Source organism: Theobroma cacao, chromosome 7 (assembly GCF_053813885.1).
Source record: "Theobroma cacao isolate CCN51 chromosome 7, ASM5381388v1, whole genome shotgun sequence".
NCBI classification, from domain to species: domain Eukaryota; kingdom Viridiplantae; phylum Streptophyta; class Magnoliopsida; order Malvales; family Malvaceae; genus Theobroma; species Theobroma cacao.
In genome coordinates this window covers 32,929,358-32,992,431 of record NC_142645.1, presented here as the reverse complement: position 1 = coordinate 32,992,431, position 63,074 = coordinate 32,929,358, and the positions used below count along the sequence as shown (strand labels likewise).

Below are 63,074 nucleotides of genomic sequence, written 5' to 3'. Positions count from 1 at the left end.
ATCATTAGGAAATACATCAGGAAACTCACTTACTATTGGGACATCCTCTAACTTAGGTTCCCCCTTTGAAGTATCGATCACGGATGCCAAATAAGCCAGATGCCCTTTTTGCACTAATTTCGAAGCTTTGATGGCCGAGATTACACAAGATGGTAATACTCGACGTTCCCCTACAAACACAATCTCTGCTCCCTCCGAATTTCGAAGAACAACTTCTTTTCGAAAACAATGCCCGATGTGCAGTTAACCAGTCCATACTCAATATTAGATCAAAATCCAGGATCTCTAGAGGAATTAAGTCACCCCTAAATTCTTCCTCGCCTACCCTTACCCCACAGTCTCTATAACAACTGTTTCTAACTAGCTTTTCTCCTAAAGGGGTGTGAATTACAATTTCTTCCTCTAATGGTGACAGGTTTCTATCAACAATTGATGTAAATGTGGTGCTCACATAAGACCTATCTGAGCCAGAATCTATCAAAACATAAGCATCTTTATCAAATAAAGACATAGTACCTGTCACTGCTCCAGGTCGGACCCGTGTCTCATCTTCCGTCACAACGAAAACTCTTGTCGAGGTACGAGTTTGTGGTTTCGAAGGTGGATGTGCCGGGGTATTACTCTTCACACCGGATCGTATGGCCACTCCCTGTCTCGGTGGCAACCCAGAAGAATCTCTCCTCTGTATATCAGTGCGAGCTGGTGAAGATGATGCAACTACCGTGGCTCGTCCTAACCGTGGGCAATTACTCCTAATATGACCCGTCTGTCCACATTGGAAACATCTTGTTGGCTCTCTACATAGCCCATTATGATAATTCTCACAATTTCTACATCTGTCAGAACCTCCGAAACTCTTCCCAGAACCAGTCATAGCAGATCTGCTAAACCTCGAAGGTCTCTGCTGTGATGGTGGAAATGGAGGTCGAGGAGATGTCACAAAAACAGAAGTAGTGCTCCCTGAAGTCGCTGAGTCTTTACCTTTTTTTACTGGCTGACTAGAAGACATACCAAGATTCCTCTTTTTTGCAAACTCAATCCGAATCCTTCTATTCTCAGTCGCGAGCTTCTCAGCTCATAAAGCCATCTGTACCACCTCCTTATACGGCTCCCTACCAGTCACTGTCATCCGCTCTCTAATCTCATTACGGAGCCCTTCCTCGAAATAACTGGCCTGATCCTGCTCAGATTTCACCAGATCCGGCACATATAACATTAACTCGTTAAAACGAGTCTCGTACTCCTCTACAGTTAGATTCCCCTGTTTCAAACTCAAAAATTCTCTCTTCTTTTCTTTTTGATGAAAATAAGTGAAATACTAACCATCGAATTCCCTGAGAAAATCAGACCACGTCTGAGGAGTAGTGGAACGGGACTTCACTGAATTCCACCAAGTACGAGCCCTCTTCTCTAATAATCTTGTAGCCACCATCAACTTCATGTCGTCGTCTAATCTCATATCAGAGAGAGTCTCTGAAACCTGATTAATCCAGTCCTTTGCCACAATGGCATCCAACTCACCCGTGAAAGACACACAACCGAGCTGTCTAGCCTCCTTTAGCTTATTGGAAATGGATACATCTTGTACCGGTGGTGGAACTAAAGGAGTAACTGGTGGTACTATAGGTGGAACTTGACCAGTCTGAACTCCACTAGCCATTGCGGTAAAGAATGCTACCAATGCCTGTGCTGCCTCAGTAGGCATGGCGGGAATACCAGTAGGTGGCGGAGGAGGTGGAGGATGTGGAGGACTATCGACCTGCTCAGCAGCAGGTGCTGCCCGAATGGTAGACGCAGCCGATTCTTCCCCTACTGCATCTAGCTGACGACGTTGGGAACGACCTTTTCCCGTCCCAACCGATCTAGTGAGAGGTGGGCGTCCGCTTCAAGGAGGCGTAATAATCTATAAAAGAAAATGAACAAGCTTAGGGAACTTTAGGCTCTATATGAAAATGCATGCATTCTATTCAACCTAACCTAACTTAATCCGGGGCCGCACTGATACTGTAAATTTTTAAAACCACTTTAAAACCAAAAACTCTTATCTTTAAAACCAAAAGCTCTGATACCAATAGAATTGTCACGACCCGGAACCTCCCTCAGGCCCATGACAATCGCTGCGACGTCCCGATTGACACTCATTATCCGGAATGCCAACCGGAACCCCGCAAGGCTTACATATCAGTTTCTTTCCTTTCCTGTGAGCAATCATTGTTAAATATCTAGTTTTTAGAGAATATATACTACTTTAGATAAAAAAGAATCAAAATAAAATTTTCGCCACACATGGGTATTTTGGTCATTTTTTTCTCAAAAATTTCAAAACTGGCTAAAACGTAATATACAAGTACAAAATACATAATTCATATTCAAAATGAGTTTAAAAGTCTAAAATCTTCATTTAAAACGAAATTACGGTTATTTGAATATAATAAGAAAATAAAAGAACTATTAAGGAAAATATTCTATTTTCTTATAAAACAATATTTATGGAGTTATACGTGAATAATTTTTTTATAGCGTAAAAGCTAAATAAATTTATACATACTGAAATACAGTAAGCCAAAATATTTAAGTTAATTTACAATAACAAGAGGGCCCCCGAATAAACAAAAGTAAAGAGGACTGTGAACCTACGGTTTGAAAAATGCAGATCCAATGGTAGTCCTTGATGAGATCAGCTATCTACAGTCTATACTGAACCTGAAATGGGTGGAAAGGAGGGTGGTGAGATTATAAAATCCCAATGAGTAAACAGACATTATCATAAATATCTAAAGGCGAGTAAAATGGAGGCAAGTTTAAACAACAAATTTCAACCCATTTCATAATGTTTTCAATTTATTTCTTAAACCATAAAATATTTGTAATTTACCAAAATAGTTGTTAAGGCTTATGTCTTTTATTAAAACAAGGCTCAAGCCAAAACTAATCCTCAGGGATACCTTGGCCGAGGCATCTAACTGAGTCCACCAAGGGTGTTAAAATATTCACACGTGAAACACATTTTTATTTTTAAAACAAGCCGTCCCTTGGCGTTGGCCGAGTTACACATTCACGTGGGGGTTCGACGTGAAGTGAGCTCTAATACTACCCCGGGAGTTACCCTCCTCGCCTCTACAACCGGAGTAACTATATAACTGGGTTTACCGTGCCCCTTTAATAGGCAGTCCACGGTAACCCGTCACTGTAGTGACTAACCCACCAATTTTAATAAAATTTCGACAGTATAACGTGACTTTTATTTATTTATCCAGCCTACATAGTAAAATCAACTTACATAAATTTTCCAAATGCACTCACAAAATATAGCCACATATACTCATTTCTCATAAGCCATTCCTAGGAAAATATATATTTTTCTAGTCAATTTGCAGCCTCCAATTACTCAATTTCATAATCAATACAATATATTTTTATTTGTCACATTTATTCCTAAAACATCAAAAATCCCGTTTTAATCTCGTTCTCATTTCATAAAAATACATAAAGGGCATTTAAAAAAAAACTCTAGATAATTTACAATAATAATAAGTTTACTCACCGTTTGTACAAACTAAAAGCTTTCTAAGCGCCCCGATCACTACTCGTCGGGTACGACTTCTTTGCCTTTTCCGGAAGGCTCTCCTCCTAGACACATTACAAAAATTTACACAATTCATTACATTGATGCTAAATCAATATATAATTAACTTAAATCCTATACTAATGCATGGTATAAAATGCAATAGCCTAAAACGGCTTAAACATGGTATTAACCTATTTTTGGCACTTTGCCCGATAAATTGCTAACGCGCTCCATTTTAGCTCTAAATCATCCCATTCTCTCTCCAACATTTCTAACCATTAAATATCAGCCAATAACCTTCTAAAAACAACAAAATCAGCTCACTCCCTTCCTTGGAAAATTCGGCCAAAAATGGGACATTAACTCGGTTAATTTTCTACTTTATTTTTCTATCACGTTTAATCGTTTTTCATCATTTTCTCTTCATTTCCCTTAGAATAAAATCAATTCATCATCATTGTACAGCACTGAGCATCCAGCTAAGAGTGGGTATTGTGAAAATTTAATGATTTCTTGCCCAATTTAATTTCTAAACACATTTAACTAACTAAAACTATCAATTTAACTAAAAATCAAAACCTAAAAATTTCAATTTCTCTCCCCTAGAATTTCGTCCAGGCCTTGATATCACTTTTTGATCTCTCTCCTCAAGCATGCTAAATGGAAATAAAGGCATAGGAAAGGTAGAAATCAAGCTAAAATCGAAAAATCTTACCGTTAGACGCGTAAACGGTCGAAAATCGTGAATTTCCCTTTGAATTTTCTTGTTTCTCTTTGGTTTTTCTTTTTTTCTTCCTTTCCTCTCTATTTCTTCTCTTGTTCTTCCTTATGGCCGGCCAGCACTTAAAATGGGGTTTAAATGGGCTGACTTTTCATTAAAATAATATTATTTCATTAAAAAAATGCCACGTGTCACTTTCCCATTGGCCCATTTTTAAAATTACATCCATTTGTTTCCAAATTTTCACCATACACTTGTCTCACATATCCATAGCTTAGATAAAATTCTCAAACTTATCCAAAGTCTCGGTGGAGTAATTTTTGAAATTTACACTTTTGCCCCCGTAAAAGTGAAAAATTACATTTTTGCCCAAAAAACTGAAAAATTGCCCATAGACATATTTTTCATCCCTTATACTCATACCATTCTCCAATTTGTCAAATTTGATCTAAATTCTCTCAAAATCTCAAATTTTTTCCGTGGGTGGCAAAATTACGATTTTGCCCTACACTCCAAAAATCACAAGAATTAAACTTTTTCACTTCCTATCATTAAATTATACTCCAAATAGTTAATCTTGGTCAAAAATTTCACTCCATGATCAAATTATTATCTTAGGTGGCAAAATGACGATTTTACCCTTGAATATCAAAATTTTTAATTTTACCCCAAATGAACCCTCGAACTCTGAACAATCATTTTTAGTCATTCCTAGACTATAAAATATTAAATTTTATCCTACAATTCCTATTTGAACTAGTTCGAGGTTAAATCAATTTAAGTGTACTGTTGGGTACAATATCGGGTTTCGTCTATTCTTAGGTGCTTTTCTAGCGTAATAACATGCTACTCAGTGCATGTATGTCATGACATGTGTTTATAGGGTCAGGTTTTACAATAAAGGGAGGAAATGAGCTTATTTTTTAGAGGGGAATGAAAGGTCTTGTGCTATCAATTTTTGAGAGGAAAGAGAATCCTTGTGCTGTTGGATTTTTGGGAAGGAAAAGAGAGGAAGCTGAGCTGTTATGGTGACCGGCGGTGATAGTCAAAGTAAAGTGCTTGTTGCCGGCGTTGGGAGTGAAAGAGGAAGGAGGAAGGAGGAAGGATGAAGGCTGCAGCAAAAAGGGTGAGTAAGAGATCGAGTAAAGGAAAGGTAATGGGGGCATAAAAGGAAAAAAATATAATAATAAAATAAATAAAAATATATATATTAAGTGGGTTTCAATAATTTAGAGAAATAAGTAAAGGTGGTACATTGTGGTGGCAGGCCAGAGGAAATAATGAGCGACAGGCAAAATGGAATAAGTAGATGCGTCTTTGAACTAATAGCGATGTAGTGTCCCGCTATTCTGAGGTGAGTAGGGGGTGCCAATTTTAAAATTTTCATAATAGTATAAATGTACGTATATTTTATTTTAGATGCAAAATTATGGATAGCATGTGCTACTATAAATTTTAGGGAATTGTGAATGCAAATTATTTTCAAAAATTGTTTTGAATATATATGTATAAATTATATGTAAAGTGTTTTGAAAATCGAAAAACAAGCCCTTCGCACTGTTTTGCCTCAAAATCTGTACCTTATATTTGTGCAATGTGCATTCATGGTTATATTGCTTATTCACCAAGCAAATTATTGTTTTGAAATTCATGCATAAATATATTTTGAGAAAATAATATATTTTATCGAACCCTGTGTTGAATGCTTTGGAAAATTATTTTGAGATGAGCTTTTAAGGACATAACACAATTTCAAAATAGTTTTACAAACCGAGGGATTCGAGAGTAGGTCGGTTGTCACTTTGGTTAAGTGTGACCCTCGTGCCCGAGTGAGATCTAGCTAGAGGACCTTTAGGTCACCGTCGGGCGATTAGGCGTGGTGGGGACCACGACCTATGATGTATGTATGCGTGGCTAAGCCCCCAGATGATTATCCGATTGGGACCGCTTGATTCTCTTATGTCGGCCAACATTGTTGAGACTGCCATGGCATGTGGGATTCGGTAGAGCGAGGCTCTTGGAGGTTATTACGTGGTATCGAGACCACGAATTTTGTTTGATTTCCTACTCGAGACAAAAATCTCTTTGGGTTTTTAGACTCTTATTTCTTGCATGGTGAAAACAAAATTATACGATTTCCTACAACTCCCCCTGGTTTTACTGTTATAAGAATTTTACCCTCGCGTGCAAGGCGATTTGCGAACTATGTATAAACCTGGTTACTATTTGGTTTCGTGGGAGCTTGCCCATCTTTATTGATTTAATTTGAGTATTACATGAGACAATTTTGACTGTAGAGATCTTTTACGAACATGAGGCTTAAAATGATGTTTTACTGATTTAGTTTGAAAATGGTTGTTAACTTTTTGCTGCACAAAAGTTTACTTATTTGATTTGACATACATTATGGTTGATTATGACTTACAAGAGATTCTCGATATTTTCTTTTATACATATAAGGCACAAATCTTTGTTTGAATTAAATATTTTTATATACCCTGGCAACCTTTATTATTCAAAATATCTACTTTATTGCTCGTTTCCCATCTACGCCCTACTCATAGAGCCGATGATCACTGAGTCTATGAGACTCACACCCTTCTTTTTCCCTTTTCACAAATAGGGATCAGCATAGCGTGTAATCATCGGCGTGTACGGTCCATCGTAAATAGGTAAAGGCATCTCATAGCATTTTATCCCGAGTCTCTCCGCTGTTAGAGGTTGAGTTGTAGCACTCTGGTTTTACTATGTAAACAAATATTAGTTTTGATATAAACGAAAATTTGAGATTTTTGAACTCAATGTATTTAATTGTGATGTCATGACTTAAAGTCAAAATTTAATGGCTATGCTTATTGTTGAATTCATGTTATAAATATATATGGTTCAAACATTAATACGGCTTAGTAAAAGTGTACAATGAATTATTGAGAAATTTCTTTAAGGCTTTTTCAAGATTTGGCGGGATCTCTCAGAGGTCTCGGACGATGGTAGCGACCAAGGAAGGGTCATTACAAAGTTGGTATCAGAGCCCTAGGTTTAGTTGAGTCCTAATAATTCTTGTGTCAATCAGTGGAGTTATTAGAGTTAATATAGAGTTTTGTTTATGGTTTGTGACTGCAGCATAAGTCATAGACAGGAGGCTATATAAAGTCATATTCTTAGTAACCTACCTTTTACTAACATCCTATAAAGGTTATAAGTGGTGCTGTTGTCCAGGCTTGAGATGCCACCCGTGACACGAGCTATTGTTGGAAAGATTTTAAAGCAAATGCTCCTAATGACCGGGTACTGTAATTACGTATTCCTTTGACTAAGGATGAAGGAAAGTGGAGTTGGACTAATAGATCCAAAATAACTTATGCATTTGGTAGAGATATAAATTAAGCCCAAGATTGTTAATAGGGAGAAATTAGATAATATTGAATCGTTATTAAGGTCATTGTAAAGGAACCCGTATGATACTGGTAATAAGGAGTGCATCTTTATTGGAATAAATAGTGATTTTTGAGATTCACTTGAGACTTATACATCTAAGTATTAAGAGAGGTGTAAAGTGATAGTCATGTGCACGGAGGTAAATGCATTGTGTTAATTGAGTTTACTCTGCCTATATATAAATGGTGTTGGGCTTCCGAAATCTTTAGTATGCGAATTTGTGTGGAATATGTGTATAACAACTTAGATGGAGCTGGTTTGGATTTTAATCAACTGATTGCGAGATTCCAAGGTTTAATTTGAAAATATTGGCTTTGCCTATTCTATGTGATAAGCACAAGATAATATAAATGGTTATGGAAATTTTGACGCCAGCTTGGAGGAAAACCAAACAATTAAGGATGATCAATGTAGTAACCTTAAATGCGGACGAATAGCATTGGTCAAGTAAACTCAAACTACCACCGTGCCGTAGAACTAGGAACACCTCATGTCTAGGATGCATGAATGAGATATGAAAAGCATGAAGTTAAACTTACGAGCTGAATTATGGTCATTGGACTTGATGTTAAGCTTTGTTAATTGGATTTTTAAGATCCTGGAAAGTCTTTATACAAATGAATAGAGAAGTTTCTAAATTGCTATGCGAAATATTAAGATAAAATTACACAGATTAAGTCAAGTCCTAAAAATTAAGGGAGACGAGAGATTAAGCCTTGTTAAAAAGCTAAGGATAGAGTGAATGAAAAGTGAGATGAATGATGGGAGAAATATGGATGTTGTTACGTCGCGCATAAGAAGCTTAAGGATAATCAATGTAATCATACTAAGTTAGTTTTATACGGTCCGGATTAAGAACACGAATACCTTGGGAGATCTTAAAATAATGTCCATTAGGAACTAATGAGCTGGAATGTTAATAAGCATACATTGAAATGTTAAAGTTATGAAAGGCTTTGGAGATAAGCCTTTGATTGTTTAAATCCTCAACGAAATTGTATTAAAGGAAGTGCTTAAGTGTTTTGGAAATGTATGGAAAAGTGTGAGAATGCACTAGTTTGACTATTTATAAAAGGTCAAATTTGGATGGTCATGAGTGGTTTGTAAGCAACCAAGCAATGTGTAAGTAAATGAGCAAAAGGAGTTACGATTGGTAGGTAAGAGTAGAACTTTAACGATGAGATTGTGTTCACTGCTTTTGTAAAACCCGACCCTATAAATACATGTCATGACATACATGCACTGAGTAGCATGTTATTATGCTAGGAAAACACCTAAGAAAAGACGAAACCCGATATTGTACCTAACGGTACACTTGAGCTTATTTAACCTCGAACTAGTTCAAATAGGAATTGTAGGATGAAATTTAATATTTTATAGTCCAAGAATGACTAAAAATTATTGTTCGGAGTTCGAGGGTTCATTTGGGGTAAAATTGGAAATTTTGATATTCAAGGGCAAAATCGTCATTTTGCCACCTACGATAATAATTTGATCATGGAGTGAAATTTTTTACCAAGATTAACTATTTGGAGTATAATTTAATGATAGGAAGTGAAAAAGTTTAATTCTGGTGATTTTTGGAGTGTAGGGGCAAAATCGTAATTTTGTCACCCACGGACAAAATTTGAGATTTTGAAAGAATTTAGATCAAATTTGACAAATTGGAGAATGGTATGAGTATAAGGGATGAAAAATATGTCTATGGGCAATTTTTCAATTTTTTGGGCAAAAATGTAATTTTTCACTTTTACGGGGGCAAAAGTGTAAATTTCAAAAATTACTCCACCGAGACTTTGGATAAGTCTGAGAATTTTATCTAAGCTATGGATATGTGGGACAAGTGTATGGTGAAAATTTGGAAACAAATGGATGAAATTTTAAAAATGGGCCAATGGGAAAGTGACACGTGGCATTTTTTTAATGAAATAATATTATTTTAATGAAAAGTCAGCCCATTTAAACCCAAATTTTGAGTGCTGGCCGGCCATAAGGAAGAACAAGAGAGGAAATAGAGAGGAAAGGAAGAAAAAAAGAAAAACCAAAGAGAAACAAGAAAATTCAAAGGGAAATTCGCGGTTTTCGATCGTTTACGCGTCAACGGTAAGATTTTTCGATTTTAGCTTGATTTCTACCTTTCCTATTCCTTTATTTCCATTTAGCATGCTTGAGGAGAGAGATCAAAAAGTGATATCAAGGGCTGGACGAAATTCTAGGGGAGAGAAATTGAAATTTTTAGGTTTTGATTTTTAGTTAAATTGATAGTTTTAGTTAGTTAAATGTGTTTAGAAATTAAATTGGGCAAGAAATCATTAAATTTTCACAATACCCACTCTTGGCTGGATGCTCAATGCTGTACAATGATGATGAATTGATTTTATTCTAAGGAAAATGAAGAGAAAATGATGAAAAACGATTAAACGTGATAGAAAAACAAAATACAAAATTAACCGAGTTAATGTCCCATTTTTGGCCGAATTTTCCAAGGAAGGGAGTGAGCTGATTTTGTTGTTTTTAGAAGGTTATTGGCTGATATTTAATGGTTAGAAATGTTGGAGAGAGAATGGGATGATTTAGAGCGAAAATGGAGCGCGTTAGCAATTTATCGGGCAAAGTGTCAAAAATAGGTTAATACCGCGTTTAAGCCGGTTTAGGCTATTGCATTTCATACCATGCATTAGTATAGGATTTAAGTTAATTATATAGTGATTTAGCATCAATGTGATGAATTGTGTAAATTTTTGTAACGTGTCTAGGAGGAGAGCCTTCCGGAAAAGGCAAAGAAGTCATACTCGACGAGTAGTGATCGGGGCGCTTAGAAAGCTTTTAGTTTGTACAAACGGTGAGTAAACTTATTATCATTGTAAATTATCTAGAGTTGATTTTTAAATGCCCTTTATGTATTTTATGAAATGAAAACGGGATTTTTGATGTTTTAGGAATAAATGTGATAAATAAAAATATATTGTATTAATTATGAAATTGAGTAATTGGAGACTGCAAACTAACTTGAAAAATATATATTTTCCTAGGAATGGCTTATGAGAAATGAGTATATGTGGCTATATTTTGTGAGTGCATTTGGGAAATTTATGTCAGTTGATTTTACTATGTAGGCTGGATAAATAAATAAAAGCTACGTTATACTGTCGAAATTTTATTAAAATTGGTGGGTTAGTCACTGCAGTGACGGATTTTCGTGGACTGCCTATTAGAGGGGCACGGTAAACCCGGTTATATAGTTACTCCGGTTGTAGAGGCAATGAGGGTAACTCCCGGGGTAGTATTAGAGCTCACTTCACGTTGAACCCCCACGTGAATGTGTAACTCGGCCAACGCCAAGGAACGACTGGTTTTAAAAAAAAAAAGTGTTTCACGTGTGAATATTTTAACACCCTTGGCAGACTCGGTTAGATACCTCGGCCAAGGTATCCCCGAGGATTAGTTTTGGCTTGAGCCTTGTTTTAATAAAAGACATAAGCCTTAACAACTGTTTTGGTAAATTACAAATATTTTATGGTTTAAGAAATAAATTGGAAACATTATGAAATGGGTTGAAATTTGTTGTTTAAACTTGCCTCCATTTTACTCGCCTTTAGATATTTATGATAATGTCTGTTTACTCATTGGGATTGCAAAATCTCACCCAACTCCTTTCCACCCATTTCAGGTTCAGTATAGATTGTAGATAGCTGATCTCATCGAGGACTACCATTGGATCTGCATTTTCCAAACCGTAGGTTCACGGTCCTCTTTACTTTTGTTTATTCGAGGGCCCTCTTGTTATTGTAAATTAAATTAAATATTTTGGCTTACTGTATTTCAGTATGTATAAATTTATTTAGCTTTTACGCTATAAAAATTATTCCCGTATAACTCTATAAATATTGTTTTATAAGAAAATAGAATATTTTCCTTAATATTTCTTTTATTTTCTTATTATATTCAAATAACCGTAATTTCGTTTTAAATGAAGATTTTAGACTTTTAAACTCATTTTGAATATGAATTATGTGTTTTGTACTTGTATATTACGTTTTAGCCAGTTTCGAAATTTTTGAGAAAAAAATGACCAAAATACCCCTATGTGGCGAAAATTTTATTTTGATTGTTTTTGATCTAAAATAGTATATATTCTCTAAAAACTCGATATTTAACAATGATTGCTCACAGGAAAGGAAAAAAACTGATATGTAAGCCTTGTGGGGTTTCGGTTGGCATTCCGGATAATGAGTGTCAATCGGGACGTCGCGGCGATTGTCATGGGCCTGAGGGAGGTTCCGGGTCGTGACAGCTTTAGGCATTGAACTATAAGTTATAGACTTGTATCCAGTCCATGAGCATCCTGATGACAGTTCGAGAGATTTTCACAATGAGGAAATATTAAAGCTCAAGGAGCAAATGATTATATAGTCAAGTTGGAGCTTGTGACTGGTATGTCACATAAGTATAAAGATATGTTGCAAATATAAGGATGTTTGGAAATGTGGGTTTAAGGCAATGATTATCTTACCATTATGTAGACTTGATGAGGTTACGGTCTCAATATACTTGTAGAAGTAAGGCATAAATTGTGAAACGAGCTACTCCACCCACAAGTTTCAATTTATTTTTGAGTAATTATCAAGGCAAAGTACCTGATAAAGGTAGGCAAAGGCTGAATTGTGTTACAAATATTTAGAGAGCGAAGGTGATATGGTTTGATTAAATGATACTACCCTTGGTCAAGGAATAGAAATACGCTACGGGAATTGTAGAGATTCACTTAAAAAGAGCTGACGATTTAAGATTTTAAGTATTTATATACGATAAAAGACTTTGGTAATGAGCTATGACCTAAAGGCATGACACTAGAATATGAATTTGGCTAAAAAAATTGACTTTTAAGACACATGGTGTTTTGCGGGTGGTGCCAATTAGTGATTAGCTCTAGTATGAGTATAGAACACATAAATCGATTTTAAGTATTCCCCACGGAATGGTGAGCATGATCTGATTAAACGTGAGAGGAGATGATTTTAAACTAAAATTGACGGTTATTTTAATATTACAAAAGATTCATTGAACTTGTTATGCCTAAGATTACTTGAAGTCGAAATTTTTGGAAATGTATTTAGGAATATATATGTTGCAAATTGGTACAAAAATTCATACGGAGTTAGTAATAATTTGACTCAATGATGATGTTTTGTCAGTGGTTATAGCACTAGATAATGACTAAGATAATCTATCGATGATCTTGGCAATGAACAAGTTGATTATAATGCTGTTAGCTTAAAGGTAAGTGTTCATACTTTTGGTATGAACTCAAAATTCTATCATACTGCGATCCGCTTGGTGTTTTTGACATAGTCTGAGAGCCTTGGCATATGAACTAGCTTAATTGTAAGCTAGACTTTGTTAGGCTATTATGAAGTATACAAATAAGTATGCCATGAATTTAATATCCTAAGGGGCAATGGAAAACAATGTATTAGTTTTGGTATAACTCCAAGATATAGTTTTCATATATGAAGATTTGGGGAAAAATTTATAACTTATGCATGAGAGTTGTGCATTTCAATTCATGTAAGAAAAGTTTAAAATCTGCTTGGTTGGCAAAAAGCCCATGATGGAGAATGAATAACTATGGATTTAATTTTTAAGGTAATAGGACTAAAAGAAGTTAATTTCGAAAAGGTCTTAGTAAATGATTCCTTGATTTTAAGGTGCATTTAAGGAAAGATGAATGTCTAATTCTATGTTTAGATTGATCAACTAATGAGGCCATGAGATTTGGCATTTGGAGTAATTTGACGGATTTCAAGTTAGATATGTTGTATGTGGCTGATGACGAACAAATTAGCTATAACATTGGAGATATAGAGATGATTAGTAATCAAGACGAGACTTGGAAAAGAACTTTAAAGGAAAATTTTGAGCAATTTAATTTTTAAGTGGTTGAGCTATTGATTAAAGAGATTGATTAAGACTATAAAGATATATATACAAGAATGTTGTTAATTATTGAAATGCCTTGTGGTATAAGTTGAAATTATCTAGTGAGCACTCGATCATGAAAGTACTGGAGTTTTGTTTTTTGGAATATGGTTACTAATGGTTATTAGATTTGAATCATCCTTGATGTTAAATATATCTGAAATAAATAAAGCATGTCTTGATCCTTACGTATTATGAAATGCTCGAATGGAAATTGTATGGAAGTATGTAAACCAAAATAGAGATTGGTTGACAAGTTCGACCCATAGTCAATGGTTGAATAAATGCTCGAATGTCGGAAGGTTTGATAAAAGATCAAGGTAGAGGAATTGTGGATGGTTATGCAAACATGCATAATCGATGATTTAAGAATGATTTGATTGAGGTGTGACTGGGATTAATGATATATTTAATTTCTCTTTATAATATGAACAATAATATTGATTTACCTCAAGCAGCGTGGTACTTATAATTAAATGTATTATGACATTGTCGAGTTTTCTATAAAGATTGATAATTGATAAAATTCATAAGACCGAGATCCTATATCAAGAATATCCGACGAAAGTGATGTAGAAGAATTTTAGAATTCTGATTATTCACCATACATTGAATTGAATTCGAGGACAAATTCGTTTTAAGTGGGGGAGATTGTAACACCCCGTACTCTCGTTTAACCGTCAATAAGACCCTATCGATCAAACGAAGAGTCACTTGATGTAAATTAAGGGTCGAAAAGCGGTTACAGGTGAAAAGAATATTTTGAAATAAAATATTTTTTTATGAATTAAATAATATTAAAATATTAATATTTTATCTATTATTGGAATTAGTCATGAAAAAGGATTATATGACTAATCTAAGTGGGGGAGAAGAAATAAGAAAGAATTTCGAAGAAAAACAACAATAATTGTGCTTGCGTGATTTTATTAAATTGAGTTAACGCGGCTAAGTAAATATTTAAAATATTATGGTGACACCGCGTTGAAGTGCAATTTCGATATTCTGGTTGTACGCGTGTAAAGGAAGAGAGATAGATGAAAATTAGAATTTTTAAATGCATCGAAAGATCAAATTTTAAAATACGAAAGTTGAAGGGTTGTGTATTAAATAAAATGAAATTGAGGATTTACATATAAACTTTAATAATTAAAAGGAATAAAATAAATACTAACAATAATAAAAAAAAATTATTATAAAAGATCACATGGGCAGCCACCCATGTGTGGGATAAGGAGGCCAAATATAATTTTTTTTAAGTTAAATGACGGTAGGGGCCGGCTTAAGGACACAAGGGAGAAAGAACAAAAGAAAAAGAGGGGCCAGTCAAGTGATATGCAAGAGATGAAAAAGAGAAAGGCAAAGAAAAGTCAAAGCCATTTAAAGGAGGAGTAGCCGGACTTTAGAGAGAAAAAAAAGAAGAAGAAAGGAAAGAGGAGTGGGGGAACATTAACAAGAAACTTGTCATTGCCGGCCCCACCATGAAGCCATATCAAGTATAACCTTTCTTTGTCTCTTTCAGTTTCTCCTTAGACATTTAGGAAAAAACAAAGAAAGGGAGACAGAGCTGAAATGTGAGAAAGAAAGGGGGAGGTGTCGCTGGTTGAAGGGAGAAGTTTTTGGGTGGTTGCAGCCGGTTTAAGGAGAGAATTCCTTGGATGGTTGCATCCGGATTTGAGGGGAGAAATAAAGAAGAGAGGAAGCCATTTATGGAGCAAAATAAAAGGAGGAATGGTGCTAATTTTTTAGAGAGGAACTAGAGGTCTTGTGTTGTCATTTTTTGAGAGGAAAGCGAGACCTTGTGCTGCTGGATTTTTTTGAAAGAAAAGAGAGGAAGTTGGGCTGTTATGGTGATCGGCGGTGAAAGTAAAAGTAGAAAGCTTGCTGTCAGCGTTAGGAGTGAAAGAGGAAGGATGAAGGCTACAGGAAAAAGGGTGAGTAAGAGATCAGGTGAAGGAAAGGTAATGGGGGCATAAAAGGAAAAAATATATATATAATAATAAAATAAAATAATATATATATATTAAATGGGTTTCAATATTTAAGAGAAATAAGTAAAGGTGGTACATTGTGGTGGCAGGCCGGAGGAAATAACGAGCGACTGACAAGAAGGAATAAGTAGATACGTCTTCAAACTAATAGCTATGTAGTGTTCCGCTATTTTGAGGTGAGTAGGGGGTACCAATTTTAAAATTTTCATAATAGTATAAATGTACTTATATTTTATTTTAGATGAAAAATTATGGATATCATGTGTTGGTAGAAATTTTAGGGAATTGTGAATGCAAATTATTTTCAATAATTGTTTTGAATATATGTCACGACTCGAAACTCTCATCGAGCCCGTGACAACCGTCGCGACGTCTCGATCGACATTCATTACCCGAAATGTCAACCGGAACCCTGCAAGGCTTTAATATCAGCTTCTCATTTCCCCTGTGGGTAATTGTTTCCAAATACCACATTCTAAAAGATTTTAAACTGTTTCCAACTTAAACAAATAAAATAATAATTTTCGTCTCACAGGGGTATTTTGGTCATTTATCCCAAAAATCTCAAAATCATATAAAAATATAGTATGTAAGTGGAAAACACATACTTCATAATCAAAAATAATTTTAGATGTCTAAAACATTCGTTTAAAATGGAATTATGACTGTTATAATAAAATAAAAATATTCAATTTTCACATAAAACGATATTTTAAAAACACTGCATAAATAATTTTTATAGTGTAAAACAAAAATAAATTCTTACATACCGTAATACAGATAACCAAAGTATAGAATTTAATTTACAGTGACACATGGGCCCACGAATGACCAAAAGTATCAAAAGAAATGAACCTACAATCTTTGGATGTGGCAAGTTCAACTGTAATCCTTGCCGATATCAGTTATCTACAATCTATTCTAAGCTTGAAATCGGTGGAAATGAGGGTGGTGAGATTATAAAATCCCAGTGAGTAAACAAACATCACTCAAAATATCTAAAGTCGAGTAAAATGAGACTATTAAAACATTTCATCAAACTGTAATTTATCATCTTTCAACTTATTTCAACCAAATGAAATCAATTTATTTAAAGCAAGTAATCAGTATGGCTTATGAATTTCTTAAAAAGCTTGGCTCATGCCAAAAATTATTATCATACTCAGTTATCTGGGATACCTTGGCCGAGGGCTATCCCAACTGAGTCCGCCAAGGCTATTAGAAAGTCGTATTTTTATTTTGAAAATATAGCCATTCCTTGGCGTTGGCCGAGTTCCCCTTCACGTGGTGGTTTGGCGTGAAGTGAACTTTAAAGTTATACCTCGGGAGTTACCCTACTCGCCTCTCCAACCGAGGTAAAAATATAATAGGATTCTGTGCCCCTCTAATAGGCTAGTCCACAGAACCCAGCCCACTGCAATAGGTCAAACCCACCATACAATAAAATTTTGACAACATGACAGGGCTAATATATTACTACCCAGCCTGCAAGGGTAAAATAAAGTAATCCATAAAATTCATAAAAAACACAGCCCAGCCAGTCATGCCAATACAATAACATAAGCCATTAATTCAATTTTAAATTTACAACATATCAGTGGTCTCCAATTACTCTATTTTCAAAATCGTTATTTCGTTTCAAGACAATTTATAAAATATTTTCATTTAAACTCATTTTGTTTACAAAACATAAAAATTTACCATTTGAACTCATTTTCATAAAATTTACCAAAACCGAATAAAAACATACTTTAGATAATTAAAATGATGGTAAGGTTACTCATCGTGTCTAGAGTGGAGATTTTCGAAATACTCAGACTGCTGGTCCTCGAGTGCAATTCCCTTGCCTTTATCGGAGGACTCACCACCTTGACACAGTATAAAATCGAGAAATTCACCACATTGGTACTAAATTGAAATTAAACTAATTTAGAATACTAATGCTTGATATGGAATGCAAAAATGTCTAAATTTTTGCCTAAATGCGGTGTTAGCCTATTTCGGTCTTTTACTCGATAAATCGATATACGCGTCCGTTTAAACTCCAAATTAATTTTTTTCAGTTTCTATACCTCAATTGCACCCAAATTGACTTAATGTCCCTCAGTGTAGTGCAAATTATAAGTCCCGATAGCAAATTACGAAAATACCCCTAGTGGGTAAAAATTTATATTTTTGCTTCGAAAATTCTCATTATTTTTCTAGGCTCATAACTCATCATTATTCATCATAATTCCTCAAATAAACATCAAGATCAGCAGCCAATATTCCCCTAGAAAATTCGGCATAATGGGTTTCAATGGGAGAAAATTATATCTCTAGCTTATTTTTGCTATATTTCAATATAACTTAACTAAAATCACTTAATTCAATTAAAATCAACCAAAAATCAAGCTCAAAACTTATCCATGGAGGTTTGGCCAGCATGGGTGTCCATACCCACTTTCTAATTTTTCATGGAAATGAGAAAAAAATGCATGGGTAGTGAAAATAAAAAGGAAAATTAATGAAATTTACCTTTTCAATGCTTGATTTCTTGATTTCTCTTGATTTTCTCCAAATTTTCAGGTAGGGTTCTTATTTGTTTTTTTCCCCCTTTTCTCCCCTGGTTTGGACGGCTGAAGAAGATGAGAATTCTGGAATTTTTACCTTTTTAAAGGCTAAAATAATATAATATTATTTTATTCATTTTTTAATTTTTTATTAATTCCTTAAATTCTAGCCATCATTTGTTTCCACATTTTCACCATACACTTATCCCACATATCCATAGCTTAGATAAAATTCTCAGACTTATCCAAAGTCTTGGTGGAGTAATGTCACGACCCGGTACTCCCCTCGAGCCCGTGACAACCGCCGCGGTGTCCCGGTAGACACTTATTGCCAGGAATGTCAACCCGAAACCCCGCAAGGCTTTACTATCAGTTTCTCTGTTCCCTTGTGAGCAACCATTGTCAAATATCGTGTTCTAAAATATTTTAAGCTGTTTTCAACTTTAAACAAATAAAATATTAATTTTTCGTCTCACAAGGGTATTTTGGTCATTTTTCTCAAAAATTTTAAAACTGGCTAAAACGTAATATACAAGTACAAAACACACAATTCATATTCAAAATGAGTTTAAAAGTCTAAAATCTTCATTTAAAACGAAATTATGGTTATTTGAATATAATAAGAAAATAAAAGAAATATTAAGTAAAATATTCTATTTTCTTATAAAACAATATTTATAGAGTTATACGTGAATAATTTTTATAACGTAAAAGCTAAATAAATTTATACATACTTAAATACAGTAAGCCAAAATATTTAATTTAATTTACAATAACAAGAGTGCCCCCGAATAAACAAAAGTAAAGAGGACTTTGAACCTACGGTTTGGAAAATGCAGATCCCACTATAGTCCTCGATGAGATCAGCTATCTACAGTCTATACTGAACCTGAAATGGGTGGAAAGGAGGGTGGTGAGATTATAAAATCTCAATGAGTAAACAAACATCATCATAAACATCTAGAGTTGAGTACATGGAGACAATAAAGTAAATCATCATAAACTGGGTTATAGCATTAGAACACATTTTGTTCAAAACACGTAAAGAGGCTTATGAATCTCATAAAAATCTAGGCTTGTGCCATAAATCCATTCTCGGGGACACCTTGGCCGAGGCATCTTACCGAGACCGCCAAGGCTATTAAAATTCACATTTCACATAAATCATGTTTTTGTTTTGAAAACATAGCCGTTCCTTGGCGTTGGCTGAGTTCCCCCTCATGTGGTGGTTTAGCGTGAAGTGAACCCTAAACTTTACCCCAGGAGATACCCTACGCGCCTCTCCGTTCGAGGTAAGAATATAATGGGGTTTACCGTGCCCCTCTAAAAGGCTGGTCCACAGAAACCCCCTACTGCAGTGATTAATTAATATATAATCCACCATATAATAAAACTCAATAACATGATATGGCAATTTTGTAATTCGTAGTTTTTCAAGGTAACCAAACAATTCGCATTTCAATACAATTGCCAACTAGCCAATCATGCTCGATTTATCATAAGCCAGTTAATTTAAACAATCAAATTGCCACAATTAACAGTCTCCGTGTACTCTATTTTTTAAAATCACTATTAATTTCAAAACAATTTATAATTTAATTTCATTGAAACTCATTTATTCATAAAACATGAAAATTTATCTTTTTAAATTCCTTTTTCCATAGAATTCATGAAAGCATCTAAAAACCACCCTAGATAATTAAAATGACAGTAAGTTTACTCACTATGTCTAGAATGCAGACTTTCGAAGCACTCTGTCTACTAGTCCTCGGATGCAATTTCCTTGCCTTTATCGGAGGACTCACCACCTTGACACAATACAAAATCGAGAGTTTCACCAAGTTGGTACTAAATCAAAATTAAATTAATTTAGATTACCAATGCATGATATGGAATGCAAAATACACTGGTAACTATCTAAACCCGGTATTGGCCTAATTCGTCTTATCACCCGATTAAATTCCTAACGGGTCCGTTTAAACTCCAATTTAATTCTTTTCAGTTTCTATACCTCAATTGCACCCAAATTAACTTAATGTCCCTCAGTGTGGTGCAAATTATCAGTCCCAACAGCAAATTACGAAAATACCCCTAGTGGGTAAAAATTCGTATTTTTGCTCCGAAAATTCCCATTATTTTTCTAGGCTCTTAATTCATCATTCCTTAACCAATTCTCCTAGAATAAAATCAAACTCATCCTCACTCACTACATGGTAAATTCAGCCATTAATGGTTGGGGGAGAAAATAAATTCTTTTCTTGTTGTTTTGTTTTTAAATATGCTAAACTAACTAAAAACACTAACATAAATTAAAATCAAATAAATCCAACAACTTTCTCTCTCCTAACCCATTTTTCCAGAATTTAATTCATCATGAAAACATGTAATTTAATCATGGAAAATAAAGAGAAATGCTTGGGAATAAGAAAACTCAAGCTTAATAGAAAAAACTCACCTTTTTCACTTAATTTCCTTGAAAATTCACACTTTTTCTTTGATTTTCTCTCTCTAGGGTTTTGTTTTTGTTTTCTCTCTCTTCTTACTGGTTTGGCCGGCCATGGGGTGGAAGATGTGCTGATTTTGTGCCTTTTAAAAAGGAAAATAATAAATTAATAAAGGCATGACACATGGCATCATGTCATTGGCCCGTTTTTAAAATTTTAAAAATTTAAACATTTTATCTCCACCACATGTTTAGTCAAGGGTCAAAGATGAAGACAAGGAAGACCATGTGCTGGAAAAAATATCTTGGTGGTGGAAAATTACAATTTTGCCCCTGAGGTGGCAAAATTACCATTTTACCCCTATACTCCAAATTATACCGAAATTAAAATTTTTTCACTTCTAAACCTCAAATCATACTTCAATAAGTCAAATATACTCTAATAAGTCAAATGGGGTCAAAAAATCTTTTCTAAAATTCCCATTTTGTCCTCAGGTGGCAAATGACCATTTTGCCCTTAGTTAGTGAAAATTCCGATTTGACTCCAAATTGATCCTCAAACTCCAAATTACCATTTTAAGTCATCCATGAACTGTGAAACTCTTAATCTCACCTTAAAATTCCTATTTGATCTAGTTCGAGGATTAAATAAACTTTGTTGTACCTCTAGGTACAATACCGACTTTTGTAAATTTTTCGGGACTCTCCTAGCATGCAATCATGCTATCATCACATGTATGTCATGAATAGTATTTTATAAGGTCAGGCTTTACAGCACTACCCCCCTTAAAATAAAATTTTGACCTCAAAATTTCACTTACCTAATTTAAATAAAAGATGTGGATATTGGTTTTTCATCTGGCTCTCGACTTCCCACGTCATCTCCTCCATTCGAGCATTTTTCCACAATACTTTCACCATTGGAATGCTCTTGTTCCTTAGCACTCGATCCTTTCGATCTAGAATACGTACAGGCTGCACCTCGAACTTCAAATCCTCATGCAACTCAATGGGAGGTGTCTCTAAAATGTGAGAGGGATCGGGAACATACTTTTTCAACATCGAGACATGGAAGACATTATGAATTCGATCTAACTCTGGGGGTAATTCAAGTCTGTAAGCCACTGGCCCAATCTTTTCAATGATACGAAAAGGTCCAATGTATCTTGGATTGAGCTTTCCCCTCTTCGCGAATCGAATCACACCTTTCATCATCCAATAAATACCACAAATTATCACAATAGTATAATCAAATAAGATTTAATTCTTGGAAATTTCAAATTATTACCTTTCCAAGGAGAAACCTTAAGAAAAACTTTATCGTCGACTTCAAACTCCAAATCTTTCCTTCGTTTATCCGAATAATTCTTCTGCCTATCTTGAGCTGTCTTTAATCGCTCTCGGATAACTTTGACCTTATCGTTTGTCAAATCAATCAATTCCACATTCACCAATTTCCTCTCACCTACTTCATCCCAACAGAGCGGAGTTCGGCATTTCCTTCCATACAAAGCCTCGTATGGTGCCATCCCAATACTAGACTGAAAACTGTTATTATAAGCAAACTCCACCAATGGCAAGTGTCTGTCCCAACTCCCGATAAAGTCAATGACACAAGCCCGTAACATATCCTCCAAGGTCTGAATAGTTCTCTCAGATTGACCATCTGTCTGTGGATGAAAGGCAGTACTAAATCTCAATTTAGTTCCAAGAGCTTCCTGAAATTTTGGCCAAAATCGAGAAGTAAATCGAGGGTCTCGATCTGACACAATAGAAACTGGGACTCCGTGTAATCTCACAATCTCATCTATATAAAGTCTTGCCAGCCTCTCAATAGAATACGTGCTATGGATAGCCAAGAAATGGGCGGACTTAGTCAATCTATCCACAATCACCCAAATAGCATCCTTCCCACTTTGTGTCCGCTGCAAACCCAATACAAAGTCCATAGTCACATGTTCCCACTTCCATTCAGGAATCGATAAAGGTTGAAGAGTACCTGACGGTTTTTGATGCTCCGCCTTGATCTGCTGGCATGTGAGACATTTCGCTACAAACTCTGCTATGTCTCGTTTCATACCCGGCCACCAATAACTTTCTTTAATAGTCCGATACATCTTGGTGCTTCCGGGATGTAAAGCGTAGGCGGAAGAATGAGCTTCCTCCAAAATAGCTCGTCTCAATTGATCATCCTTAGGAACACAAATTCGGTCTCTAAGCATGAAAGTACCATCATCGCTGAGTCTAAACTCACTAGCTTCTCCATCTTGCAGCTTTTGAACTTCCTGTTTCAACCAATCATCAGATTTCTGCAATTCTCTTATCTGATTCAACAATGAAGGTCTCACGACGAAACTAGCAAGTAGGGTTCCATCCTCACCATTATTCAACTGGATCCCTAGAGATTTCATCTCAAGTAACATCGGAAAATAAGAACTTTGAAGTGTTGCTAACGACGATGAGGATTTACGACTTAAGGCATCCGCTACAACATTTGCTCTTCCCGGATGATAATCAATCACTAAGTCATAATCCTTAATCAACTCCAACCATCGTCTCTGTCTCAAGTTAAGCTCTTTCTGGGTGAGCAAATACTTCAAACTTTTATGATCAGAAAAAATCCGACAACGCTCACCATATAAATAATGTCTCCAAATCTTCAATGCGAATACTACTGCTGCTAACTCCAAGTCATGAGTAGGGTAATTCGTCTCGTGCTTCTTCAACTGTCGGGAAGCATAAGCTATTACTTTCTCGTCCTGCATCAACACACACCCTAATCCCAACTTAGATGCATCGCTATATACCACAAATTCTTTTCCACTAACAGGAAGTGTTAAAACGGGAGCGGAGGTTAACCGGTTCTTTAGCTCCTGAAATCGATTCTCACAAACATCATCCCACTCATACTTAACTCCTTTACGAGTCAAACGAGTCAGAGGAGCTGCTATCAAAGAAAATCCCTGAACAAATCTCCGGTAATAACCGGCTAAGCCAAGGAAACTACGAATCTCAGTTACCGTTCTCGGTTGCTCCCATTGCAAGATTGCCTCAATCTTCTTGGGATCGACATAAATTCCAGCTCCGGACACCACATGTCCCAAGAAAACCACTTCCTTCAACCAGAATTCACATTTAGAGAACTTGGCATAGAGTTGTCTCTCGCGCAAAGTTTGCAACACAATGCGCAAATGGGCAGCATGTTCATCATCATTCTTCGAATAAACCAGGATGTCATCGATGAATACTATCACAAACTTATCCAAGTATGGATGGAACACCCTGTTCATAAGATCCATAAAAACTGCCGGGGCATTAGTCAAACCAAACGGCATCACCAGAAACTCATAATGCCCATAACGCGTCCTGAAGGCAGTCTTAGGTACATCCTGCTCCTTAATCCTCAACTGATAGTACCCAGATCTCAAATCAATCTTAGAGAATACCATAGCACCTCGTAATTGATCAAAAAGATCATCTATCCGAGGTAAAGGGTATTTATTCTTGATGTTCACTCGGTTCAGCTGACGGTAATCAATACACAATCGAAGAGTGCCATCTTTCTTCTTTACAAATAGGATTGGTGCTCTCCAAGGAGAAATGCTAGGGCAAATGAAACCTTTATCCACCAAATCTTGCAACTGGGCTTTCAGTTCCTTCAACTCTGCTGGAGCCATTCTATATGGAGGAATAGAAATAGGTGCGGTACCCGGAAGTAAATCAATAGGGAACTCAAGCTCTCGATTAGGAGGTATTCCTGGTAAATCATCAGGAAACTCACTTACTATTGGGACATCCTCTAACTTAGGTTCCCCCTTTGAAGTATCGATCACGTATGCCAAATAAGTCGGATACCCTTTTTGCACTAATTTTGAAGCTTTGATGGCCGAGATTACACAAGATGGTAATACTCGACGTTCCCCTACAAACACAATCTCTGCTCCCTTCGAATTCCGAAGAACAACTTCTTTTCGGAAACAATCCACGTTCGCCCGATGTGCAGTTAACCAGTCCATACCTAATATTAAATCAAAATCCAAGATCTCTAGAGGAATTAAGTCACCCCTAAATTCTTCCTCACCTACCCTTACCCCACAGTCTCTATAACAAGTATTTCTAATCAACTGTTCTCCTAGAGGGGTATGCACTACAATTTCTTCCTCTAATGGTGACAGGTTTCTATCAGTAATTGATGCAAATGTCGTACTCACATAAGATCTATCTGAGCCAGAATCTATCAAAACATAAGCATCTTTATCAAATAAAGACATAGTACCTGTCACTACTCCAGGTCGGACTCGTGCCTCATCTTCTGTCACAGCAAAAACTCTTGTCGCGGTACGAGTCTATGGTCTCGAAGGCGGATGTGACGGGGTATTACTCTCCACACCAGACCGTATGGCTACTCCCTGTCTCGGTGGTAACCCAGAAGAATCTCTCCTCTGTATATCTGTGCGAGCTGGTGGAGATGATGCAGCTACAGTGGCTCGTCCTAACTGTGGGCAATTACTCCTAATGTGACCCGTCTGTCCACATTGGAAACATCTTGTTGGCCCTCTACATAGCCCACTATGATAATTCCCACAATTTCTGCATCTGTCAAAACCTCCGAGACTCTTCCCAGAACCAGTCATAGCAGATCTGCTAAACCTCGAAGGTCTCTGCTGTGATGGTGGAAATGGAGGTCGAGGAGATGTCACGGAAACAGAAGTAGTGCTCCCTGAAGTCGCTAAGTCCTTGCCTCTTTTTACTGGCTGACTAGAAGACATACCAGGATTCCTCCTTTTTGCAAACTCAGTCCGAATCCTTCTATTCTCAGTCGCGAGCTTCTCAGCCCGTAAAGCCATCTGTACCACCTCCTTATGTGGCTCCCTACCAATCACTGTCATTCGCTCTCTGATCTTATTACGGAGCCCTTCCTCGAAATAGCTGGCCTGATCCTGCTCAGATTTCACCAGATCCGGCACATATAACATCAACTCGTTAAAACGAGTCTCGTACTCCTCTACAGTTAGATTTCCCTGTTTCAAACTCAGAAATTTTCTCTTCTTTTCTTTTTGATGGAAATAAGTGAAATATTGACCATCGAATTCCATGAGAAAATCGAACCATGTTTGAGGAGTAGTGGAACGGGACTTCACCGAATTCCACCAAGTACGAGCCCTCTTCTCTAATAATCTCGTAGCCACCATCAGCTTCATGTCATCATCTAATCCCATATCAGAAAGAGTCTCGGACACCTGATTAATCCAGTCCTTTGCCACAGTGGCATCCAACTCACCAGTGAAAGATACACAACCCAATTGCCTAGCCTCCTTCAGCTTCTTGGAAATGGATACATCCTGTATTGGTGGTGGAACTAAAGGAGTAGTTGGAGGCACTACAGGTGGAACTTGACCAGTCTGAGCTTGACCAGCTATTGCTGCAAAGAAAGCTGCTAATGCCTGTGCTGCCTCAGTAGGCATGGCGGGAATACCCGTAGGTGGCTGAGGAGATGGAGGATGTGGAGGACTATCGGCCTGCTCAGCAGCAGGTGCTGCCCGAATGGTAGATGCAGCTGATTCCTCCTCTACTGTATCTGGCTGATGACGTTGGGAACGACCTCTTCCCCTCCCAACCGATCTAGTGAGAGGTGGGCGTCCGCGTCGAAAAGGCATTATAATCTATATAAAAAAATATACGAGCAAGTTTAGGTAACCTTAGGCTCTATATGCAAATGCATGCATTCTATTCAACCTAACCTAACTTAACTTAATCCGGGGCCACACTGATATTGTAAATATTTAAAACAACTTTAAAACTAAAAACTTTGATCTTGAAAACCAAAAGCCCTGATACCAATCGAATTGTCACGACCCGGTACTCCCCTCGAGCCCGTGACAACCGCCGCGGTGTCCCGGTAGACACTTATTGCCAGGAATGTCAACCCGAAACCCCGCAAGGCTTTACTATCAGTTTCTCTGTTCCCTTATGAGCAACCATTGTCAAATATCGTGTTCTAAAATATTTTAAGCTGTTTTCAACTTTAAACAAATAAAATATTAATTTTTCGTCTCACAAGGGTATTTTGGTCATTTTTCTCAAAAATTTTAAAACTGGCTAAAACGTAATATACAAGTACAAAACACACAATTCATATTCAAAATGAGTTTAAAAGTCTAAAATCTTCATTTAAAACGAAATTATGGTTATTTGAATATAATAAGAAAATAAAAGAAATATTAAGTAAAATATTCTATTTTCTTATAAAACAATATTTATAGAGTTATACGTGAATAATTTTTATAACGTAAAAGCTAAATAAATTTATACATACTTAAATACAGTAAGCCAAAATATTTAATTTAATTTACAATAACAAGAGTGCCCCCGAATAAACAAAAGTAAAGAGGACTTTGAACCTACGGTTTGGAAAATGCAGATCCCACTATAGTCCTCGATGAGATCAGCTATCTACAGTCTATACTGAACCTGAAATGGGTGGAAAGGAGGGTGGTGAGATTATAAAATCTCAATGAGTAAACAAACATCATCATAAACATCTAGAGTTGAGTACATGGAGACAATAAAGTAAATCATCATAAACTGGGTTATAGCATTAGAACACATTTTGTTCAAAACACGTAAAGAGGCTTATGAATCTCATAAAAATCTAGGCTTGTGCCATAAATCCATTCTCGGGGACACCTTGGCCGAGGCATCCAACCGAGACCGCCAAGGCTATTAAAATTCACATTTCACATAAATCATGTTTTTGTTTTGAAAACATAGCCGTTCCTTGGCGTTGGCTGAGTTCCCCCTCATGTGGTGGTTTAGCGTGAAGTGAACCCTAAACTTTACCCCAGGAGATACCCTACGCGCCTCTCCGTTCGAGGTAAGAATATAATGGGGTTTACCGTGCCCCTCTAAAAGGCTGATCCACAGAAACCCCCTACTGCAGTGATTAATTAATATATAATCCACCATATAATAAAACTCAATAACATGATATGGCAATTTTGTAATTCGTAGTTTTTCAAGGTAACCAAACAATTCGCATTTCAATACAATTGCCAACTAGCCAATCATGCTCGATTTATCATAAGCCAGTTAATTTAAACAATCAAATTGCCACAATTAACAGTCTCCGTGTACTCTATTTTTTAAAATCACTATTAATTTCAAAACAATTTATAATTTAATTTCATTGAAACTCATTTATTCATAAAACATGAAAATTTATCTTTTTAAATTCCTTTTTCCATAGAATTCATGAAAGCATCTAAAAATCACCCTAGATAATTAAAATGACAGTAAGTTTACTCACTATGTCTAGAATGCAGACTTTCGAAGCACTCTGTCTACTGGTCCTCGGATGCAATTTCCTTGCTTTTATCGGAGGACTCACCACCTTGACACAATACAAAATCGAGAGTTTCACCAAGTTGGTACTAAATCAAAATTAAATTAATTTAGATTACCAATGCATGATATGGAATGCAAAATGCACTGGTAACTATCTAAACCCGGTATTGGCCTAATTCGTCTTATCACCCGATTAAATTCCTAACGGGTCCGTTTAAACTCCAATTTAATTCTTTTCAGTTTCTATACCTCAATTGCACCCAAATTAACTTAATGTCCCTCAGTGTGGTGCAAATTATCAGTCCCAACAGTAAATTACGAAAATACCCCTAGTGGGTAAAAATTCGTATTTTTGCTCCGAAAATTCCCATTATTTTTCTAGGCTCTTAATTCATCATTCCTTAACCAATTCTCCTAGAATAAAATCAAACTCATCCTCACTCACTACATGGTAAATTCAGCCATTAACGGTTGGGGGAGAAAATAAATTCTTTTCTTGTTGTTTTGTTTTTAAATATGCTAAACTAACTAAAAACACTAACATAAATTAAAATCAAATAAATCCAAGAACTTTCTCTCTCCTAACCCATTTTTCCAGAATTTAATTCATCATGAAAACATGTAATTTAATCATGGAAAATAAAGAGAAATGCTTGGGAATAAGAAAACTCAAGCTTAATAGAAAAAACTCACCTTTTTCACTTAATTTCCTTGAAAATTCACACTTTTTCTTTGATTTTCTCTCTCTAGGGTTTTGTTTTTATTTTCTCTCTCTTCTTGCTGGTTTGGCCGGCCATGGGGTGGAAGATGGGCTGATTTTGTGCCTTTTAAAAAGGAAAATAATAAATTAATAAAGGCATGACACATGGCATCATGTCATTGGCCCGTTTTTAAAATTTTAAAAATTTAAACATTTTATCTCCACCACATGTTTAGTCAAGGGTCAAAGATGAAGACAAGGAAGACCATGTGCTGGAAAAAATATCCTGGTGGTGGAAAATTACAATTTTGCCCCTGAGGTGGCAAAATTACCATTTTACCCCTATACTCCAAATTATACCGAAATTAAAATTTTTTCACTTCTAAACCTCAAATCATACTTCAATAAGTCAAATTATACTCTAATAAGTTAAATGGGGTCAAAAAATCTTTTTTAAAATTCCCATTTTGTCCTCAGGTGGCAAATGACCATTTTGCCCCTAGTTAGTGAAAATTCCGATTTGACTCCAAATTGATCCTCAAACTCCAAATTACCATTTTAAGTCATCCATGAACTGTGAAACTCTTAATCTCACATTAAAATTCCTATTTGATCTAGTTCGAGGATTAAATAAACTTTGTTGTACCTCTAGGTACAATACCGACTTTTGTAAATTTTTCGGGACTCTCCTAGCATGCAATCATGCTATCATCACATGTATGTCATGAATAGTATTTTATAAGGTCAGGCTTTACAGTAATTTTTGAAATTTACACTTTTGCCCCGTAAAAGTCAAAAATTACATTTTTGCCCCCAAAACTGAAAAATTGCCCATAGACATATTTTTCATCCCTTATACTCATACCATTCTCCAATTTGTCAAATTTGATCTAAATTCTCTCAAAATCTTAAATTTTGTTTGCGAGTGGTAAAATTATGATTTTACCCCTACACTCTAGAAATCATCGAAATTAAACTTTTTCACTGCCAAACCCCTTAAATTATACTCCAATAAGTCAAATAGGGCCAAAAAATATTCTTTTCTAAAAATTCCCATTGTGTCCCTAGGTGGTAAATGACCATTTTGCCCATGGATAGTAAAAATTTCGGTTTAACTCCAAATTGATCCTCGAACTCCAAATCACCATATTAAACCATTCTGGGACTTTAATATTCTTAATTTCATTTTAAATTCTCTATTTGATCTAGTTCGAGGCTTAAATTAACTTAATTGTACCATTTGGTACATTGTCGTCTTTTAACGATTTTTCTTTCGGGGCTTTCCAAGTATGCAAGCATATTGTCAATCATATGAATGACATGAAAAGTATTTTATAAGGTCGGGCTTGACAATATATATGTATAAATTATATGTAAAGTGTTTTGAAAATCGAGAAACAAGTCCTTCGCACTTTTTGCCTCAAAATCTGTGCCTTATATTTGTGCAGTGTGCATTCATGGTTATATTGTTTATTCACCATGCAAATTATTGTTTTGAAATTCATGCATAAATATATTTTGAGAAAATGATAGATTTTATCTTACCTTGTGTTGAATGCTTTGAAAAATAATTTTGAGACGAGCTTTTAAGGACATAACATAATTGCAAAATAGTTTTACAAATCGAGAGATTCGAGAGTAGGCTGGTTGTCACTTCAGTTAAGTGTGACTCTCGTGCACGAGTGAGCTCTAGCTAGAGGACCTTTGGGTCGTCGACGGGTGGTTAGGCATGGCGGGGACCATGGCCTGTGATATATGTATGTGTGGCTAGGCCACCGATGATTATGCAGTTGCGATCGCTTGATTCTCCAATGTCAGTCAACATCGTTGAGACTGCCATGGCATGTGGGATCTTGTGGAGTGAGGCTCTCAGAGGTTATTACTGTGAGACCCTGTCAAGCTCGATTAAAAGACGGTATTGTATCGAGTGGTACAACTAAGTTAAATCGAGCCTTGAACTAGTTCAAATAGAAATTCTAAGAGGAATTTGAAAATTTTAAAACCAACAGAATGGCTTAGAATAGTGATTTGGAGTTCAAGGTCCAGTTTGGAGTCCATCAGAAAATTGACCAATTAGGGACAAAACGGTCATTTTACCATTGATGATAAAATTGAGATTTTTAGCCAAGATTTGATCACATTTGACCAAGAATAATTATATGAAATATAATTATGATTATTGGAGTATAAAATGATGTTTAGCAGTGAAAAATTGTGATTCTCGGTATTTATGGAGCACAAGGGCAAAATGGTAATTTTGCCACTAAAGGACTAAACGAAAATTTTTTTAAACAATTTTTGCCCCATTTGGTTAATATTGATCAATATTAGTGTTATTTTAGGTTGAAAAGTAGAAATAATGAGATTCCGGTACATTTCGGAGTAAAAGGGCAAAATATTAATTTTTTCGCCCCAGGGGCAAATCGGTAATTTTTTTACCCCAGCACTTGTCAAGACCAAGGGATTTTAATTGTGGTAGGATTGGATAAATACCAGAATATTTGTGGTGGAAAATTAAGAAGAAAAAGTCAAAAAGTTAAAAAATTGGGCCAATAAGCATGTGACACATGGCATGCTTGATTATTTTATTATTTTCTATAGAAATCAGCCCATTAAATCCCCAATTCCCTCACCATATTCGGCCTAGGCATCCAGCAACAAGAAAAAAGGAAGAACAAAAGGAAAAACAAGAAAACCTAGGTGGAAATTCAAAGAAAAAGTGAAGAAATCAAGGAAACAAGCTAGGTAAGTTAAAATTTCTTTAATTCTCCTTGATACCTAGCTTACCCATGCTTTTGTTCTTGTTTTCCATGGTTGAATATTGAGTTATCATGATGAATTCAATTCTGAAAAATGGGTATGGAAGAGGAATTGTTGTTGGAATAATTTGATTTTAGACTATGTTAGTGTTTAGGGATAGTTAAGCATGGTTATGAACAAAAACACAAAAGAAATATTCAATTTCTCTAGGGTTCCTTGTTGGCCGAACCATGAGGGCTGAATATCAATGGGGGATTGTTTTTATTTCAAGGAAAATGGCATGGAAAATGATGAAGTAAGGTGAAACGGTTATGTAGAAAAAAATTCGATGCTAGTACACCAAATGACCAAATTTTTTTTTATAAGGAATTGTAAGGGTTCTAATGCTGAATTTGGCTTTATTTAAATGTATGTGGTAAATTAAGGTATTAGAGGAGAAATGAATTAATTTGGAGGTGATTTGGACACAATCGTCGATTAATCGGGTGATCGGTCGAATTTAATCGATACCGTGATTAAGCGGTAATCGGACATATTTTTGCATTTACATATCAAGCATTAGTAGTTTAAATTAATTTATATCAATTTAGGGACAATATAGTAAATTCCTTGACTTTGTTATTTGTCAAGGTGGTGAGACGTCCGGAAAAGGCAAAGGAATTACGCCTGAGGATTATTAGTCAGAGTTCACCCGGAATCCGGATTTTCGACACTTGTGAGTGGACTGCCTATCAAAATTGTTTTGGGAATATGACTGTTTTGAACAAAGTGTTTGAATGATTTTATGCAATTTTTCATGAAAATGAATGCCTTGGGAACAAGCTTTTGAGAAAAGGTTTATGTTATGAAATGTGGTTATTATGGATTTCTATGTGGCTGCATTATGTTGATATACATATATGCTTGAATATAATGTTGTGTAATTATGTTGACTCGACTATGTGCGAGTAGGGAGTGCGCATAAGCCGAGGATTACCCGGTTATGTGACAGTAGGGAGTGCGCATAACCCGGTGATGACTCGGTTATGTGCGAGTAGGGAGTGCGCATAACCCGGTGATGACCCAGCCATGTGCGAGTAGGGAGTGCGCATGAGCTGGTGATGATGATGATGAGTTGGTGACGATGATGATGGGTTAGTGAGATGATGATGATGGGTATATATATATATATACATATGTAAATATGTGTGATATAGCAAATTGATGGACAATGATTTATGGTTGTAAATGCAAATATGTAAGCATTTGTTTTGTTGAAATTTGGAAGTTTACATGTGTTACATGTTGCTATTGTTATTTTAGCAGGATGACTTGTTTTAAGGGAAAAAGGAGACTTTTTCCTTGATGTTCTGGTTCTCACTGCAGCGAGAATGAAGTTTGCTACAACGAGAAACTTTCTGTCTATTTTGCTAACTTGTGGGTTTTTGCCATATTTCCCATTTCTTTGGTAACATAGTTGAGCATGGATTTTTGTAAAGTGATTTACTCATGTGGGGTTTACATGAGGGGTTTAAAGGAGCTAAAACAATTGCATGGTTTTAAGAAAACGAATACATCATGATTTCGATAAACATTCCTTATTGTATGCTTGTTCCCTCCTTGTTCACTCACTGAGTATTGTACTCACGTTTTATAAAAATTCATGTTTTTAGATCAGGTGACTGTTGGACCCTAGATCGAGGAGTCCCCGTAGTGCATATCCTTGGGTATGTGTCTGGCATTCGATAGTAATCCCTTTTATTGTAAATGTCTCCGCTGGAAGACATGGGTCCTTTTGTATTGTGAAAACAATCTAACAATATGAATATGTGTATGCAATGTAAATTGCTAAATACATGACTGGTATAGTGCATGTATATTATTATCGATAATGCCATTGTGTTTTGGCTATGTTCACACCCGAGAAAAGGTGTGTGTGTATGCATGATATGATAAATTTATTAAGCAAAGGTAAATGGATAGGCTTGCTTGGGCTTAGTGAGCTATGCTCATTGAGCTCATGCGCCGGTCATGGCCCGGGAAATTGGGTCGTGACAATTACATGGTATTGGGACCATTGATTTTACTTGATTTCCTACTCGAGACAAAAATCTCTTTGGGTTTTTAGACTCTTATTTCTTGCATGGTGAAAATAAAAATTATACAGTTTCCTGCAACTCCCTCTGGTTTTACTGTTATATGAATTTTACCCTCGCGTGCAAGGAAATTTACGAACTGTGTATAAACCTCGTGGAAGCTTGCCCATCTTTATTAATTTTGTCACGACTCGATACTCCCCTCGAGCCTGTGACAACCGTCGCGGTGTCTCGGTAGACACTTATTGCCCGATATGTCAACTCGAAACCCCGCAAGGCTTTACTATCAGTTTCTCTGTTTCCTTGTGAGCAACCATTGTCAAATATCGTGTTCTAAAAGATTTTAAGTTGTTTCCAACTTTAAACAAATAAAATATTATTTTTCGTCTCACAAGGGTATTTTGGTCATTTTTCTCAAAAATTTTGAAACTGGCTAAAACGTAATATACAAGTACGAAACACATAATTCATATTCAAAATGAGTTTAAAAGTCTAAAATCTTCATTTAAAACGAAATTATGGTTATTTGAATATAATAAGAAAATAAAAGAAATATTAAGTAAAATATTCTATTTTATTATAAAACAATATTTATAGAGTTATAAGTGAATAATTTTTATAGCATAAAAGCTAAATAAATTTATACATACTTAAATACAGTAAGCCAAAATATTTAATTTAATTTACAATAACAAGAGTGCCCCCGAATAAACAAAAGTAAAGAGGACTGTGAACCTACGGTTTGGAAAATGCAGATCCCACTGTAGTCTTCGATGAGATCAGCTATCTACAGTCTATACTGAACCTGAAATGGGTGGAAAGGAGGGTGGTGAGATTATAAAATCCCAATGAGTAAACAGACATCATCATAAACATCTAGAGTTGAGTACATGGAGACAATAAAGTAAATCATCATAAACTGGGTTATACAATTAGAACACATCTCGTTCAAAATACGTAAAAAGGCTTATGAATCTCACAAAAATCTAGGCTTGTGCCATAAATCTATTCTCGGGGACACCTTGGCAGAGGCATCCTACCGCGACCGCCAAGGCTATTAAAATTCACATTTCACATAAATCATATTTTTGTTTTGAAAACATAGCCGTTCCTTGGCGTTGGCTGAGTTCCCCTTCACGTGGTGGTTTGACGTGAAGTGAACCCTAAGCTTTACCCCAGGAGATACCCTACGTGCCTCTCCGTTCAAGGTAAGAATATAATGGGGTTTACCGTGCCCCTCTAAAAGGCTGGTCCACAGAAACCCCCTACTGCAGTGATTAATTAATATATAATCCACCATATAATAAAACTTAATAACATGATATGGCAATTTTGTAATTCGCAGTTTTTCAAGGCAACTAAACAATTCGCATTTCAATACAATTTCCAACTAGCCAATCATGCTCGATTTATCATAAGCCAGTCAATTTAAACAATCAAATTGTCACGACCCGGAACTCCCCATCAAGCCCGTGACAACCGCCGCGACGCCTCGACAAATATTCTTCGCCCCGAATGTCGATCAAAACCTCGCAAGGCTCTCGTATCAACTTTCGCACTTCCCTGGTGAGCAATAGTTATCAAATAATCAAAATACGAAGGATTACAAATCATTTCCAAATCATAACATAACATATTGTTTTTTTTTTTGGCTCACAACGGCATTTTTGTCATTTTTTTTTTCAAAAATCTCAAAACTTGCTAAAAATGTAGTAGGTAAGCAGAAAATATATATTTAATGATTTAAAAACAAATTAAGTATCTAAAACATTTATTTGAAGTGAAAATTTGACCATTTGAATATAATAAAAATATTCAATAAAATAAACTATTTTCTTGTAAAATAATTTTCATAAAACTATCGGTACATAATTCTTATAGCGTAAAAGATAATTATATTCATATATACTATAAAGCAAATAACCAAAGCATAAAATTTCTTTTACAGTGACACGTGGGCCCACATCTATCCAAAATGCATCGGAAGCTGGAAACCTACAGCTTTTACCGATTTGAGTCCAAATGAAAGTCCTTGTCAAAGTCAGCTAACTGTGGAATTCCCTGAGCCTAAAATGTGAGGAATGAGGGTGGTGAGATTATAAAATCCCAGTGAGTAAACAGATACCATCTAAACTATTTAAAGTCGAGTAAATGGAGACAATTAAAATAAGTCCTCATACTCTAATTTCATTACCTTTCAGTTCATTTCAACCAAATAAAATCAATCCATATAAATCGAGTAATCAACTTGACTTATCAATTTCTTAAAACTTTGGCTCATGCCAAAACTCATACTCGGTGATACCTTGCGCAGGGCATCCAACCGAGTCCGCCAAGGCTGTTAAAATTTTGTATACACTTAAAATATATTTTTAGTTTGAGAAAAATACAGCCGTTCCTTGGCGTTGGCTAAGTTCCCCTTCACGTGGTGGTTTGGCGTGAAGTGAACCCTAAGCTTGACCCCAGGAGATACCCTGCGCGCCTCTCCGTTCGAGGTAATAATATAATGGAGTTTACCGTGCCCCTCTAATAGGCTGGTCCATGGAACCCCCTCTGCAGTAAATAATTAATATATAATCCACCAATCAATAAAATTCATTCTAGCATGACATGACAATTTATCGCAACCTAGCCTCTCAAAGCTGAATACACAGTATAAATAATTATAACACCAAAATCAGTTTAGCCATTCATGCTCATTTATTGTCATAAGCCATTCAATTCAAAACCATAAATTTGCATCACAAGCAGACAGTCTTCAATTACTCTATTTTCAAAACCAATATTCGATTTTCCAGAAAATTTTATAAAATCACAATTTCTCTTAAAACATAGCAATTTACCATTTAAAACCATTTTCCATAAAATCACACAGTTGTATAAATCTACTCTAGATAATTAAGACGATAATAAGTTCACTCATAGTTCTAGGAGTCGATATACTCATAATCCCAGTCTCCAAGCACAATTTCTGTACTTTTACCAGTGTACTTTGCTCACCACCTATCCATAATGTACAATACATAATTAACCACATCAATGCTTGACCATTATAAAATCAATTCAAGCTCGGTATATATGCATGATATGATATACAACTTATCCGACTACAGCTTAAATGCGGTGCTGACCTAATTCGGCCTATTATCTCCAATTTAACTCCAAATCAATTCTTCTCACTTTCTACACTCCAATTATAACTAAATTACCTCAATGACTGTGAATGAGATTCAATTTATCAGTCTCGATAGCAAATTACGAAAATACCCCTAATGGGTAAAAAATCATATTTTTGCTCCGAAAATTCCCATTATTTTTCTAGGCTCATAATTCATCATTTCTTAACCAATTCTCCTAGAATGAAAATCAAATTTATCCTCACTCAACACATGGTAAATTCGGCCATTAATGGTTGTGGGAGAAAATAAATTTTTTTCTTGTTGTTTTGTTTCTAAATATGCTAAACTAACTTAAAACACTAACACAACTTAAAATCAAATTAATCTAACAACTTTCTCTCTCCTAACCCATTTTTTCAAAATTGAATTCATCATGAAAACATGTAATTTAATCATGGAAAATAAAGAGAAATGCTTGGGAATAAGAAAACTCAAGCTTAATAGAAAAAATCTCACCTTTTTCACTTAATTTTGTTGAAAATTCACACTTTTTCTTTGATTTTCTCTCTCTAGGGTTTTGTTTTTGTTTTCTCTCTCTTCTTGCTGGTTTGGTCGGCCATGGGGTGGAAGATGGGCTGATTTTGTGCCTTTTAAAAAGGAAAATAATAAATTAATAAAAGCATGACACGTGGCATCATGTCATTGGCCCGTCTTTAAAATTGTAAAATTTTAATCCTTTTTATCTCCACCACACAATTAGTCAATGGTCAAAATGAGGATAAAGGAAGACCATGTGCTGGAAAAATGTCCTGGTGGTGGAAAATTACAATTTTGCTCTTGGGGTGGCAAAATTACTATTTTACCCTTTTACTCCAAATTATACCGAAATTAAAATTTTTCACTTCTAAACCTCAAATCTTACTGCAATAAGTCAAATGGGGCCAAAAAAATCTTTTCTAAAATTCCCATTTTGTCCCCAAGTGGCAAATGATTATTTTGCCCCTAAATAGCGAAAATTTCTATTTGACTCTAAATTGATCCTCAAACTCCGAATCACCATACTAAACCATTCTGAGACTTTAAAATTCTTAATTTCATCGTAAATTCTCCATTTGATCTAGTTCGAGGCTTAAATCAACTTTATTGTACCTCTAGGTACAATATCGACTTTTGTAAATTTTTCGAGACTCTCCTAGCATGCAAACATGCTACCCATTACATGTATGTCATGATAAATATTTTTATAGAGTCGGGCTTGTCATCTTCTCCCCCCCTTGGATCAACCATATGATCCTTCTTCTTGATTGACTTCGACATCCAGCTAAATATTAATATTTTAATATTATTTTATTTATAAAATATTAATTTATTCTAAAAATTTTATCTTGTCTCCTTGGTACCCAAAATACCTTATTATGCCTCACTTGACTTCCAAATCACCTTTTATCTCACAAATCCTCCTCCGATAAAATTATTATTATTTTATTGTTATTTTCTCACTTGCGAAATATTTTATCCTAAACTACTTCTTTCGTCTTTTATCACTTCTAAACATTTTAATTGACCTCAATTTGCATTCGATCATATTTATTTATCACCATATCAAAGTATGGGGTATTTCAATCTCCCCCACTTAAATAGAATTCATCCTCGAATTCCCGTTGATGTTGCGTTATCAATTTCCTTCTATGATCCTACTCCTTGTTCCTTCTATAGGGACATTCAATTTATTTACCTCGTTCACCTTCAGTTCAATTAAATGCTTCATTTATGGCAATTATCATCATTTGGAACTGAATCAGTAATACTTTTCACAGCCATGATCTCTTATATCGAGACACTAAGCATGCCTTTATCACCATTATTAAATTTGAACCATAACTTCACCTCAATTATACTGATTTTGATCACATATCATACTTACTTATGTATACCTAATCATCATTTTATTAATTCGCTCAGTACCAAATTTCTCAACCTTGATTCATCCATGTTATACTGGTCCATACCCTTCCTTTAATGGAGTTCCATTAAGAACTTAAACAATCCAAGGTTTACCTTCAAAGTCACTCATAACTTTAATCGTTCATTGCATGTCCGTTAACACTTTAACTCACTGACCTCATCTAGCATTATTTAAAAATCTCCCAATTACTGAGAACAATTCTTCACCTTAGTTAGTCAAATTATCAATTTCATAAATACATGTGTACATGTATTTTCAAATGTTAACATCTCTTGTTATGTATCGAGATCCATGTGTTCACATACCTTGGACTACCTTTTCCTTTATTCATCCGCATTCAAATCCTAGTTTCAATATAACGATTCTTATAGTGCATGTCAACCTTCTTATTATGCTTGCGTACAACTTCATAACATTCATATCTTTTCCAACCATATGTTTGAGTTTCCTTATACTATATATCATTCATCACAATGTCATCTCCATTGAATTATAATCTATTATGCGTGTACGCTTTATAATCCTATTGATGCCTCAAAGATTTATCTTAACTTGATCATTGCATCTCATGCAATACCACAATTCCTAAAAGTCATCCTTTGGTCCTTAATCATCTTTCATGCCTCTATATTACCTTGTATCTTTCTTGCATCACGATATTGATTTGTCACTTAAGACTCGAACCCATTTGAATCATGTATGCCTTAAGCATTTTCGAATTCCAATTTCCATAATATATTAGGAAAGTTTCATTATCTGACTTCATTTTCAAGGTCAACTTCTATCATCCTTTGTTCCACTCCTTCATATGAACATAACATCATTCTTCCTTAATTAATTTATAAATTGTACTTGAAATTGTAAAACTTAAAACTAGATTCTCCTCAAGTATTTTTCAATACTAATACTAATATCACTCTCAACTTACAGCTTCCTTTTTATAATCACATAACTTAGTGCTTGCTTTAACGAGATCCAGAGCAAAACTTCTCTTGAGTATTTCCTTGGGAATATCTATCTTAAACTTATGTCTCACAGCATGTGATCCCTTAACTTGTGATTTAGCCGTTAGGCTTCTCAGCAAGTTTTAAAAATTTTACGTTTCATACTTGCTGTGTATGATCAGAATCTCTTCTCAAAGATGTTTATGTATTCCTAAAACACTTACTCATTTAGATATATAAATACGTACTCATCCATTCAATCCCTAACTCGTCTTCATAGGTTTCTAGGGTGTCACACAATTAGCCTCATGTTGTTACTAACCCTTGTCATTTTACTGTATCAATACAGATATTACAAATTCTCGTAATGATATTCTATATAAACTGATTTTCTATACCAGTCTTGTAATTCTTCCTTCACACTTTCATTACTTGGTATCTCATCTCAATATAGTCATCTCAAGAATCTTTCAAATTTTTTTTTCTTTTAATTATATGCCTATATTCAAGGCAATAAAGAAGTTTTTCAATTCATTTGGGTAAACATTCTCCAGAATATTTAAGACTCCTAGATAACAAAACACAATGACCAACAACCAAAATTCAATTTGTAAACACATTATCGTGTCACTCTCATCTTACTCATGCATCATAAGCGTGAAGTATTCGGAGCATTACAGCGTTGAACAGTCAATGCTAAAGTACTGTAGCTATTGGAAATTTTCTCATCAAAGCTATTTGTCCGCATTCAAAGTCACCACATCAATCATTCTCAACCAGTGGTTTCCTTTCTAGATATATATCATGAGTTCTATAAGTATAGGTACCTTCTATTTTCTTGTAATACACACTAAGCCAGATTAATACTTTCATCTCATGTCATCTTTTGACGTTTATCAACATTCATAAAATTTCACCTCAAAACATCTTTTCCATACAGTGTAATAAATTCATGATACATATACCACTCCACACATAAGTTGCTTACTATCTACAACTTTCCTCAAATTTATTGTCATCCCTATCCCATTTATCTTCTTTGTCTTATACTCCAATAATCTTATTGACTTTCGGTATAGTTAACTACGAAAACAGCTCAGCTTCCTCCTTACTTTATTCTCACAATCCTTACTGAATCAAAATTTTATTTTCACCATATTCCACAATTTAACTTCATTGGGTTATATTTGTGCCCAACTATTACCTCATAGTGTCATAACATCACTAAATAATCCCCTTCATGCTTAAATTACAATCATTAACTTAATCACATAATCCATTCCGAATGTCATTTATAACCTTATTGCTTCCTTCTATAACCTTCCTCAATAATTATATTACCAATTTATCCCTATCATACTAAAGATTCCCATATACTTTCAGTTACTTAAACAGCCATTTTATAATACATTCTAGTCCTATACTTTAAAAGTCAAACTATTTTTACTTCTTTGTACAGATAATTATTATCTCTTTTACACAACATCTACTTAGAGTTAAAGTAGTGTAAAATCCTACAAAAATATTACATGTCCTTGGGATCATCATCTTAATCTGATCTTATCAGAATATTCTACTCCGAGTCCTTCTGAAGATCCTCTTCCAGGTTTTCCTCCTCCTAAGATTTCTTTCTTCCTTTGCTCCTCAATCCAGGCTTGTTGTATTCCCCTATATTCTTCATCACTCACCGGTGCAGCATTTCTTCCACAACCGGGAGGAAAATGTCGTACACCTGACACTTTTCTAAGGGGTTTACATGCCACTGTTACTTTCTCCTTATACTTTTTTGGTTGTCCCCTTACATTTCTCCCACAGCCTGGTGGAAAGTGTCAGACTACTGTCACGCTCTTCCTAGAATGAATATATCCCCTTGCAATTTCTTCCCTCATCCATTCTCTAGGTGCTCTCCAGGTTGTTCCGAAAGGAAATCTTGTTCAATTTTCGATGTATTGGAGCTACTCTCACTTTCAAAATTCTGGCTACTCTCAAAGCGTTCCTTATTATGAATCTATTCTGCTAAGTTCTTAGGAATTCTATTATCAGGAATTCGAGACGGACCACCTTCCGAATCACCTGTATCAAGGTGTCATTTGCTTCTAGCCGTAGAATCTAGAGATCCCTCGCTATCACTATGAGAGGTATCGAGACTACCACCTCTTCTAGACATGGTGTGTATGTCACTAGTGCACCTCAAAACCTATATGCAATCAAATAGTAATTGTTTAATTATTTATGCATCTCAAAAGTAGGTAAATTTCTATATGTAGATGCATATATTCTATTCAATCTAACATAACTTAACTTAACTTAACTTATCTTAACTTAACTGGACTTGGGGCCACGCAGTGTCAATGTGGATTTCTTAAAACAACCTTAAAATCAAAAACTTTAAAATCCAAAGCTTTAAACTCAAAATATCTAATCTTTAAACCATGCTCTGATACAAATCTAAATTGTCACGACCCGGAACTCCCCATCGAGCTCGTGACCACAGCCGCGAAGCCTCGATAAAAATTCTTCGCCTCGAATGTCGATCGAAACCTCGCAAGGCTCTCGTATCAGCTTTCGCACTTCCCCGGTGAGCAATAGTTATCAAATAATCAAAATACGAAGGATTACAAATCATTTCCAAATCATAACATAACATAACATATTGTTTTTTATTTTTTGGCTCACAAGGGCATTTTCGTCATTTTATTTTTTCGAAAATCTCAAAACTTGCTAAAAATGCAGTAGGTAAGCAGAAAATATATATTTAATGATTTAAAAACAAATTAAGTATCTAAAACATTTATTTGAAGTGAAAATTTGACCATTTTAATATAATAAAAATATTCAATAAAATAAACTATTTTCTTGTAAAATAATTTTCATAAAACTATCAGTACATAATTCTTATAGCGTAAAAGATAATTATATTCATATATACTATAAAGCAAATAACCAAAGCATAAAATTTCTTTTACAGTGACACGTGGGCCCACATCTATCCAAAATGCATCGGAAGTTGGAAACCTATAGCTTTTACCGATTCGAGTCCAAATGAAAGTCCTGTCAAAGTCAGCTAACTATGGAATTCCCTGAGCCTGAAATGTGAGGAATGAGGGTGGTGAGATTATAAAATCCTAGTGAGTAAACAGATACCATCTAAACTATCTAAAGTCGAGTAAATGGAGACAATTAAAATAAGTCATCATACTGTAATTTCATTACCTTTCAGTTCATTTCAACCAAATAAAATCAATCCATATAAATCGAGTAATCAACTTGGCTTATCAATTTCTTAAAACTTTGGCTCGTGCCAAAACTCATACTCGGTGATAACTTGCGCAGGGAATCCAACCGAGTCCGCCAAGGCTGTTAAAATTTTGTATACACTTAAAATATATTTTTAGTTTGAGAAAAATACAGCAGTTCCTTAGCGTTGGCTGAATTCCCCTTCACGTTGTGGTTTGGCGTGAAGTGAACCCTAAGCTTTACCCTAGGAGATACCCTATGCGCCTCTCCGTTCGAGGTAATAATATAATGGAGTTTACCATGCCTCTATAATAAGCTGGTCCACGGAACCCCCTCTGCAGTGAATAATTAATATATAATCCACCAATCAATAAAATTCATTCTAGCATGACATGGCAATTTATCGCAACCTAACCTCTCAAAGCTGAATACACAGTATAAATAATTATAACACCAAAATCAGTTTAGCCATTCATGCTCATTTATTGTCATAAGCCATTCAATTCAAAACCATAAATTTGCATCACAAGCAGACAGTCTCCAATTACTCTATTTTCAAAACCAATATTCGATTTTCCAGAAAATTTTATAAAATCACAATTTCTCTTAAAACATAGCAATTTACCATTTAAACCCATTTTCCATAAAATCACACAGTTGTATAAATCTACTCTAGATGATTAAGACGATAATAAGTTCATTCACAGTTCTAGGAGTCGATGTACTCCTAATCCTAATCTCCAAGCACAATTTTTGTACTTTTACTAGTGTACTTTGCTCACCACCTATCCACAATGTACAATACATAATTCACCACATCAATGCTTGACCATTATAAAATCAATTCAGGCTCGGTATATATGCATGATATGATATACAACTTATCCGACTACTGCTTAAATGCGGTACTGACCTAATTCGGCCTATTATCTCCAATTTAACTCCAAATCAATTCTTCTCACTTTCTACACTCCAATTATAACTAAATTACCTCAATGACTGTGAATGAGATTCAATTTATTAGTCTCGATAGCAAATTACGAAAATACCCCTAGTGGGTAAAAAATCGTATTTTTGCTCCGAAAATTCCCATTATTTTTCTAGGCTCATAATTCATCATTTGTTAACCAATTCTCCTAGAATGAAAATCAAATTTATCCTCACTCAACACACGGTAAATTTGGCCATTAATGGTTGTGGGAGAAAATAAATTCTTTTCTTGTTGTTTTGTTTCTAAATATGCTAAACTAACTTAAAACACTAACATAACTCAAAATCAAATTAATCTAACAACTTTCTCTCTCCTAACCCATTTTTTCAGAATTGAATTCATCATGAAAAGATGTAATTTAATCATGGAAAATAAAGAGAAATGCTTGGGAATAAGAAAACTCAAGCCTGATAGAAAAAATCTCACATTTTTCACTTAATTTCCTTGAAAATTCACACTTTTTCTTTTATTTTCTCTCTCTAGGGTTTTGTTTTTATTTTCTCTCTCTTCTTGCTGGTTTGGCCGGCCATGGGGTGGAAGATGGGCTGATTTTGTGCCTTTTAAAAAGGAAAATAATAAATTAATAAAAGCATGACACGTGGCATCATGTCATTGGCCTGTTTTTAAAATTGTAAAATTTTAATCCTTTTTATCTCCACCACACAATTAGTCAATGGTCAAAATGAGGATAAAGGAAGACCATGTGCTGAAAAAAGTGGTGGAAAATAGTAATTTTGCCCCTAGGGTGGCAAAATTACTATTTTACCCTTTTACTCCAAATTATATCGAAATTAAAATTTTTCTCTTCTAAACCTGAAATCTTACTCCAATAAGTCAAATTATACTCCAATAAGTCAAATGGGGCCAAAAAAAATCTTTTCTAAAATTCCCATTTTGTCCCCAAGTGGCAAATGATCATTTTGCCCCTAAATAGCGAAAATTTCGATTTGACTCCAAATTGATCCTCAAACTCCGAATCACCATATTAAACCATTCTGAGACTTTAAAATTCTTAATTTCATCATAAATTCTCCATTTGATCTAGTTCGAGGCTTAAATCAACTTTATTGTACCTCTAGGTACAATATCAACTTTTGTAAATTTTTCGAGACTCTCCTAGCATGCAAACATGCTATCCATCACATGTATGTCATGACAAATATTTTTATAGAGTCGGGCTTGTCATCTTCTCCCCCACTTGGATCAACCTATGATCCTTCTTCTTGATTGACTTCGACATCCAGCTAAATATTAATATTTTAATATTATTTTATTTATAAAATATTATTTTATTCTAAAAATTTTATCTTGTCTCCTTGGTACCCAAAATACCTTATTATGCCTCACTTGAGTTCCAAATCGCCTTTTATCTCACAAATTCTCCTCCGATAAAATTATTATTATTTTATTGTTATTTTCTCACTTGCGAAATATTTTATCCTAAACTACTCCTTTCGTCTTTTATCACTTTTAAACATTTTAATTGACCTAAAGTTGCATTCGATCAACTTTATTTATCACCATATCAAAGTATGGGGTATTTCACAAATTGTCACAATTAACAATCTCCGTGTACTCTATTTTTCAAAATCATTATTAATTCCAAAACAATTTATAAATTAATTTCATTAAAACTCATTTATTCATAAAACATGAAAATTTACCTTTTTAAATTCCTTTTTCCATAGAATTCATGAAAGCATCTAAAAACCATCCTAGACGATTAAAATGACAGTAAGTTTACTCACAATGTCTAGAATGCAGACTTTCGAAGCACTCTTTCTATTGGTCCTCGGATGCAATTTCCTTGACTTTATCGGAGGATTCACCACCTTGACACAGTACAAAATCAAGAATTTCACCAAGTTGGTACTAAATCAAAATTAAACTAATTTAGACTACCAATGCATGATATGGAATGCAAAAATGCACTGGTAACTATCTAAACTCAATATTGGCCTAATTTGTCTTATCACCCGATTAAATTCCTAACGCGTCCCTTTGAACTCCAATTTAATTCTTTTCAGTTTCTATATGTCACGACCCGGAACTCCCCATCGGGCCCGTGACAACCGCCGCGAGGCCTCGACAAACATTCTTCACCTCGAATGTCGATTGAAACCTCGCAAGGCTTAGCATCAACTTTCGCATCTCCCCGGTGAGCAACAGTTATTAAATCTCGCATTTCAAAAAAATCATAGGTCATTTTTAAATAAAAATAATAAAATATTATTTTTTGTCTCACAGGGGTATTTTTGTAATTTTTCGTCAAAAATCTCAAAACTTGCTAAAAATGTAGTAGGTAAGCAAAACATATATATTTAATGATTTAAAAACAATTAAGTATCTAAAACGTTCATTTGAAAGTAAATTGTTGACAACTAGTACTATTCAAAAATAATAAATAAAATATTCTAGTTTCTCATAAAATAAATTTTTATAGAAATATTCGTAAATAATTTTTCGCACATGAAAGTAAAGTAAAAATTGTATGAATAGAAATACAGATAACCAAAATATAAGTTTTGATCTGCAATGACACGTGGGCTCCAATTGACCAAGAGGATGTAAGACTGTGAACTCTTACTTTCTATAATGCAGTTCCGAGCTTAGTTCTCGTCTCACTCGACTATCTACAAACTATCCTGAGCCTGAAAAATGTATAGGAATAAGGGGTGAGATTTATAATCCTAGTGAGTAAACAGATACCATCTAAAGCATCTAAAGCCGAGTAAATGGAGACAATTAAAATAAGTCATCATACTGTAATTTCATTACCTTTCAGTTCATTTCAACCAAATAAAATCAATTCATATAAATCGAGTAATCAACTTGGCTTATGAATTTCTTAAAACTTTTGCTCGTGCCAAAACTCATACTCAGTGATACCTTGCGCAGGGCATCCAACCGAGTCCGCCAAGGCTGTTAAAATTTCGTATATACTTAAAATATATTTTTAGTTTGAGAAAATACAGCCGTTCCTTGGCGTTGGCTGAGTTCCCCTTCACGTGGTGGTTTGGCGTGAAGTGAACCCTAAGCTATACCCCAGGAGATACCCTACGCGCCTCTCTGTTCGAGGTAATAATATAATGGAGTTTACCGTGCCCCTCTAATAGGCTGGTCCACGGAACCCCCTCTGCAGTAAATAATTAATATATAATCCACCAATCAATAAAATTCATTCTAGCATGACATGACAATTTATCGCAACCTAGCCTCTCAAGGCTGAATACACAGTATAAATAATTCTAACCCCGAAATCAATTAGCCATTCATGCTCATTTATTGTCATAAGCCATTCAATTCAAAACCATAAATTTGCAACACAAACTAGCAGTCTCCAATTACTCTATTTTCAAAACTAATATTCGATTTTCTAGAAAATTTATAAAATCATTTTATAAAATTACAATTTCTCTTAAAACATAGCAATTTACCATTTAAACCCATATTTCATAAAATCACACAGTTGTATAAAACTACTCTAGATAATTAAGACGATAATAAGTTTACTCACAGTATTAGGAGTAGAAATACTCCTATCTTCCGCCCTCGGGTGCAGTCTCTTACTCGGAACAATTGACTCACCACCTATCCATAATCCATGACACAAAATTCAGTAAATTGTGTCAATTTATCATAAATTATTTCAGGCTCTTATCCATGCGTATGCACTAGATAGGATTTGAAATGTCTAGACAATCACTTAATTGCGGTGTCCGACCTAACTCGCCTATACACGGTGTAAATTCCTAAAATCCCTAATTCGACTCCAATTCCATCCATTTCAATTTCAATTATCCAATTATATCCACAATACCTCAATGACTGTGAATTTGGTCCAATTTATCAGTCCGGACTATAAATTACGCTTTTACCCCTAGTGGGTAAAAATTTCAATTTATTGCACCGAAAATTCCCATTTAATTTCCAACCTCATAATTCATCATTTTTCCACCCAATTCTCTTAAAATAAAGTCAACCTCATCCTCACATACCATTGGCTAGATTCGGCCTAGGGAAATTCATGGAGAAGATAAATACTTTTCTTGTTGTTTTACTCATAAACATGCTAAACTAACACTAAACACTAACATAGCTCAAAATCAAATTTATCTAACAACTTTCTCTCTCTAAACCCATATGACCAGAATTCAAATCATCCTCAAATCACATGATTCAACCATGAAAAATGATGGAAAATGCATGGGAAAGGTAAAGCACAAGACAAATTTAAGAAATGTTACCTTTTTTCACTTGATTTTTGAATTTCCACCTATTTTCCCTTTAAATTTCTTAGCTAGGGTTTTATTTTCTCCTTTCTCTCTCTTGTTTCTTGCTTGGCCGAATGTTGAAGAAGAAGAATGGGTGGGCTGATTTTTTTATGCCTTTTTTATTGTTTAATGAAATAATATTATTTTATTCATATTTTAAATATTTTATTAATTCATTTTTTTTTTCTAGCCATCCATTTGTCCTCCTTTTTCCACCATGCATTCCCTTTGACTTATCCAAGTCTTAAGTGAAATTTCCAGATTTTTCCAAAGTTTTGGTGGAGCAAATTCTTCAAAATTACACTTTTGCCCCCGAACTTTTCAAAAATTACATTTTTGCCCCAAAAATTGAAAATTTGCCATAATGCATAATTTGCACTCCTCATACTCATTTCACACTCCAAATAATTAAATTTGATCAAAATCCTTTCAAAAATTAAATTTTTTATTTCGAGTGGTAAAATTACCATTTTACCCTTTTACTCCAAATTATACCGAAATTAAAATTTTTCACTTCTAAACCTCAAATCTTACTCCAATAAGTCAAATGGGGCCAAAAATCTTTTCTAAAAATTACCATTTTGTCCTCAGGTGGCAAATGACCATTTTGCCCCTAGATAGCGAAAATTTCGATTGGACTCCAAATTGATCCTTGAACTCCGAATCACCATATTAAACCATTCTGGGACTTTAAAATTCTTAATTTCATCGTGAATTCTATATTTGATCTAGTTCGAGGCTTAAATCAACTTTGTTGTACGTCTAGGTACAATATCGATTTTTGTAATTAATTTTTTTTTTGGGACTCTCCTAGTATGCAAACATGCTATCCATCACGTGTATGTCATGATAAATATTTTTATAGAGTCGGGGTTGTCATCTTCTCCCCCACTTGAATCAACCATATTATCTTTCTTCTTGACTGATTTCGACATCCGGCTAAATATTAATATTTTAAAAATTTTATCTTGTCTCCTTGGTACTTGAAATACCTTATTATGCCTCACTTGACTTCTGAATCGCCTTTTATCTCACAAATTCTCCTCTGATAAAATTATTATTATTTTCTCACTTGTGAAATATTTTTATCCTAAACTACTCATTTCGTCTTTTATCACTTTTAAACATTTTAATTGACCTTAATTTGCATTCGATCAACTTTATTTATCACTATATCAAAGTATGGGGTATTTACTATACCTCAATTGCACCCAAATTACCTTAATGTCCCTTAGTGTGGTGCAAATTATCAGTCTCGATAGTAGATTACGAAAATACCCCTAGTGGGTAAAAATTCGTATTTTTGCTCCGAAAATTCCCATTATTTTTCTAGGCTCATAATTCATTATTCCTTAACCAATTCTCCTAGAATAAAATCAAACTCATCCTCACTCACTACATGGTAAATTCAGCCATTAATGGTTGGGGGAGAAAATAAATTCTTTTCTTGTTGTTTTGTTTCTAAATATGCTAAACTAACTAAAAACACTAACATAAATTAAAATCAAATAAATCCAACAACTTTCTCTCTCCTAACCCATTTTTTCAGAATTAAATTCATCATGAAAACATGTAATTTAATCATGGAAAATAAAGAGAAATGCTTGGGAATAAGAAAACTCAAGCTTAATAGAAAAATCTCACCTTTTTCACTTAATTTCCTTGAAAATTCACACTTTTTCTTTGATTTTCTCTCTCTAGGGTTTTGTTTTTGTTTTCTCTCTCTTCTTGCTAGTTTGGCCGGCCATGGGGTGGAAGATGAACTGATTTTTGTGCCTTTTAAAAAGGAAAATAATAAATTAATAAAGACATGACACGTGGCATCATGTCATCGGTCCGTTTTTAAAATTTTAAAAATTTAAACATTTTATCTCCACCACATGATTAGTCAAGGGTCAAAGATGAAGATAAAGGAAGACCATGTGCTGGAAAAATATCCTGAGGGTGGAAAATTACAATTTTGCCCCTGAGGTGACAAAATTACCATTTTACCCTTTTACTCTAAATTATACCGAAATTAAAATTTTTCACTTCTAAACCTCAAATCATACTCCAATAAGTCAAATGGGGTCAAAAAATCTTTTCTAAAATTCCCATTTTGTCCCCAGGTGGCAAATGACCATTTTACCCCTCGTTAGTGAAAATTCCAATTTGACTCCAAATTGATCCTCAAACTCCAAATTACCATTTTAAGTCATCCATGAACTGTGAAACTCTTAATCTCACCTTAAATTTCCTATTTGATCTAGTTCGAGGATTAAATAAACTTTGTTGTACTTCTAGGTACAATACCGACTTTTGTAAATTTTTCGGGACTCTCCTAGCATGCAATCATGCTATCATCACATGTATGTCATGAATAGTATTTTATAAGGTCGGGCTTTACAACAATAGCATGACATGGCAATAATTTAATTTATAGCCTCCTAAGGCAAATCAATAATTCATGCATTTTCAGCACATTTAGCAATTTAACCATTCATGCCAATATTGCCATAAGCCAATCAATTAAAACCATAAATTTACAATATGTCAAGTGGTTTCCAATCACTCTATTTTCAAAATCATCATTCAATTTCAAGATGATTTACAAATTCATTTCATTTAAACACCTTTTCCATAAAATTCACAAAATCGAATAAAAAGACCACTTTAGATAATCAAAATGATGATAAGGTTACTCACCTCATAATAGCGAGATTCTTACGTCCCTATTGATTCATACTCGTATAATTATTCTTAGTTGTCAGTCACCTACGTCGTTCGGGACGCTCCCACAACAAACTTTCCTAGCAACAATTTAAATCCAATATACTTAGTGCATCAATTCCACTTCTCTCTCTCATTCTATCATAAATCTACATTATTTCTCCTCATTTCTTCCAATATTTTACCATTCAACTTGTCACGACTCGGAACTCCCCTCGAGCCCCTGACAACAGCCGTGGTGCCCCTATGGGCACTCATCTCCCGGAATGCCAACCGGAACCCCGCAAGGCTTAATATCAATTTCTTTTTTTCCCGGTGAGTAACCGTTGCCAAATATTATGTTCTAAAGGATTTTGAGCTATTTCCAACTTAAAATAGATAAATTAAAACTTTTTGTCTCACAGGGGCATTTTGGTCATTTTTTCAAAAAATCTCAAAATCAGTTAAAAATGTAGTATGCAAGTGGAAAACACATATTTCATAATCAAAAATAATTTTGGATGTCTAAAACATTCGTTTAAAATGAAATTATGACTATTAGTATAAAATAAAAATATTGAATAAAATATTCAATTTTTCGCATAAAACAATATTTTAAGAACATTGCATAAATAATTTTTACAGCGTAAAAGTAAAATAAATTTATATATATTGTAATACAGATAATCAAGATATAAAATTAAATTTGTAGTGACACATGGGCCCACGAACGATCAAAAGTATCTAGAGAGATAAACCTACATATTTTGAGGATGCCAGTCCAATTATAATCCTCGATGAAATGAGTTATCTACAGATTTTCCTGAGCCTGAAATGGGTGGAAAGGAGGGTGGTGAGATTATAAAATCCCAATGAGTAAACAAACACCATTTAAATAAGCTAAAGCCAAGTAAAAGGAGACAAACAAAATATCCCATCATTTTTAACTATTTCACAATTTGAAAATTTATCCCAACCCATGCAAACAGTTGTATTTCATTTAATTTCTCATTTAGGCTTATGACTTCTATAAACATTTGGCTCATGCCATCAAATAGTACTCGACAACACCTTGATCAAAGGCGTACACTCGAGCTTGCCAAGACTGTTAAAAATTTCGTATACACGTAAAACATATTTTTAGTTTGAAAAATACAACCATTCCTTGGTGTTAGCGGAGTTCATCATCACGAGGTGGTTCAACGTGACGTGAACTTTATGCATACCTTAGGAGATACCCTACGCTCCTCTCCGACCGAGGTACATATATATATATATCCGAATTTCGTGCCCCTCCAATAGGCTGGTTGTCACGACCCGGTACACCCCTCGAGCCCGTGACAACCATTGCGGTGTCCCGATAGACACTCATTGCCCGGAATGTCAACCCGAAACCCCGTAAGGCTTTACTATCAGTTTTTCTATTCCCTTGTGAGTAACCATTGTCAAATATAGTGTTATAAAATATTTTAAGTCGTTTCCAACTTAAAACAAATAAAATATAAATTTTCGTCTCACAGGGATATTTTGGTCATTTTTCTCAAAAATTTTGAAACTGGCTAAAATGTAATATACAAATACAAAAGACATAATTCATAATCAAAATGAGTTTAAAAGTCTAAAATCTTCATTTAAAACGAAATTATAGTTATTTGAATATAATAAGAAAATAAAAGAAATATTAAGTAAAATATTCTATTTTCTTATAAAACAATATTTATAGAGTTATACGTGAATAATTTTTGTAGCATAAAAGCTAAATAAATTTATACATACTGCAATACAGTAAGCCAAAATATTTAATTTAATTTACAATAACAAGAGGGCTCCCGAATAAACAAAAGTAAAGAGGACTGTGAACCTACGGTTTGGGAAATGCAGATCCTTTGGTAGTCCTCGATGAGGTCAGCTATCTATAGTCTATACTGAACTTGAAATGGGTTGAACGGAGGGTGGTGAGATTATAAAATCCCAATGAGTAAACATACATCATCATAAAACATCTAGAGTTGAGTACATGGAGACAATAAAGTAAATCATCATAAACTAGGTTATAGCATTAGTACACATTTTGTTCAAAATACGTAAAGAGGCTTATGAATCTCATAAAAATCTAGGCTTGTGCCATAAATCCATTCTCGGGGACACCTTGGCCGAGGCATCCTACCGAGACCGCTAAGGCTATTAAAATTCACATTTCACATAAATCATGTTTTTGTTTTGAAAGCATAGCCATTCTTTGGCGTTGGCTGAGCTCCCCCTCATGTGGTGGTTTAGCGTGAAGTGAACCCTAAACTTTACCCTAGGAGATACCCTACGCGCCTCTCCGTTCGAGGTAAGAATATAATGGGGTTTACCGTGCCCCTCTAAAAAGGCTGGTCCACAAAAACCCCCTACTGAGTGATTAATTAATATATATTCCACCATATAATAAAACTCAATAACATGATATGACAATTTTGTAATTCGCAGTCTTTCAAGGCAACCAAACAATTCGCATTTCAATACAATTGCCAACTAGCCAATCATGCCCATATATTGTCATAAGCCATTCGATTTAAAACCATAAATTTACAACATAAGCAGGTAGTCTCCAATTTGTCACGACCCGGAACTCCCTATCGGGCCCTTGACAACCGCCGCGAGGCCTCGACAAACATTCTTCACCCCGAATGCCGATTGAAACCTCGCAAGGCTCTCGTATCAGTTTTCGCACTTCCCCAGTGAGTAATAGCTATCAAATATCAAAATTCAAGGGATTACAAATCATTTTCAAATAAGAACATAACATTTTGTTTTCTAGCTCACAGGGCATTTTCGTCATTTCATTTTTTTTTGAAAATCTCAAAACTTGCTAAAAATGTAGTAGGTAAGTAGAAAATATATATTTAATGATTTAAAAACAAATTAAGTATCTAAAACGTTCATTTGAAGTGAAAATTTGACCAATTGAATATAATAAAAATATTCAATAAAATAAACTATTTTCTTGTAAAATAATTTTCATAAAACTATCGGTACATAATTCTTATAGCGTAAAAGTTAATTATATTCATATATATTATAAAGCAAATAACCAAAGCATAAAATTTCTTTTACAGTGACACGTGGGCCCACCTCTAACCAAAATACATCGGAAGCTGGAAACCTACAGCTTTTACCGATTCGAGTCCAAATGAAAGTCCTTGTCAAAGTCAACTAACTATGGAATTCCCCGAGCCTGAAATGTGAGGAAATGAGGGTGGTGAGATTATAAAATCCCAATGAGTAAACAGATACCATCTAAACTATCTAAAGTCGAGTAAATGGAGACAATTAAAATGAATCATCATACAGTAATTTCATTACCTTTCAACTCATTTCAACCAAATAAAATCAATCCATAAAAATCGAGTAATCAACTTGGCTTATGAATTTCTTAAAACTTTGGCTCGTGTCAAAACTCATACTCGATGATACCTTGCGCAGGGCATCCAACCGAGTCCGCCAAGCCTGTTAAAATTTTTGTATACACTTAAAATATATTTTTAGTTTGAAAAAAATATAGCCGTTCCTTAACGTTGGCTGAGTTCCCCTTCACGTGGTGGTTTGGGGGTGAAGTGAACCCTAAGCTTACCCCAAGAGATACCCTACGGGCCTCTCCGTTCGAGGTAAGAATATAATGGAGTTTACCGTGCCCTTCTAATAGGCTGGTCCACGGAACCCCCTCTGCAGTGAATAATTAATATATAATCCACCAATCAATAAAATTCATGCTAGCATGACATGGTAATTTATCGCAACCTAGCCTCTCAAGACTGAATACACAATATAAATAATTCTAACACCAAAATTAGTTTATCCATTCATGCTCATTTATTGTCATAAGCCATTCAATTCAAAACCATAAATTTGCAACACAAGCAGGCAGTCTCCAATTACTCTATTTTCAAAACCAGTATTCAATTTTTCAAAAAATTTATAAAATCATTTTATAAAATCACAATTTCTCTTAAAACATAGCAATTTACCATTTAAACCCATTTTCTATAAAATCACACAATTGTATAAAACTACTCTAGATAATTAAGACGATAATAAGTTCACTCACAGTTCTAGGAGTCGATATACTCCTAATCCCAATCTCCAAGCACAATTTCTGTACTTTTACTAGTGTACTTTGCTCACCACCTATCCACAATGTACAATACATAATTCATCAAATCAATGCTTGACCATTATAAAATCAATTCAGGCTCGGTATATATGCATGATATGATATACAACTTATCAGACTACCGTTTAAATGCGGTGCTGACCTAATTCAGCCTATTATCTCCAATTTAACTCCAAATCAATTCTTCTCACTTTCTACACTCCAATTATACCTAAATTACCTTAATGACTGTGAATGAGATTCAATTTATCAGTCTCGATAGCAAATTACAAAAATACCCCTAGTGGGTAAAAATTCATATTTTTGCTCCGAAAATTCCCATTATTTTTCTGGGCTCATAATTCATCATTTCTTAACCAATTCTCCTAGAATGAAAATCAAATTCATCCTCACTCAACACATGGTAAATTCGGCCATTAATGGTTGTGGGAGAAAATAAATTCTTTTCTTGTTGTTTTGTTTCTAAATATGCTAAACTAACTTAAAACACTAACATAACTTAAAATCAAATTAATCTAACAATTTTCTCTCTCCTAACCCATTTTTCAGAATTGAATTCATCATAATAACTCAATATTCAACCATGGAAATCAAGAACAAAAGCATTGGTAAGCTAGGTATCAAGGAGAACTAAAGAAATTGTAACTTACCTAGCTTGTTTCCTTGATTTCTTCACTTTTTCTTTGAATTTTTACCTAGGTTTTCTTGTTTTTCCCTTTGTTCTTCCTCTCTTTCTCTCTGTTCCTTGCTTGGTCGGCCATATCAAGAAAATGGGCTAATTTTATGCCTTTTTATAAAAAAATAATAAAATAATAAAGGTATGACACATGGCATTTTCTTATTGGTCCATTTTTAAAATTTTAAAATTTTAATCCTTTTTATCTCCACCACACAATTAGTCAATGGTCAAAATGAGGAGAAAGGAAGACCATGTGCTGGAAAAATGTCCTGGTGGTGGAAAATTACAATTTTGCCCTTGGGGTTGCAAAATTACTGTTTTACCCTTTTACTCCAAATTATACCGAAATTAAAATTTTTCTCTTCTAAACCTCAAATCCTACTCCAATAAGTCAAATTATACTCCAATAAGTCAAATGGGGCCAAAAAAAATTCTTTTCTAAAATTTTCATTTTGTCTCCAAGTGGCAAATGACCATTTTGCCCCTAGATAGTGAAAATTCCTATTTGACTCCAAATTGATCCTCGAACTCCGAATCACCATATTAAACCATTATGGGACTTTAAAATTCTTAATTTCATTGTGAATTCTCTATTTGATCTAGTTCGAGGCTTAAATCAACTTTATTGTACCTCTAGGTACAATACCGACTTTTGTAAATTTTTCGGGACTTTCCTAGCATGCAAACATGCTATCCATCACATGTATGTCATGGCAAATATTTTTATAGAGTCGGGCTTGTCATCTTCTCCCCCACTTGGATCAACCATATGATCCTTCTTCATGACTGATTTCGACATCAGGCTAAATATTAATATTTTAATATTATTTTATTAATAAAATATTATTTTATTCTAAAAATTTTATCTTGTCTCCTTGGTACCCAAAATACCTTATTATGCCTCACTTGACTTCCGAATCACCTTTTATCTCACAAATTCTCCTCCGATAAATTTATTATTATTTTATTGTTATTTTCTCACTTGTAGAATATTTTATCTTAAACTACTCCTTTCGTCTTTTATCACTTTTAAACATTTTAATTGACCTCAATTTGCATTTGATCAACTTTATTTATCACCTTATCAAAGTATGGGGTATTTCACAATTACTCTATTTTCAAAACCAATATTCGATTTTTCAGAAAATTTATAAAATCATTTTTTAAAATCACAATTTCTCTTAAAACATAGCAATTTACCATTTAAACCCATTTTTCATAAAATCACACAATTGTGTAAAACTACTCTAGATAATTAAGACGATAATAAGTTCACTCACAATGTTTAAAATGCAAACTTTCGAAGCACTTTGTCTATTGGTCCTCAGATGCAATTTCCTTGCCTTTATCGGAGGACTCACCACCTTGACACAGTACAAATCGAGAAATTTACCAAATTGATACTAAATCGAAATTAAACTAATTTAGACTACCAATGCATGATATGGAATGCAAAAATGCACTGGTAACTATCTAAACCGGTATTGGCCTAATTCGTCTTATCACCCGATTAAATTCCTAACGCGTCCGTTTAAACTCTAAATTAATTTTTTTTTAGTTTCTATACTACAATTGCACCCAAATTAACTCAATGTCCCTCAGTATGGTGCAATTTATCAATCTTAGTAGCAAATTACGAAAATACCCTAGTGGGTAAAAATTCATATTTTTGCTCCGAAAATTCCCATTATTTTTCTAGGCTCATAATTCATCATTTCTTAACCAATTCTCCTAGAATAAAACTCAAACTCATCCTCACTCACTACATGGTAAATTCAGCCATTAATGGTTGTGGGAGAAAATAAATTCTTTTCTTGTTGTTTTGTTTCTAAATATGCTAAACTAACTAAAAACACTAACATAAATTAAAATCAAATAAATCCAACAACTTTCTCTCTCCTAACCCATTTTGATCAGCCAATAATTCATCATAAAAACATGTAATTTAATCATGGAAAATGAAGAGAAATGCTTAAGGAAAATAGATTTCAAGCTTAAGTTGAAAAATCCTACCTTTTTCACTTGTTTTCCTTGATTTTCCACACTTTTTCTCTTGAAATTCCTCACCTAGGTTTTGTTTTTCCTTTCTTTCCCTCTCTTCCTTGCTTGGCCGAATATTTGGAGAATAATGGGCTTATTTATGCTATTTTAAAGTTAAATAATAAAATATCCTAAGCTTCATACATGGCATTTTTTAATTGGTCTATTTTTAAAATTTTAAAAATTTAAACATTTTATCTCCACCACATGATTAGTCAAAGGTCAAAAATCAGAATAAAGGAAGACCATGTGCTGGAAAAAATATCCTGGTGGTGGAAAATTACAATTTTGCCCCTAGGGTAGCAAAATTACCATTTTACCCCTATACTCTAAATTATACCAAAATTAAAATTTTTCACTTCTAAACCTCAAATCATACTCCAATAAGTCAAATTATACTCCAATAAGTCAAATGGCACCAAAAAAATCTTTTCTAAAATTTTCATTTTGTCCCCAAGTGGCAAATAACCATTTTGCCCCTAGATAATGAAAATTCTGATTTGACTCCAAATTGATCCTCAAGCTCCAAATTACCATTTTGAGCATCTTTGGATTGTGACGCTCTTAATCTCACCTTAAAATTCCTATTTGATCTAGTTCGATGATTAAATCAACTTTGTTGTACCTTTAGGTACAATAACGACTTTTGTAAATTTTTCGAGACTCTCCTAACATGCAATCATGCTATCATCACATGTATGCAATGACTAGTATTTTATAAGGTCGGGCTTTACACTGGTCCACAGAATTCGCCCACTGCAACAGGCTAAACCCACCATACAATAAAATTTTAACAGCATGACAGGGCTAATATAATACTACCCAGCCTGCAAGGGTAAAATAAAACAATTCATACAATTCATAAAACACAGCCCAACTAGTCATGCCAACACAATAACAATATAACATAAGCCATCAATTTCCAAACATAAATTTGCAACATACCAGTAGTCTCCAATTACGCTATTTTCAAAATCGTTATTCAATTTCAAGACAATTTTTAAAATCTTTTCATGTAAACACATTCTGTTTGTAAAACACAAAAATTTACCATTTAAACTCATTTTCATAAAATTTCACCAAAATCGATTAAAAACATACTTTAGATAATAAAAATGATGGTAAGATTACTCACAATGTCCAGAGTGAGGATTTTCGAAATACTCAGACTACTGGTCTTTGGGTACAATTCCATTGCCTTTATCAGAGGACTCACCACCTTGACATAGTACAAAATCGAGAAATTCACCACATTGGTACTAAATTGAAATTAAACTAATTTAGTCTACTAATGCATGATATGGAATGCAAAAGGTCTAAAATTTGCCTAAACACCGTATTGACCTATTTCGATCTTTTACCCCGATAAATTGAAATACGCATCCAATTTAGCTCCAATTGATCCCATTTCTTTTTCTAATGCTTCAAATCACCAATTTCCTCCCAAATAACCCAAAAATCAGCAAAGCCACATTCATATTCCTTCTTGGAAAAATTCGGCCACAATGGTGCATCATTGTTATAATTTTTCCTACTTCATTTTTTTTTCGATAATTCATTAATTTCCATATCAAAAACCATGATTTCATAATCAAATAACCCAAAATAACATCACATTCTTCCTCACCATTGCCTTGAAAATTCAGCTAAGGCTAGGTAATGGGAAAAATGAATGTTTTTCTACATATTTTTTTTACTAACATGTTAAACTAACACTAAACACTAACATATATCAAAATCAAATCAATCCAACAATTTTCTCTCTCTAGACCCATATGACCAGTCATGAAATCACCATGAAAACATGCAATTTAATCATGGAAAATAAGGAGAAATGCTTGGAAATAAGAAAACTCAAGCTTAATAGAAAAAATTTTACCTTTTTCACTTAATTTTCTTGAAAATTCACACTTTTTCTTTGATTTTCTCTCTCTAGGATTTGGTTTTTATTTTCTCTCTCTTCTTGCTGGTTTGGCCGACCATGGGGTGGAAGATAGGCTCGTTTTTGTGCCTTTTAAGAAGGAAAAATAATAAATTAATAAAGGCATGACACGTGGCATCATGTCATTGGCCCGTTTTTAAAACTTTAAAAATTTTAATCGTTTTTATCGCCACCACATAATTAGTCAATGGTCAAAATAAGGATAAGGGAAGACCATGTGCTGAAAAAATATCCTGATGGTGGAAAATTACTGTTTTGCCCTTGGGGTGGTAAAATTACCATTTTACCCCTATGTTTCAAAAAATACCAAGAATAAATTTTTTTCACTTCTTAATCGTCAAATCATACTCCAATAAGTCAAATGGGGCTAAAAATCTTTTCCAAAAATTTTCGTTTTGTCCTCAGGTGGTAAATGACCATTTTACCCATAGATAGTGAAAATTCCAGTTTGACTCCAAATTGATCCTCGAACTCCAAATCACCATATTAAACCATTCTGGGACTTTAATATTCTTAATTTCATCTTAAATTCTATATTTGTTCTAGTTCGAGGTTTAAATCAACTTTGTTGTACCTCTAGGTACAATACTGACTTTTTGTAAATTTTTCGAGACTCTCTTAGCATGCAAACATGCTATCCATCACATGTATGTCATGACAAGTATTTTATAGAGTTAGGCTTGACATCTTTTCCCTTGCTTGGATCAACCATTATGATCCTTCTTCATGACTGATTTCCACATCCGGTTAAATATTAATATTTTAATATTATTTCATTAATAAAATATTATTTTATTCTAAAAATTTTATCTTGTCTCTTTGGTTCCCAAAGTTCCTTATTATGCCTCAATTCGCATCCAACCAACTTTATTTATCACCATATCAAAGTATGGGGCATTTCATAACATAACACTTTCAACCAAATTATGCATCTAAATTCCTCCGACATCAATAATTCTTCACAACAAATCATTTAAAATTTCTTAACTTCATTCGAGCACTATTCGTAAATTTCACATTTTCTTCTTTACTTTAGTCCTATGACGCCTCCTAATAAAATATTTAAATGCCGTATTAAAGTAATTTAAATTTAATTCATATCACCAAATAACCAATGTATAATTAAATAAAATGGGCTAGCCTCCATATAGTCCAATTTCACAATAAGCTATGGAGTAGAGTAAAGAAATTTTACCCAATTAGGCTAGGTTGGCCCAAGTCTCCACCTTCCTTTTCTTTTGGACTTTTCTTCCTTTGTTATTTTTGGGTCCTTTTTCATGGACTTCTCCCATTTCTTTTTAATTGGATCATGCCCATTCTTTTCTTATTAGGCCATGTCCATTTATATGCATATATATATATATATATATTTTTCTTTTCTTTTCTTTTCTCTCCAGTCGATCGACTACTTCTTGCTTGTCTTTCTTTTTCCTTTCTCACATACAAGAGTTGTCCACAATTTCCTCTCTCTCTCACCCTCTCACCATCGGCCACACTTTCTAGCTTTTTCAACCATAATTTTTTTTCAATAGCTAGGGCTGCTCATATTGACTTCAAAATCAGCAGCTAAGCTGCTCTATTTCTTCTCAAAAATCAGCAGCTAAGCTACTCCATTTTCCCTCCAAAAATTAGCAGCCAAAACAACAAAGATTAACAACCAAAATCGCACTTTACAACCTTTAAAATTAGCTGCAAAAATTTGCACTTATCAGCCTCCAAAACTAGCAGCAAAATTGCACTTTTCAGCCTTCAAAATTAACAGCTAAAGATGCTTCTCTCATCCCTTAAATGGACAGAAAAATTGCTCTCTTTTCCTCCTTAAATGGTAGCAAAATCGCCCCCTTCAACTCAACTCTTTCACCTTTCTTTTCTTCCTCACCACTCGGCCTTCTCTTGTTTCTTTTTGTTTGCTTTGCTCACGCCTTCTTCTTGTTTCTTTTTCTTCTCTTAACTAACCGACTTCTCTCTTTCATCTTGTCTTCTTCACTTTACTTATTCACCCATATATATATATTTTATTATTTCCATTTTATTCCAACTTTGCCGGCCCCTCACATTTTTCTTCCTTTCTTCATTTTGTTCCACATGGCTGGCCCCCCCTTCCATCAATTAAATTAAAGAGTCTTTTGACTCTTTTTATTGACCACACGGGCGGTTGCCCATGTTGGTCTATCTTTATCTATATATATATATATATATATATATATATATATATATATATATTATATATACTATTATTATTTTACTATATGTTCATTTTATTTCTCTCATTAATTCCACTACATATCCTTCAATCTTTATATTTCAAATTCGATCCTTTTAATACGTCTAAAACTTTCAATTTTCATCTATCTCTTTCCTTTACACGCGTACAATCAAAACATCAAAATTTTACTTCAACGCGGTATCACCATAATATTTTAAATATTTACTTACCTGTGCTAACTCGATTTAATAAAAGCACGCAATTTAACTTACGTCATTTATCTCCAAAAATTTATTTGTATTTCTTCTCCCCCACTTGGATCAACCATATGATCCTTCTTCATGACTGATTTTGATTTCGACATCCAGTTAAATATTAATATTTTAATATTATTTTATTCTAAAAATTTCCTTTTGTCTCCTTGGTACTTAAAATACCTTATTATGCCTCAATTGACTTCCAAATCACCCTTTTTATCTCACAAATTCTCTTTCGATAAAAATAATATTATTTTATTATTATTTCTTCACGTGCGAAATATTTTATCTTAAACTATTCTTTTCATCTTTCATCAATTTTAAACATTATAATTGACCTCAATTTGTGCAACGACCTCTCCTCGGTCGCTGCAGGCGTCCAAGACTTCCGAAAAAGACCCGCTAAGTTTCGAACAAGCCTATCTAGAATTTGCTCGTTAATCCACTATATTCAATCACCATATAATATTGATACTTTCATATACTAAATTGAACCGTAAATATAGCATGTTATTACGCTAGGAAAGCTCCTAAGAATATATGAAACCCGGTATTGTACCTAACGGTACACTTGAGTTGATTTAACCTCGAACTAGTTCAAATAGGAATCGTAGGATGAAATTTAATATTTAACAATCCAAGAATGACTAAAAATGATTGTTCAGAGTTCGAGGGTTCATTTGGGGAAAAATTGAAAATTTTGATGTTTAGGGGCAAAATCGTCATTTTGCCACCTAAGATAATAATTTGATCATGGAGTGAAATTTTTGACCAAGATTAACTGCTTGGAGTATAATTCAATGATAGGAAGTGAAAAATTTCAATTCCGACAAATTTCGAAACATAGGGGCAAAACAGTAATTTTATCACCTTGGGGTAAAACTGTAACTTTCACCACCCAAAACTTGTCAAAATCATAGGATTTATTTATTTTTGGTATGAATAACTATGGTATTTTAAGTGAAAAATTGAAGTTTAAAAGATGAAATTTTAAAAACAGGCCA

The 63,074-nt window shown here is 34.4% G+C and overlaps 1 long non-coding RNA gene across 1 annotated transcript; it reads right to left on the bottom strand.

The window, feature by feature from the left end:
• Window positions 1–2,599: 2,599 nt before the first annotated feature.
• Window positions 2,600–48,178, bottom strand: LOC148761813 (uncharacterized). The gene is made up of 3 exons (XR_016027385.1): window positions 48,076–48,178; window positions 3,545–3,630; window positions 2,600–2,703 (listed from the first exon to the last, which is right to left on the bottom strand). It is a non-coding gene; the product is annotated as an uncharacterized LOC148761813 (long non-coding RNA).
• Window positions 48,179–63,074: the final 14,896 nt, after the last annotated feature.